At 39.2% G+C, this 72,089-nt stretch overlaps 1 protein-coding gene across 2 annotated transcripts; it reads left to right on the top strand.

Moving 5' to 3' along the window:
• Positions 1–21,429: 21,429 nt before the first annotated feature.
• On the top strand, positions 21,430–71,010 carry EFEMP1 (EGF containing fibulin extracellular matrix protein 1). 2 transcript variants are annotated; one of them, XM_055815929.1, is made up of 11 exons: positions 21,430–21,541; positions 22,029–22,116; positions 25,075–25,123; positions 25,302–25,562; positions 57,957–58,079; positions 61,716–61,835; positions 64,183–64,302; positions 65,741–65,860; positions 67,309–67,432; positions 67,555–67,750; positions 69,743–71,010. In XM_055815929.1, exons 2-11 carry the CDS (start codon positions 22,036–22,038, stop codon positions 69,899–69,901), a joined length of 1,353 nt encoding a protein of 450 aa, XP_055671904.1. In that variant the 5' UTR covers positions 21,430–21,541; positions 22,029–22,035; the 3' UTR covers positions 69,902–71,010. The 2 variants fall into 2 exon arrangements, with proteins under 2 accessions (XP_055671904.1, XP_055671905.1); XM_055815930.1 differs by lacking the exon at positions 21,430–21,541 and adding an exon at positions 21,613–21,939.
• Positions 71,011–72,089: the final 1,079 nt, after the last annotated feature.

Here is a 72,089-nt window from a genome sequence, read left to right as displayed (position 1 = left end):
CAGCACATCACATATGAACGAATGACATAGTTCTACAGGTCAAGCACATACAAATGTGAGGAATAACTGCTTCATAAAGGAGCCAGCAATAAAAGGATGAAAATATTAATAGTAATAATTAATAGGTAGGTATGTATTAAGTCTTTTATATGAGAGAAGAGAAGAGAAGAGAAGAGAAGAGAAGAGAAGAGAAGAGAAGAGAAGAGAAGAGAAGAGAAGAGAAGAGAAGAGAAGAGAAGAGAAAAGAGAATGAGACCAGATGAGACAAAAATAGGTCCCGTTCATAATGCTCATGGATTCCATAAGCTCATACCTGTTCCTGCAAGAGACACGCTAACCTGGGCAGCTGGCAACATGTGGAAAAGAGAGAAGTGATCCTACACCACCCATATATGCAGAATTACATGACAGATACTGGTCTAGGTGCTGTGGTAATTTTAGACAGCTTCTGCCATGTCCATACACCAAAAATCACAGATTTATTTGAAAAGTCAAAAAGAATTGAGCTCTCTACAGTTAGTGCTGCCTGCTGCCACTTGTGCTCTGATCTCCTGGCATGCAGTTACGACCCTCTCTTCCCAAAGCCCAAGACTCTCATTTAGACAGAGGCCATGCCAACCCTAACTGATAACAGTACATCCTTCTCAGAAATTATTACAGCCATAAAGCACACACACAGCTAGTCATCTTAATTCATAGTCATTTAATTTTTACTTTTCTTTGGTCAATCTTTAAAAAAGCTTTTTTGTTGTTTTTAAACAAGTCTTAATCTTAAGTTTTGCTAAATGTGAATGTACTCCATGAATTTAACAACTTTGTGGCCATATAGCCAGCAAGAAGGGAATGAGGGGGAGAGAGAAAGAGAGACTCTTAAAACAAAAGCTGCAAAACTTATTACTTTTTTAGGTTTAATTTTAATTTACTAGACTTCAAGGTGACTATATCCCTTGACAGTAGTTATGAAGTGCTCTGAAACCTAGTGCTTTTTGGCCTGTTAGATATATCTAGGTTATCTGTTCAGGGCAACATGCAGTTACCTATACATTAGGCTTCCCAGTACTGGGGAGTGGGACTGGCAGATCTGGGCCTTTGTTTCAGACCCAGTTAACCACCAAGGAATTAGCATGGTAATATAGGTTATCTTTAGATCCCAATCAGCCTATACAGAAATGCTGTGAGAGAGCAAATGGGTGGGAAGCCTGAAGGGAGCTGATGTCATTGAGCTCACACTGTAATCTAATTCTAGACTGTTTAGGCCTCCCATCTCTCATCCTCTTCTTCTCTTCCTGTTTCTAGGAAAGAAAATAGCCTCCACCCTGCTAATGATCCCTCAGGGGAGGCAGCGTCAAGAGGCAACACTTGCTGCAGCAGAGAAAAGCCACGGCTGCTGCCGTTGCAGCACACAGCATCAGGCTAACAGTATCCACAGCCTACAGATACCGACTCATCTGAGTGGATGAGGAAGGAAGCCTCCCCCCCACGGGAGCTCAGCTGATTCAGGGAGGGAAGGGAACAGTCTTTCTGTGAAAACAAACCACCGAGCTTCTCAGAACCCCAATAATGTCTATGCATTCTCCAGAGAGGATTTGCAGAAAGACAGGAAAAACATACCCAAACAGAAAGATGCATAGTTGGAAACACAATTTGAACATGACGTTTCACAGTGAAAACAGAGGGCTTAAGAAGGTCTCGTTCTGCATCCCCACCAGCAGGCAGCAATGGGTTCCTCTTGCTTTTTTTCCCCATAACTTCTTTGCCTCCCTCCTCCCTGCTGAGTGCTTATGGCCAGCTTCTGAGCTCCCACACTGAAGCCACTAGAAAAAGGTAAGGAGGCAAAAAGGCACCATTACTCTTCCTCAAAAAAACCCAATTTTTTTTCCTCCCCTTTCACACTTTTGTCCCAATTCAGCTACCGTCTAATCAGCCTGCAGTGACAGTCACAAAAAAAATGGCATTAACTGTATTTTTCCTCACTTACCTTTTTCTCACTGCCAAAAAAGTATCCAGTAATTCTTGCCCTGGGAAACCTTTGTCATTTCAGATGGAAAGCTACCTTTCCATTACTTGCTCCCACTCCCTGATTCAGCCTCTGCCAGAGGCCAGCATGCAAATGTGATGCTCCACCAGGTTTGTTAACCACAGAGCACCACATTCATTTATGCCAAGTATGACCTGGGAGAAGAATAAAGAGGGAAGAAGGAGGAAGCATTTGATAAACCAGTAATTAAATACTAACGTGTTGCATCTCCCACTCTGTCCTCACTGCCTTTGAAGGCAATAAAATCCAGACTGGTATTTCCTAGAAATCTCTATACGTACAAAAATTATCTGAGGCAGGTGTTGCCTACAATAAAAAATATCGTAATGGTGCCAGACCAAAGATCCACCTAATTCACCTGGCAGTAATTAAGACAAGATGCAAGAAGAAGGTAAACACAGTGGTACTTTCCCAAACTCTTCCAGGCTCCAACAATTTGTGGCTCATGAACTCCCCAAGACATACATTCCCATGCATTCAGTATCCATAACAAATTTATTTTTCATGAACTTGTCCCGTACCCCCTTGAACCCACGTAAGCTGCAGTATCCATAATACCTGAGGCAAGGAGTTTCACAGTTTAACTACACTAGTAATGAAAAGACCCTTCTTTTTGTACCTCTGCTCAGTAGAGCTTTCCTCAAGCTTCACCTTGTTTGAAAATCTGGCAGCTGAATATGGATATGAAAAACAGTGGTTGTTCTTAAATATTTGTGTAAATTTTACCACACTGTTACACAATTCCTGCTGGAAATGGGAGAAAGAAGAAACAAAAAAACATTGGTGGGGGGAGGGGGGAGCCTAGGCAATGAGGAAAGAAAAGAAGGTGACTATGGTGAAACAGGTCATTGTATCAAACAAGAGAATCTGTAATTCTTACTTTAAGGACACAAATGAGGCTTCCAGAGAAGTTTACACATCTTTTGAATTTCTGCCCAAGTATCTCGGCAAGTAGAAAGCTGTTTTAAATGACAGGGCCCCCTCTCTCCTGACTGCATACTTGGAGATTTTAGATGCTGTATTTATTCTGTTAGGCTCATGAAATCAGTTACACCCAAGAAATGTGCTCCAGTGATGCCATTTCAGACAGTAGGGTATGAGTAACTGCTACGGAGGTCTACAGTCTCCCCACTTTTGGTTAATCCACCTCCCACTTGGACCATACCTCAGCACATACAGGGAAGGCACGCAAAGTCGTCCACCCTTTTGGATGACTCTACAGTCCTGATGGAGCAACAGCTTGGGGCACACACTGCGGTTAGCCACCCACACACGTAGGTTAATGCACTTTTTGATGATTCATAAACCCAGTTCTAACAGCAGAGTAAAGCCTTTTGTTCATTATTTTGGAATGAAACATCAGCTAACATTTTTTACAGATGACTGTCAAGGCAAAATCCTGGACTGAAGAGTCCTGCTTATCTAAAACGATTTTCAGCTACACCCTTTAAGGCAAAGCCGTGTCTATTAAAAGAAATAAAGATAAATCCCAGAATCATAATCCTGGAACATTCAGCTGTGTACTATACTCTGTGCAGTCCATTATGTCTAGATTTTGCAGGGATCCTCTGTACAGCAAATGCTATTACTGTGCTACATAATCCTTACTCACTGTGGACTAGTTAAGGATGGATTTGTATAGCCTTAACTGCAAATTCTTCTGCTTTGGGGTCTTCTTGCTGAGTCTTTAATAACATAGCTTTGAAGTTTAATTACTCTTTTAACAGTTGCCACCATTATACTTGAGATATATACAAGAAGAGTAATAAGCTTGTAAAGTAGAAGTTAACTTTAATCAAAAAGGGAAAACATGAAGTAAGTTTTATTCATCAATAGCTTTGATAAAATTAACTTTAGTGTCATGCACATCAATTTTCAAATCACTGGAGATCTGCCCTCTCGCTCCTTCCAGCAAATTCTATTCAATCAGTAATTATGAAAGAGAGGAGGAGTTGCCAGTCAAGGGAGGGGGGAGGGGCGCAAGAAGATCCACAACTGCCAGTTAACTTTACTACTAATATAATGGAAAAAATATGTGCAGAGCAGCCACCCAGAAGATGACTGCCCACACCATTCTGAAGAGTTACATCAGAAGAGAAGACGGCCACAGAAAATTACACTGGTACACAGCTCAACTAATGGAATGCACAGAGCTACAATGAGAGAGACTACGGACACAGAAAAACTGCTCTGACATAAAGATATATTACCACATTCCCTTTTTTAGAGAAAGGGGAAAGATTAACAACTTATGTGTCAGCTAACAGAGGACAGATCTTTGCAAGGGAAGCATTTCCAGAATATTTTATATGATCGTTTTCTTTGACCTCCCCGCAATACTGCAATACCTTCAGAGCTCTACCGCTCATATATGCAAAAAGAACACAAAGGAAGACACTGGAAATGCAGATCCAGTTAGCAATCTCCTTCTCTATCTTTACTGTTGTTTGCCTGATGACACAGACACAGTTATAGGTAATAATGTACATAGAAAAATGTGTGCATGTGGAAGTACGTAACTCCAACAGCCCCTCTGCACAGTTGGCATACGCTTCATGCAGTCAACAATAACTACAAAACTATACATTTAGATTCCAGTTCTGCAACTGCATATTCTCAGGTACCTACTTATATTCAGAAAGCATCATTTGCACTGTAAGCACGTATCAGCAAACAGGACAACAGGATTTATTTTCTCTACAATATTTAGTAAGATAAATAATTTTTTATAACATAGGACATGATTTTTTCTTGGGTACTGCAGGTGCTGACAGATGGAGAGAGACACACATCACCACATCTTTTTGTTTTAAGTGGCGGGTTCAGGAATGGTATTCCATGTCACAGAAGGGATGGTTACTGGCTCAGAAGCCTTAGCCTTCTGGAAGGTTTTTTTCTGCCAGAAGTAATATCCCATTTTGATCAATTTCTCTTATTCTGTCTATAAACTTTTTTTCTCCTGCCATTTTCTTATCTATTCTGGCAGCCACATATACAACATATTCTACTGGTTCACATCAATTTATGTTATATAAAAACACTTATGTATATAACCACACACATAAAAAACAATGTTGAAAGAATGTTAAGGTTGCAGACTCCAAATGTCATGAAGTGGCAAGATTCAATGTGCATATTTTTACACACTTACAAAAAAAAGATGTTTTTACCTCTTAATGGTATCTACGGAGTAAGAAGGGAAAACAAGCCAAGATTATGTAGGAACCTTTGGTCCAAACAGACATTGTAATACAATGAATGCTGTCCGCAAGGAAAAGTTCGGCATCTTTTGCTAAAGATGCTTCAAATGTCAGATATTACAAGAAAATTGCAGTGTTACTTCTTTCTAAATGCAGTACTACAATAGAAAGGGAACATCTAAATTCTGAGAGACAAAACATTTGGGTAAGACATGTTTTTACCCAATTTACCCTAACTTTATAAAACTAAAAACCCCCTCTCTTTGACATCTAAATACAGCATCTCTATTCTCTCATCAGAGGAAAATTTTCTGACAAAAGCTAGATTTGTCATCTAAATCTTTCCATAGAAAATTCACAGCATTCATATTCTCATTCATTTATAACTAGATTTTTATATTTCCAATCCTCCTTCACATCAAGACACTATAGAGAGGTTTCCAAACTTGCCAGCTGAGAGGCAGAATTTATTATCTCCACGAATCATTCATTTTAGGCTCCAATAAAAGTACAAGGTCATTTAATAATGTGATAGATTATACCCCATCCCTGAAGCTGAGGATCACAAGAGTAACATCTCCTCTGCTAAATCAACAGGAGAGACAGTCTCAAAAACGTTCTGCACAGAGACCACCTGGTCTACAAGCTCTGCTGAGAAACCATCAGCACTGCAAATTCTCTGAGTCCTGCTTATCCGCTGTGCTGGCTGAGACTGTAACCACCAAAGACTCCAGTTGTTTGTGCCAAAGTCCTTTACGTAGATGCACAATTGGAACTTGTAAATTACATGTAAAAACAGCTAAGGCTCACAAAACTCCAAAACATTTCTTGTTTGACCAGTGTGGCCAGCAGGGTTGTAATTTCTGTGAATCCAGTATCTGGGGTTCTTGGAATTTACCAGTCCTGCTGGCAAAGCAGTCACATCTTGTAACTTCCATGCAGGCAGGAATGAGGTTCAAGGAACTTACAAGCTCCCGGGGGCAGCTGAAGGAACTTGCAAATTCAGTTAGACAGATACCTGGTGTTCATGGAAATCTGCCAAGCCTTTTCAGAAAACAAATCACAGCTCATGACGCTTACAGTTTTTTCAGTGTTGGAACTAACAGTGAGGTCCACTGCAGAGGTTATACTCCCCACTGAATGCCTGAACGAGAACGTGTCTTTCCTGGGAATCTGTTATATTCTTGGCTTTGTATCTACAGGACAATATGAACTTCCCTAGAGATTCAACGGCTGCATCTTCTACCATATGCCTGAAGGATACTGTAAATGTTGTTCTCATGCATATTAACCTCCACAGGTAGTCTAGTGAAGATATAATCTGTATCAAGTATCTTACACAAAATAAAACAGGCTCCCAAGAGGCCAGCAACTACTTCATGTTGCAGCCCCAGACCAGTTCCGGAAGGCTTGATGAAAAGTGAAGGCGTTCCTAAGCTCAATGCAGTTGTTTGCTCCTCTGTTGACTGCTTTGTTTTGTTTGAGATATCCCAAACTATCTTCTTTAACTATCATCAATGAGAAGCACTGAACCACAATAACAGAGAGGGAACACTGAACTTTAGGGAGGCAAGTGGGTATGGGAGGTGGGACAGATGTGAAAAGCAAGGAAAATACCTCCCAGTCCTGGGTATGTTGTGCTGTGAGATGGGGAACAAAATATCCCATGTGAACAGACAGATGTAACAAAACATTATCAAATTATTATTTCACTGTTGCTTCAAATGAAGCATACATACTAGCTTCAGCTGTCATGTGCTTGAGCCTAACATTTTAAGCACAGAAGTCTGATAAGTTTTAAAGACTCAGGTTGTTATTATAAGAACATTATATGCACATCAGTGTAGTGCATCTGATTTAACAGATATTCTACTCTCTGACCACTACCACAGAGTCTAATTGGATTTAGTTATCCCTGGAAGTTTCCATCCCATGTCTGCCTCCGAGTGTCCATGAAATCACTAAGCAGTGTCTGTGGAGCACCCACATCTCCCCACATCCAAAATCAGTGTTAGATACTGCAATCAGCCTCTTCATTCAATCAGATTCAGGACAGGCCAAAGAATACTTATCAAAGGAACTGAGTCAAGACGTCCATTCTTACATTAAAAACAAGAGAGTAGCCCTTGGAGGGACACAGTCACAGAGATTAGTCAACATCAGCCCACTGAGGAAAAGACAATTTTGCCTCATTTGCAGTAGTTTAGAGAAGACCAGGATTTTCTGGAGAGAGGTCTCTGACTGTGGCTTCCAGCAGCACTCTCTGACTTCCCAGTCATACAGCCACATTAAACCCATGTTAAAAGGCACTCCTTCCAGCTCCTAATCCCAAACATAACCTGGAGCACCATTATCTTTAGTAATTCCAGTTCACAACATGTGGGATGCGGTGGCCCCATCCCGCTACCTGCTCTGCTTTCTCCAAACCTGCTTTGCGTCGCTTAGCGCAGAGAAGCCTCTACAGAACCCATGGGGACAAATAGAGAAGATGCCACCAGACAGGTCCTTACATAGCTGCACGTGCTCTCTATGTGTGTGTATATGCATGTATGCATGTGCTTTCCAGAATGTGTACATGTGTGTTCATAGGTCTGTCCATACTTCCAGGACTTCTGCACCCACAGAAGTTGATTTTTGCCTTCTAAGAAGCATTGCATTCACCAAGAGGAAAACAAAAGAGGCCATAGGAAACATGAATAGGATGAACATGTACCCGGTAAGCGTGGACAAAGGAAAACCTGATTCATCAACACTCCTTAGACTCTGCTTATTACACTGACTTCCTGGAGCAGAAGCCTCCCCCCTCACTTTAATCTTTTGAAGACTCTGCACAGGCAGTAAACATTGATTAAAATGTTTGCAATCAATATTGTCTTTACTTTTCCTTTTATCCACACTGATATTAATACACACAAAGAAGCTTCTCAACAAAAGCCCTTCATACCCTTCTCCTCTGTCTTACTCTTCTCCTGCACATGTATCCATTGTCTCTCCAAAAATACACTGGAGTAACACAGCCACTCCCAAAGTCCCTTGTGGTGCACTCTTTGTGAATCCGAAAATCTCTTATTCCCCAAACCTGAACCTTCAGACAAATCCTTGCATTTAGGATTCCTAGTCTTGCCAGGCTCAGATTTATTTTTTTTTAATTCAACTTACCCAACTTTCTGGTTAATCAAATTGGAACAGAAACCATATTTTGCACGGAAGATGAAGATACAGCTGCAACTCCAGAAAATACCACACCAGGACAGAAAAGTTTAACCCTCACTAACCAGCCTAGCTCTTCCTAACATCACATGGCAAGACACCTTTGTAGTCCTTACAGAAACTCACAGGCTTTTCCAAATAACTGTAGTATAGAGGGTTACTTAATTGTTTTGACAAGGCAACAAATGAAGCCTCTTAAAGGACATAATGTTTGTATGTAACAGCTTGCTACATCACTTACACAACTTACTCTGATTCTTTTTTCTTTCATGCAATTTTAAAGCAGTAAATTGACTTAAGGGGGGTGGGGGGTAGTTATTACCACAGATTAAAGGAGGAAAATTAGTTTAATTGCATATAGTATGTTAGAATATGCTGGCACCCTCCATAAAGACATTATCTTCCTTTTTAAGGTAAGTCTGTTCTGAGGATTCATAATTTTGGCTCATTTCATCCATGAAGGTTCCTTTGTTCATGAACCAGAGCAGAAGGCTATGCAAACTAGATGTGAAGTGGATTAATGTAGCATTCAGGAAAGAGTTCTTTCATCTAGCAGAGAATAACCTTGGACAAAGCCATCAATTTAAACAGTTCCAGACTAGGGCAAGTTCAGCTATGAAGCTACACCCCAGTTTCACAGATGAACTCTCTTCCCAAAACGATCTGAAGCAAATGTCCAAATTCAAACTTCTTTAATACATTGAGAATTTTTGGAACAAGCTCTGGATATAAAGTCTGTGGAGCTTTTCTGTACATCATATGGCATGAGAATTGTGAAAGCCAGCCTCGCCAGAGGGCACTATGCCTGTGCTCTGTGCCTAATACTCCATCTTCTCCACTGCTGGTCTGACATTTGAACTGTAACTATATAATCCCTTCAAAAATAGTTGCACATTTTTGTTTGCCTTCCAGTAAACATTCCACTTTTGCTCACTCCCTGTGAGCACTGGAGCCAAGCACGCCTCGTGCCGCTGTTTTGCCACTAGAGGGCAGCTCTATATGTCGAGATCTTTCCCATTAGTTCAGAGGAATTAAGTTCAGTGCATTCCTACGCAATGGATCCACAACACACAACTTCGGCTCAAGAACTTTTTCAAAGCCTTCTTTGTTTTAAAGCAAAACACAGTGGTTACCATTTTATTCACTGGTTTATCGTGCATTTACCTTTTTGACGTATGCAGGATCCCCGCATGCAGATTTCAGAGGAACTATGCTGAGTTGACTTTTTAATGGAGAACACCACTGGGAAAACATCTCTTTATTTTGCCAGGGTGCTGTTGGTTTCTATGGTGCATTCCCAATCTCACAGGTTTATGGTATTTTCTGCTGTTTGTAAGTCCATACGCTTTAAACAGCAACAATAGCATTTTATCAAAAAATATATTTTTAAAGGTCAGCATTCTTTTAATGTGTACATTTACTTAAATCCACAAATCCATGTGAAGCAACTTTCACCAGAAAAGAACTGACTGGTTCCAATTTTCTCCTTTCTTTTCCTTTCTTTATTTTTTTTTTCCCCCGCTATCAACTCCCCTATTATCTGGATAAATCTCCACCAATGTCAGAACAAGATTTGCTTGCTTGTGCGCTCTCCCCCTTTAAGGCTCACCCATCAGGCAACAAACAATGGGTGTCAATCAGACCACAGGCGCTCTGCCACATAGGGAGCTCAGTCCCACTTGCCTCATACTCAGCTGCATTTCTTAGACAGCCTTTGGGGGATGGCAGGCTCCACAGTAACTTCACGTGCAGCTTGAAGTGATGCCCGACTTCCACAGGGGTCTAGCCCTAGATCTGCATGCACGTAAACTAAAAGCATCCTTCAAATAAGCCTCACAAAGGTTTTGTCATCTCATCCTCTGCTTTTTAAATTACTAAACAGACAATGCATCCTGTTACTACATCTCTCATTCCCTTTTTAACTGAGAAAGTCCCCTAATTTTGGTCCCTTATTTCTCAGAAATTTGGCTAGGAGCTGCAAGGATTGCTGGGGCTTCAAAGCCAGCTGTTAGCATTGTGCCACCATAATCAAGGGAAGCATGGATTGAATTCCCAGCCTCATTCAGGAGCCTAGTCCTTTTTCTGACCCCATCCACAACACACCTCACACTACCGCATGGCACATGGTGCAAGGGAAAAGGGACATTTTGCTGGGATTACCATATTAAATTACCATGAGAACACCCCCACTAATAATAATAATAATAATATGTTGTACAAGTTCCTTTTCCTATTTGAAGCTCTACAAGTCAAGCCCTACAACTGAATACTTGTACTGGATATCTTCCAACCATGAATGGAAAAACACACTGACATGAAAGTTTATTTTAAAAGACACCAGAGGGGTCACTTCCAGATTAGGCCAGGTTGAATTTTCCTCACATTTTGTGAAACTCTTCAGGAGATTTGCTGTGGCATTCCACAGTTCTCCAGGCAAAAAAAGCAAAACATACTGTATAGAGCTTGCAGATGCAAGTGTTGAACACTTCTTTTTAGAAAATACCAACCTACAATAACAAATCTTTTTGCTATTCACAAGAGAATCATTGAGTATTGCAAAACTTGATAATTACTGATTCATGACAGATTTAGGAAAAACATCAGCTTAAGTAATCAGGTCAGGGCACTGCTGTTGACCACAGTGTTGGCAAAAGAAACAGTTTCTTTCTTCATATCTTTCATCAAAGTTTAACATTTCACAGTATTTAGCTTTTAGCACTTCATTGGTCCAGACCAGTAAACAACTGATAGCCTGAGAACTAGAAGTTAAATGGTGAGCAAACATCTCTAGTATTATCTCTTAATTCTCTCACACCATTCGCATACTTTTAAATTCAAGTTAGTAAAATTACTGAGGATCCATAATAGTTGTAAAATAACTTACGACTGCTGTTAATAAATTCACAAGATGATTAATCCCTTACCCAGGCTGTTGACAAAAGGTATGCTGTGTCACATATTGCCAACTGGGAATAAAGATTTCATTCAGATCTCAAGGTGGACAAAAAACAAACCTACTTTTTTTGTGAAGGAAATGTATGTGATCTTCATTTCCTCTTGGAAAATGAAGGAGGAAAAGTCAAGATCTTTGCTCTAATGAAGATTACTTCGAATAAATCCATGCCACTTTCACCCATGCCACCTTGATATTCTTTGTCTGACACTGGGAAATCATTCCGAAAAGGCAGCACTGCAGTGAAAGAAGGTCTTGTGACTCCAAACGAAGCATTGGAATAGCTCCTATTTACCTTCCTAAAATGCACACTTAAAAAAACCTAACACTCCTAAGACTGAGAAACTGTTAATCCACCCCAAGGAAATATTTGTTCTGCTGTAGAGAAGATACTGTCCTTACCACTTCACCCAACTATGCTAAATGTGACTTACACAACGAAGTGTGTTGTAGCAATTTAAACCCAGCCCACAGGGGCCAACTCTTAAATGTCACAAGTTGCTACACTTAGGCCTACATCACAGCTACATTTCCTGCATTATAAAAGGCTTTTACTAAATAATGATAGCCATGTTGGAGATGAAAACTGAAGTTAACTGGATGAAGTGTGTCAACAATCTAGAGTAATTCCATCCAAAGTAATGCCTTGTGCCACAGCCACAAGCTGTGATTTTCTACATAGAAGTATTTTTTATACATGTGTTCTAAACCAAATGTTACATGACTGTTAGCTCTGAATTACTATTAGCTCTAAAGGAATGTTGTAAAACCACTTGACCCTCTACCTTCAGAGAAACAGAATTATATATCCTCTTATAAAATTTCCTGCTGATTAAGGAAAGGGAAATCTTTGGTAGAAACTAGAGGAAGAATAGCTGGTAAGACTTTTACAGTCTAATCCTTAGAACTGTCATTACAAGGTTTTCACCCATTCACAGGATTATTTTATATTTTTTTTAAGAAAACTTCTCATTTTCATATGGTTCTACTCATAAAATTTAGGTGCTGTCATCGCAAAACCACCATTAAAACAGACAGAATTAAATGTTATCTTTGCAGACTTTCCAAGTGAACAGACTGTATTAAGCACAAAGAGCTCCCTCCTTTATAGTAAGATGTCTCCCTGTAGATGAGATCAGGACACAGTGGCTGAGCAGTCTTGAGTACTTGGACAATAACTGCCAGAGTTCAGAGTGCATTGCCTGTTACTCTGAACCCTCTGCCCCGAGTTTTCGCTGATCTTGTGACATACATGCACGTTAATACACATGTACACTGACACACATCACTTACATTCTGTTTCCACACTGGGTGAGAGAGAGCCAATTCTGAATTAATGCTAAGTTCAGTAATAATTACAGTTTCCTGAAAACAGTCTTAAGCAATGACTCCACTAGATGACATCACGGTTCAGTAATCATTTTTTTTTCTTTTTGGTTTTGGCTAATCTTCTTTTGAATCAGCATAAAGAAGGGGACTGAAGTAAGGAAACGTCCTTTTTAATAACTGCAGTGCCACAGCCTTAAGGCCAAAGTGACCTCCATTGGTTTCTGTGCCCTCCCCTTTAAAGCAGCAAGGAATTTACCACATAACAGCAACTATAAGACCTGTCCCCAAAAGCCATTATGCACAGTTACTCGCAAAAACTTAACAGGTTCCTCAGCCACTGCAGTCAGACCACAAGAGTTTCAATGCATCACCGGTGCAAGCCAGAGAAAGAATGTGACCCCTTAGTTCTAAAGGAACAAGTGCCAGAAAAGCTATTTTACAATCACACAATCTACTCCAACAGGCTTAATTCATTCATCTTCAAGATGGCATGTTTCTTAGTGTGACAGCTTACTTAGAGATACCAGTCAGAAGCTCCAGTAATATTCAGAGATTCATATACTAAATGCCTTCTTGAAGGATTTGTAACTGAGACGGATAATTAATAACTCAGCCACAATTTGCTGACAAATTGTTGAACCAAGAGCTCTCCTCTGATTTGAGAAAAGCACAGGCAAGCTCAATCAATTATGCTTTTCCTGCTCTAGTGTTTTCTTGCAGAGGTTGAATGTATAGGGTAAAAATCTGTTCTCTCTTAAGAAATATACATTTGAAAAATGAACGATGAACATAAGCATAAATGACCAAGGCCTACAATTCTGACACATTCTAATTATTGCTTCTAGAAGTTAAAATTTCTACAACCATAGTTCACTGTTTAAAATCCTGTCAAACAGTGCAGGGAGAATGGCACATTTTTTCCAAGAGTAAGGGAGGCAGAAAGCAAAAACCTTTTCTGCATAAAATGGGATAAAGGTAATAAATGAGGAGTCTAGAAGTAAGTACTAGTAAGGCACTGAGTAGGATCCAGGTAAATACATGCCCCTCCTTTGCACTGATGTAAGTGATTTTTTTTCCACATGCCCCCTTCTCTTTTTCTTACTGTTTTATAAATGCATGGAAAGACATGAGGACAGGCTGGTGCTCCAACTGTAATCTTGTCTGCACAAAGCACCCAGTGCTTTTCTTAAAGCATGTACCTATCCTTTGTCTTATGTACGCTGAATTCACGTTCAGCAAACCACTTTAATCAACTTTCTGCAGGAAATGGAAGCACAGTGCACCAAACATTCCCTGGCTAACACAGGAAATGGCAGAAATGTCATTTCTGAGAAGAACTAAATCCCATGTGGGAACCTCTTTGAGTGTGCTCCGTACAGTCACCTGACAGCCCTGGGAGCTACCAGGCTGCCTTGGAGGCAGGGGGCAATACCTCAGGCGTTGTTCTGCAGCCTCCAAAGACGGACACTTTAATATCTTAATCTCCAGAACTGTATTTACGACCTGCAGCTGTGGTGCCAAAGAGGCCCATGGCCCCTTACACACTGAGACTATTGTTGGCAAAACAGAGCTCTGAGGTTTCTTGAGTGACATAAGCAAGTTAACTGAACTAAACTAGGCTGCTCTGGATGGGGTGGAGAGGGATATTTGTTTTTCTTTGTATCGATCAACTTATTCTGGGCCTTTATCACTTTCGGTGTTAGCAGTCTTCTAAATTTTAATAGCCCTTACAGCATGGTAAGGTGTGAATGAGCAGGAATTAATTTGTCAGGGCTTTGGGTTTCCAGGGAACAAGAACGTGAACTGATTAATAAAAAAAGAATTCCCATGTTACACATAATTTAAAATGAGTACATATTGTAAGTTATGTGTTAGTTTATTACACAGACAAAATGTTTGGTATGGTTCTGCAGCCACTTAAAAGGGATACCTCAATGACTCAGAGCAGTGGTGTTCCCTCTGTCTCACTCCCAAAACTGAGGTTATCCCTGGTGTGGTTAAACTCCGACAGAGCATATTTTGAGAGTGTATAGGGATACAGACTCTTCTGTGCCAGCTTTTAGTCAAATAATCTTCCAGCCTCTTCCAGAATTTTGATGCCTTTCAACCACATGTATCTGCAAAGAGGGGTGACAGGATAACTCCTTTAATCTCACAGAAAAGAAAATCCCCACTGTTGTTTTTCTTCTGCTTTCTGTATGACAGCATACAGACTAGCACTAAGTAAGTTTAATATTCTAGGGAATTAAAATGCTCTGACATATATCCTTTAGTATTAACATCCAGATATTCACCAGAAAAGTTATGTCTCTGGACAATAATTAACAGGTTAACTGAGCAGGTTGTTTGCCAAGTTCACCCACACACAATATAAATAAGAAATGCTGCTGCTTTTCCAGTATTAATAACTTTTTCTCAAAAGGGAAAGAAAAGAAAAGCAAACTCAGAGAGTTCAGAAGATGCTTATGAAACCAAATTATTGTTCAGTGTATCTACTGAACCTGATGTTTATGAATTCTAAAAAGCAGAACAGTCATTACAAGAGCTCTGCCCCACAAATCTCTTCTTCTAAGGTCCTCTTCCACTGCAGCATTTCTGAGATGTCTCATTTTTGTTGTGCTGAAAGATCACAACACTGTCACGCTCCATTCTTGGTCCATGAGGTTCTGCAGAAAGCATTAGGTTAAGGTTTTCAAATACGGATGTCTACCTTGAAGGTCTTCAGTGCTTTCTGAAAATCAAGAATAGTCTGTCCTCTTGACTGAGGACAAAGAAAGTTGAATTATTCAAAATATTTCAAAGAAATCTGGAGCTGAATACCATACTGGAAAACTGCAAAAATTAAAAACAGGGCATATTAGCAGCTTGAATAGCCTGCTGAAGTTGACCTGCCAATCAGAAATCTACACTACTCATATATACGTATTCTATCCCAAGCAGGTCACATTTACCTTTCTCAGAAATGAAAAAAGCTATGGGACTAAAAGAGACATCTACCGCTCAGAGGAAGGGTAAGTGGATTTCCTACAATAGAGTGAAGATAAAAGAAAAGACACAGAGTTTTTACTCATCCACACTCATTTTTCTCCCTGAAATATGAATGTTGCAGTAGATAAAGTTCTGCCTGATTCTACTTTCAGTTGAGGCAATGGCAAGGTGCCCATGGCAAGCCCTGTCACTGCTGCCTGAAGTCAACCTCACAGATAAGCATCCAAATTCCACAGCCTTTGAAAAGGATCTGGGTATCTAAGACAATTAACTGTCTTTGGAAATCCTAGATATCTAAGCAAATGCAATCACCCCACTTTCCTATGCAAGCATCACATATTTTCTTCATTTCACAGACAGCAAGTCTACCAAGAAATAGATTAAATGATTTGCACAAAGCTTCACAAGAAGCCAAAACTAGAGATGAAAACTGTCTCCAACTTATTCTGGGTAATACTGGATCTGAATTCTGGCATTTCTATTTTGCCTCTTAGCCAGAGCAAGGCACTGCACTGAGATAGTCTAATCAGAAGAAATCTATAGATTCCAGCTATTATTTTGAGTGTCAGGAAGGTTGTCTCTTCCTCGGATGGGTCACAGTTCTGTGAAAAGGTTCCAGACTGTTCTCCTTTTAACTAAACTGATTGAAGCCTAGCATAGCATCAGACTTAAACTCCTGTATGCAGCAATGCTAGTTTTCCAGAAAAAGGGAAGAAGGAATGACAACTACAGCGTTACAAATGCCACGTATCTACGCCGATTTATGTTTCTTGGTCTGCTGTTTCTCTTATCTGGCATGAAAAAAAGAGAAGGAAAGATCACTGGTAGAGAGCGCAATGGAAAAGAGCTACTACACAGAATAAAATGATTGAATGGGTTAGAAATACCAATACAAGCAAAAGATAGGAAGACTGTTCAAATTCCAGATGCAATTACTTAGCAAAATAAAATCTTCACAGTAATAGTGATGCAATTAAAGTTAAGGTGGAAACTTGTCATACCCAAAATTCTCACCACATTAAATAGTCTTTACCTGTATGGTTAATCCATAAACACAAACATTCTGGGACTGTGAGTAAACTTTTGGTAAGTTGAGCATCAAAGTTATGCCCTTGAAAACATTGAGAAAGCACCTGTAAACCATATTCTGTCATTTTTCAAAGGGAAGCCTGAAATTAACATCACAGGTAAGCATCAACAGGTGTGGTTTAAAGTCACGAACAATACCAATTACATAAGACAAAAGAGGTCATGAACCACACATGGAAAGTAAAAAATGAACTCGTCCTTCCCCCACACTATCATATCCTCATTTCAGGTGTTGTTTTCAGCTGTATCAGAAAACTTCTTACACTTCTGAAGCCCTTCAACTTCTAATTTATTATGGCTGTGCAACTGCACCAATGAAAAAAACAGACAGCTTCTGGGGAGATGCCTTTCTCATTCACTTGCATTCTCTCACTCACATGTTCGTTCTTTTACTGTCAGAGGACTCAGGTAAGAATACAATTACCATATTCTCTGGGCATTCAAATTTCTGCTGGAGTTTACAGAAACATACATACAAGACACATCCCTATAAATTGCAGAAGAAAAGCAAACTGCATGCTTGATAAATTGCAAACCCTTTGCTGGATCTTTAGTAAAAGTTAAAATAAAAAATGGCAACAACATTATACTTCGATATCCTCAGAATATTATTAGACATTCAGAAATTAAATCACAGGTTAGCCTCAGTTAACCAATGGCCTCAGTACAACAAAACCAATGCAAGACCTGTCATACAGGAGATAATTTTAGCAAAATAATGGCTGGAATTCTAGGGTAGTCGATTTTATAATCCAACTATCATGCTTCAAATTGCAAGAATTATGGGTCGGGAGTTTTCTCTGACTATGTGTCTGTATCATCTGCCACCTATGTACTCTACTGTAACACAAAGCCGCAAACAAGTAATAATGATAGATACATGTTTAGTTTTAATGAGAGACTTAAGATGAAGGAGACAATATGTTCTCTGTCCTTTGCTACTGACATTTCAGTCCTTATTAACTTTTTGTTATTTCAACAGCTATGATCAAAAACTGATATGACACATTTTTACCCCTCACTCTTAGCTCTCTACGAAAAGTGAGAGTAATTTGCTAATGTGGTTCTTCTTGCAAATTAAGTTTACAGTAAAGTAACACCTCACACCACATGCAATATGCTCACAAGACCTCCCTTGTAGATAAATAAACTTGTAAAATTTCACCTCAAATAAAACTCAACATTTGTCATATTTAATCAGCAATAAAGTCAGATATATAATTCTTCACAATTTATCCTTCACCAACACTATGTCATTTCCAAGCTGAAACGTGGAAAAAATTTTGACATTTGCAGGCAGTTGTGGCAGAAAGGCAGCCTGCCATGTTATCAAAATAATTTATGTTCTAAAATTCCTGTGAGTCCAACATGAAAATAACATCTCCCCCATTCCAGCTCTTAGTTTAGACAACTCCAGTGTTACTTGATATGACATGCTCGGGAAAAGAAATCATCTTAAATTGACACTGATAGTCCCCTGAGCTGACAAATACAAGTTGCTTAAATTCGCTGTGTGCTTGATTTTCTGTTCTAGTGAGCTGTGTTTGAAACAGGAAAAGGGGGTCAGATCTGGGAGTAGAAGAGATTAAACTGCAATTTTGTTTTCCTCATTTTCAGGCTAACCTCTAGTATCAGTCTCAGCCTGCTCTAAATTATGTCCAGCTGTCTATTGCCCCTGGGACAATTCTAGCAGCCAGAATTAGTTGGAGTGCAGTGACATTTTAACCACACACAGTCTTCCTTCAGCCTACCTATCCTTGGGTTTTTGAGGACAATGGGGGGTGGCAACAAGCCCTGCCACGAAGAAAAAATGTGAACATTTTAAGTCATAAACACATTTGAGTTAAAGAATGTATGAAAACTGTGGTTTTTAAAGAAAGCAAAAGCTAAGATGCGACAAAGAGTTCACTAAAGCAGTAGGGAATAGAGTGTACCATTTACAGAAGAAGAAAAAAAAACAGATAATGAGGGGCCAGCTTCACAGGGCCCCCTCAGTGGGGAGCACTGTCAGGGACCGTTGTAAAGGATTGACCTCAGAAATGCCATGCTGTATGGTCAGCAAGAAAGAATGGATGGCTTGACCACTTCTTACATGACATCTTCAGACATTTCAAATATGTAAGTTGTTCTACTGCTGGGCAGCTCATTCACAACACCCCACATGCTCCTCAACATTTCCAACGGTCTAAATCCTGTAATCCTACATAAGGCAAAATTCCAGTTGCCTCAGTAAAGAAATATCTGAACAGCAAAATCACGAACTGAGTCTACTACCTCCATTTAAAGGATCAAGAACTATCCTTGGCAGAATACAGTATTTCATCAAATGTATAACATTGTCTGAAACCAAGTATAGGATCTATGCTCATCTGGCTTTGTACATCCTCAAAATTGGTGTTTCTGATGTTCTGTGCTTTGCTGCTTCTAGAGTGAAAACAACCAACTGCAGTTCTGTGATACAGGCAATGTTTCCCTAGGTAGTAGATTAAGACAAAACTTTTTAAAATTTTGACTTAATCCAGAATCCATCAAGTTAAATTCCGTTCTCTTTGCGTGGCAGATATGACAATGTATGCAAAACTCACTAAGTGTTGTTGCTATTTTGCATTCAATTATTAGAAATGTCTGTACTGCTTTCTGTAAGTCTGAAACTGTAACACCGCAAACTATATTAGGGGTCAGGTTACAAATATGAATCCAGGTTATGCTAACAGGAGTCAATAACTTCGAGCCAATCTAACACTTCAGAGCTGTACTTCTAAAAAATGACATATAGGTTTTAAGGAAAACTTTTTTGGACCAGGTAAGTAGGTGTCAAAAGACAGCTTGTTAAACACCAAATGTCCTAAAAATGCAGTCAACCTAAATTTTCTCTGTGGCACTACTTTCTATGGCAACACATTTCTCTATGGCGACTATTGTTGCTTCTGCTCTTTAATTACCAGTTGGGTGTGTGGACTGCAAGTCCTACATTTTTAGGAGTCTACTTACCCCTAAGCATAGAAATTGCAGCGAGAGAGGAAACCCCCTGTCTTCTCTCATAATTACCTAACAAAAAAACAAACAAAAAAAAGAGAGAGGTGCAGCATTGCTACAGCTAAAAGTATTCTGAAACGACCAGCTTGGCCGCTTCTAAAACAGGTAAGAAAAGAACTTACTTGATTCAGAGACAAAACTAATGTGCACTGTATGTAACTGATAAAAAAAGAAGCTAATGTTTTATGTAAGATCAAATATAATTTACTGTTAATAATTTAAGGGATTATATAGGAAAGTTATTCTCTAGGCCAGCAGTGCCAGAGGTCTGCAACCTAGTATGCTGTTTTTTCAGGAGACCTCAAGTTCTCCAGGCCCTTCATGGTCAACATTAAGAAGGTAAAACTTTAAGTTAAAGGCTTCGTGTTCAACTAGTGGGATATAGAGCTGCACTACTACGGCACAGTGCCCCAAGAAGCAAAGTTGGGGCCTTAAATATCCAGCTTATCCCTCCATAGAAAGAATGCCCTGGCATGCTGCTCCTCGTCGTAACTGTGCCACCTACGAGAGCTTCTAAATCCCTGTAACGGCTCCTCACCCTCCCTTCAGTCCAGAAACTTTCCCACTGGTTGGGGAAATAATGGCATTTCATATGCAGAAGCAGCTCTTAGAAGTGACGATTGCTGGAACTTACATGGTGTCTAAAGGAACAGGCATTCCCCTGGGAAGGGCTCCTCACGGTTTTTATTTACTGAATTCAGAACGGGCAGGAAAACACATCAGACTTGCTATTTTGAATTGCAAATAGCTTGCCTAACCCGATCAAAGCCCCATACTATTGCTTGCAAAGTCACAATTCAGCTTAGACTAAAAAAAAATGTGTATTTATATGCAGGCTTTCAAAAAAAGGCACTCCAAGGAGCAAGCTGGGCGTCCAGCAAGAGCCAGCCCACCCAAAGCTGGGGGGAGAAGGTGGTGACGCCCGTCTGTCACGGCGCAGGCCAGCCGCCACCGCAGTGCTCCGAGGGGCACGGCCCTGCCTCAGCACGGCAACCATGCCATACGCTGCCTACACAGTAGGGTTACAACGGGCCTACTACAACCTACTACTGTTACAATGGGCCTACTACAACCTACATAAGGTAAACCAGCAAATGCTGTGCTGTTCCCTCCTTTGCACCTCAGCCTCACGCAGCTCCGTCCTTAGTTGCCAAGACTCGCAGCCCGCTGCGCGGGACCCCCGCGGCCCCCACACGATGGCCGCCCTGTACCTGCACACAGGTCCCCGTGGCGAAGGCGCCCGCCACCCCTGCAGAGCCACCCGGCTGCGGGCGGCAAAGCCGTGCCCGCCGTGAGGCAGCGGCCCCCCGGGGCCGGCAGCCCTCTCCCCTCACTGCTTCCCCGGCAGGCGCCCGCGCCCGCTCCCCGCAAGCCTCCTCCGGGGCGCCCTCACGGCCCCAACATGGCGGCGCGGCCCCGCACCTGCCCCGCCTCGGGGCGCCGCGGCCGGGCGCGGGGAGCGGCGGAGGGCCGTGCCGCGCCCCGCCCCGCCGCAGGGCTCCGGCCGCCGCGGGGCCGGTAGGGGGCGCCCGGGGGCTCCGGTAGGAGCCGGGACCGTTTCTATTTAGCCGAAGGACGGCGGGAGGGGGGGAGAGGAGAGGGAGAGCGAGCGGGCGCCGGCACCGCAGCGGAGCCAGCGGAGGGACGGGGCCGAGCCGCTGCGGGGACGTGCCGCCGGGAGCACCGGCCCCGCCTCAGGTAGGAGCGGGCAGAGCGGGGCGGCAGCGTGCCCCGCCGTCCCCGGGGCGGCTTCGCGGGGCAGGGCCGGGTCCGGCAGGTGCTCGGCGGAGGCTTCTCCCCGCGGGGAGCCGGGTCGCTCCCGGGGCGGCCGGTGAGCCTCTATCGAGCGCTCCCTCTGCCACCCCGGAACGTGCGACAGCGGGGCGGTCGCGCTGCCTGCTCCTTGCCCGGCGCCGCGCCGCAGCGCACCGCTTCGGCTCGGTGTGGCGTTAAGTGCGATGTTATTTTAAACTCCATTTAGTTATTATTATTTCCGGCCCCCCCCTCCCCGCTGGATAAAACACAGCGGAGTGGCGGCGCGGCCGAGCCTCACCCTCCTCTCGCCGGAGCGCGGGGCCGCGTCCCGGCCGCCTCAGGTAGGGCCGGCGGGCGGCAGCGCCCCGGGACCCGCGCCCCGGGCACGGCCGAAGGGACCCCCGCCTCATTTGTTTTTCTCTCTTTCAAGGTTCACGATGTTGACAGCTATGTTCTTGGCTGCTCTCATTCTCATTACAGTACAGTCGCAGGAAACTGAAGAAACCATAACGTACACGGTAAGGTTTCATAGAGTTCGAGATAATTACTGCTTTGCGGGGATTCTTTCCTAAGTGACCCTTGAGAAAAGCCAAATTCCTTGCCATGCGATACAAAGGTCTTTCGAGTTCGAATGTTCACGATAAAATAAGCTCTTCCTGCACTGAAACGGTGCTCGAAAGCTGGAGTTGACAAGACTGAGCAGAATGGGCTGCAACTGCCTGCTCTGAAAACCTCGTCTGTGCACTGAGCTGGATGAACTGAACAAAATTACGAGGTCTTAATATTTTTTTTAATCCATTTTCATAAAGACGGGGTCCCTAGGAGCTTCGTTTGAAATATATGGAATTTGACAGATAATTAGGTCAAACATTCTTCTGTGTTTTCTTTTGGATGTTTCAAGCTGTTACTGACAAAATGTAAGTACTTCGGGACGCGGTGCTCTTAATGAAGCATCTGAGCTCTGGAGCCACCGCCGGGCTGGTCACTTCTGAGCTGCTTTTGAGCAGTGGTTTTGCGTGGCTTGATAAAATTGTACAAGAATACTGGAAATAGGTTCTGCTTGTAATCAAGTGATAAGGTAAGAGATTTAAAGGCCTTTTTCTAAGGGTTTGTTTTGGTTTTTTTTTTTTTAAGTCTGCTTCTGTTCAGTCTTTGGCTTGCATAATGCATGTCACAGAAGGAGTGGCAATTACATCGGCTTGGGCCAGGGAAAAACCCGCATTTTCACATCTGATTACAGTCGTAATCCCTGCAACTTGCTTCATATGGGTGGACCTCTGAATATGTGTACAGACATCAGCGCAATGCCACACAAGCAGAAAATTCTGCACACATGCAAAAAGTTAGAGAACCACAGCCAAAGACCGAGGTTGTGTCTTATACAAGTAATCCCACTGAAGTCAGTGGGATGGCTCAAGCAAGTAAATATTGCAGAGTTGGACCTTGTTGTAGACGACAGAGCTTAAGGAAGCCTCAAGTGAGCATCAGGAAGTCTGTCATAAAATACTTCTAACACGGCTTTAGAAGCAATAGATTATTCTTTCTTTCTGAAGGTTGGAAGCACTTTTATATAGAGGGTCCTGTGATTTTTTTAAGTCCCTATATCTAAGTGGAAAATTAAGATCTAAATACCTTTTGAAAATCCAGACTAACATAGGGACCCCTCCCCCCTTCCTTTCTGCATTTATGTCGTCTTTTCAAAAAATTAAGTAGCATTTTCTGATAAGACTACATAGTTCGGTTTATAGCAATGGAAAATTTCTAGCATGCATATATGACTTGGGTTCCTATATTCCATTTTCAGAGAGGTCTTAGCATGTAGGTGCTTCAGTGATCATTCAACTCCAATCATGTAAAACTACTTAACAAAAAAAAATACTCAGCTTTTGGAAATTTTACTCTTAGGATGCTACTGTTTCTCATGCGTACATTGTATTCATTTAAGGCCAAATCCTTTTCTATTGGAAAAGTCCCTTCAGCTGCAGTAATAGAGGAACTTGGCTCCTTACAGTTAAATAGACAGTACTTCTGTTGTGTATTAACAGGAATTGGGTGATTCAGTAAATGCATGAATTAGCTGTTTTCCTTTGGGTTTGCATTTTCATAGCTAAAGTAACTTTGGTGTTGTCAACTCAGCATTTAGTCATTCCTTCAGAGATTGAAAATTGTAATAAGAGTTTGCTGTCCACTTACCCCTTTGGAAGAAAAAGCCTCCAAAGTTACAACTCGCTGCCAGATTTGGCAGATCACTGGTGTCACCTGCAAATAAAGAAAATATTTTCAGTCCAGTTGCTGAGTCAGTGTCCGTTAGTAACAAGTTCCTCAAAATAACTTGAGGATACTACATGGAACATGTGGATCTAGGTGTCAGAAGGTCAAATTTGTCACTTTTATAGGTCCTCTGCAGCAGAGGAGTTGCAACAAGACTTAGCTTGCTTGACTCTGACTAATTACATTAGCCGACTCTATTCTTTTTTTCTATAGGGCCATTAAAGTAATATCCTAAGCAGCATAGGATGCATATGCACTTACATAGTACACCTCAGTTGATTCATTGATATTTTAAATGTTTGCTGTAGTTGGTAGCATTGTGATACTTTGCTAATCAGGTTTTTTTAACTGTCACTTGTGATTAAAATTACTGCCCTCTAGACCATTTAATGGTTTTGGGCAGAGGAATAATGAAAATGCCTACCTAACTGCAGGGCAGAATATTTAAAATTCTTCCTGAACTCACTAGTCTGCTTTGATATGAATAGTTGCTGAGTATAGTCTTGTTTGAATTTTGAGAAGTTTTATTTATCCAAGTAGTCCCCCTGTTATAAATTCTAACCGTTTATTGTATGTCTCACAATTATAAATTGTTCTTCCTAGACTGCAGTTCCTGGAGTCATGTAATTAAGAAGCATGTGAATGAATTTCCAGCTGTCGTGGGATCCTTCCCCATTGCTAGAGTGCTAATGGGAGAGAGTATAAAGTACAGGGGCATAAAAGCCCATTTAGTCCCTCTGGCAAACTGGCCCCAGGAATGAAAGATGTTCACCTGTTGGAAAGCAGTGAACCAGATCAAAATTCAGAAAACCTTGCTTCTCTTTCCTGAAATTTTCATACTGGTCACCTGGGTCAATCCAAAGGTTCATCTATTCCAGGATTCAGCCAATGACAGATGCTTTAAAACAGTGTATAGGAACAAGGCAAGGAGACAGTGATGCTTTTCTCACTTTGTTCTCCAGCCCCAGTAAAACCTACTGACCCACAACAAACGATATCTTAGGAACCTCCTGAGACAAAGGCTCTCTCTGTAGGTACTTGTTGTTCCTGCACAGCAACGCTGTACCAATAGCCACTTTTCTACCCTACCAAGGTACGCAAACATTGCATTTCCCTTAGCGTCAAACTTTGAGTTCACTGAAATATGATTGATTATTTTTCCAAAATAAAGAATACTGAGTAGCCTAACTTTTTTTTCTCCATAGCAATGCACGGATGGCTATGAATGGGATCCTGTTAGGCAACGGTGCAAAGGTACAGTAAATAATTTTCAAAGACATACTTGCCTTTGGTATTCTCTAAGTATTACCATTACACACCTCTGTTTTGGACAGGGAGGTGTGCTTGCATGTCTCATTGTGTTATTTGTATTACTGACTGTTTCAGAAGGTTCGACTGTTAAAAGCATGACTTGTGTTGTTGCTAACCACAGATATTGATGAGTGTGAAATAGTCCCAGATGCATGTAAAGGTGGGATGAAATGTGTTAACCACTATGGAGGATACCTCTGTCTACCTAGAACAGCACAAATAATTGTAAATGAGCGAGAAGAAGCAGCAGCTGAATCCACTAGTGGTCGAAACAATGTCATTCGACGGACTCCAGCTGATCCTCACCGTGCTCCTCCAAACCCAACTCATCAAATTCAGTGTGCAACTGGGTATGAGCAAAGTGATCACAATGTGTGCCAAGGTAAGCAAGCTGCCATGTGTTTTACTTACAGTATAACTGGAGTGTGTGTGATAACAAATCTAATGCCTGGAAAATGACAGCCTAGAACTCTTGCATTTGCTAGAATATATTGTTGCACTATTAAACTGGACACATACACACTTAAGATATGTAAATAAAACACATGCATGTTCTTACTGTTCAAGGTAACGGAAATTGTGGTTTGTGGCAGCCTGACAGTCTGTTCCATCTATTTCAGACTAATAAGTAAATTAGTTGTCTACAGATCCTCAAAAAAACCCTTAATGCAAGTAAGCAACTTTAGTCAAGTAATTTTGTATTGTATTAAGTATGTCCAGGAGTGGCAGTAAATTCAAAAAAGTGGGCAGCACAGCAACTCATATCATAGACAATTTATAAAGGTTTGCAAAACTGTATTATTCAGTACGTGAATGCTGTATGGAACAAAAAACAACCACCATATGAACTTTTACTTAGACCAGATTGTAATGCAGAAGAATACAGTGTTTTTTACTATGTATGAGGCATATTTCTCAAGTAGTAAGAACCAAACATCTGAACAGCTTGTGCCTTTCTGATCTCTATAGAAGTAGTTCTACGCAGACCCTGCCAGTTTACTTCCAGTCATGGTCTAGCCAGTCTTTGAAACTATGGCAATGAAGAGCATTCATCTGAGTGTACATACACCACACACAGGGCCAAAATTCTCAGGGTATTAGCAATGTTAATTGTGAGTCTGGTTCCTGAATGCATATAAGCACTACTGTAAACTGAGACTGTTTCATTTATTATTTTATATAAATAGTTTACTCTTATACTTGCTGAAGTAACAAATGTTTCATCCACTGTTTTGTTTTCTTTCATAAAAATGCATTCTACTCCTTGTTCGCAAACTTGGTTTTCAAGCACATTAGTGGGATACCCGTGCAAACAGAAGGCAAAACTTGACCCCATGGTTCATGTTTTCCACTTTGTGGCCCATGACAGTATAATCATATAAAACAGTACTTGAGTGACTATAATAAGGGCAAGCTGTAATATACAGTGGTAGTTCCTTTCTCCCTGGTATTCATGTATACAGAACGTTATTTATCACTAGTAAGTAAATTCCCTGTCATTCTGAAGCATAGTAATCATCATGGAGGCTGGATAAGTTATTTTTGTAGGCAAAGCCTCAGTTGCCTTTCTGGATTGTCTGCTAATATTCAACATTTGTCACTCGAATTCAAGAATGTTAAGTAAAGAACCTACTGCAGGAGGTCAGTACCATGATCCCCTTAACACTGAGTGTTCACTGAGGGTTATAAAGGGAAAATCAATGCCAAAGATGGCAAGTGATTTTTTTTTTTTTTTTCCCCCCCCTTAATTTCACTTGGCAAAGTAGCAGCAGAACCAAAACCAGAATACCCAACTCCTGTGTTTGAACCAGCTACTCCCTCCTTCAGGCAATGCTGAGTTACTGTGGCTGGCATTCATCTCCACTGGTGAATTGCAATAAACTGCTTCATCTTCAGCACGTAACAACATTTTTTATTTAAAAATGCTAGAAAACTTCAAAATGTGAGCCTCGCTTCTGCTGCAATGGCTTTAGGTGTAGAAATCGGGGATAGCATAGGGAAGTTTAAGTGTGTAGTACCAATACCTTACATTCCAAATGAAAGTTAAGAGTTAGGGTTAACTTAGGGATTGACAACTGGCTGAGGGTTCTGTCTTGTAGAAGAGAAGATTGGTGGTGATACATTACTATTATTTTACTCCATGCTTTGGCTTCCTGAAACTTGCAACTAAACATTTCTATTCAATTTACAAATCTTTGGTTAATTTATAATAACTAGCTGTTGTTATAGTACCATAACTTTTTTAACTAGCAGACACACAAACTACGATGAAATCTTTTGGGCTTGACTGAATGAGACTTTTTTTGCTACTAATTTCCCTATGCCAAACTTCCAATCTAAATGCAGAAAGCATGGAAATATTAGTTTGTAAAAGCTGAAATGTATTGTACTGAATGAATTCCAGCTGGAGAAAGGGTAGTGGACAGTGTGCTTAAAAGAAAGGATAAAAGACTTCTGGAGCACTTAAAGCATGCATTCAAATTCATGATCTTCATGCTTTTCACTGCTGAAAATATCTTATAAAAGATAATCTTGATCAGCAATGGTCCCACTGTGGATTTATTTAATTATGGTTAAAAGACTTTGCTATGATAACTGCTTGAGGCTCCTAGGGAGTGTAACTTACACATATAGTCACACTTAAGCTTGTTTTATTGTTTAGTAAATGAAATATGAAGTCCAGCTCCTTCTAATTGTTTGCAGATGTATGACATTTTCCTTCCAGTCCAGCAGCACTATTTTATAACCAATATGAAAGTGTGGAGACCTCTGCTTAAAACAACAACATGCTCTAAGGAGCTGTATTACTGACATCATACTAGAGTACGAGGGGCCTTCTGTTTTAATACAAATGTCCACTCGCTTTTTAAACACCGAATAGTGAGGGTATGATAGGCCAAACACACTCCCGTTGGTTTTGGTGCTTGGAATAAACACACATCAATGACACTGGTCCTGTCGGACTTAAGAGGCTTCAGTGATGTGCTGAGCTTCATCGTTGGGTAAAGCATGAAGTGTGGCCAGATCCTGTTTCTGTTCCCAGGAATGAGAAACATTCAGAGGGGTGCATGATTCTCTGCACCTTATCTGCCAAAACATGGCCATGGGCCTGAGTTACAAAAGATACTTAATGCCTTCTTAACTTCTGACCTGAAGAAAACAAGTAACAACTACAGTATTTATCAGTACTGAGAATTTTCTCTCTGTAATGCATACTGTTATCTATTCGAGACCACGTTGTGTATTAGTAACACAGGTGGCAGGTTGATAGCAAAGCACACTGCCTTGCAGAAGATGGCTCCATGGAAATGACAGCAGTTTCCTATGATATACATCATTTTTGTAACTACTAGTGATCTGAAGCATGTTCTTGTATAATTGTGTTGATGTTAGACGTGTGGGTAGCAAAAATCTCCTGCGAAATTATTAAGATACTGAACAGGAGCAGTAAGTACCAGGATCCCCCAAGACTGATGAAAAGATGAGGGTATATTTATTCTGGAGGAAGATCTCCTATGTAGAATATGTACAGAGCACAAGTTTTGTGCTTCAACTTAAAACATTTTCACTGTATCTGAAATTCTGAGTTTATTGACCTCAACTAATCCTTGCTTTTCCCCATCACTATATAGTCAGTTCACATTTCATAGTCACTTCTAAATTTGCCTTTAACAAAGGGCTGCTGAATTGGTCAATAAGGTAGATTATAACACACGGCACCTGCTAGCACTTTCAGGAAGCTGCTCAGATGTTCTGACCTGTCATCGTGTGATTATCACCCAAATTGGGAAAAGCAAAAAACAGAGTAAGAAATATTTTTAAGCAAATTACTGACTTAGCTATTATTCACAGATACTTTTTGCCTGATTAAAAAAAATTAAATAGCTGCACTCTGTTGCCTGCATACAAGACTGAATTGTATTTGTACTGTGACTTGAGTCGGCTCCTATTGAAATCAAAAGAAAATCACTCAATTAATTCAATTTTGTCAAATCTAGTCTGCAAGAAATTACTAGCTTTTCCTAGAATGTTAATGACACTTGAATGAAAAAAGAAAAGACCGAGCAAAGGTACCAAATAAACTTGAGAAAGGGAAAAACACTTCTTTTTTTTCTTGCCTTCATATGATGCTGGTAATAGAAGCAATAAAGTAAGCAAACTTTTTTGCTCTTCAGCTGGATTAGCTTCTTTATTTATTATAGAAATACTAATATTAGTATTTCTCCAGTCTCTATAATCCTTTGTGCTACTGTGACCCAAAAATACAGGTGGGAAGATGGATTGCAATAAAAATTATCTATGCTTTCTTAAAGGGAGGAGTGGGAGAGAGATGCACATTTTTCCAGACAGTGCTGCCTAGACTTGGCGGATGTTGGTTGCTTTTTTGCTTTTCTGTGCAGGAAGGAAAGGAATGAACTTGTTTTCTGTGCTGTGGTTATTTGTCCCCTGCAAAATCATGCTGGGAATCTCTTCATCGGTAGGGGTTGGGGGACAGGGTTTGTTAAGTTTCACAGTACTCTTCAAAGTAACTTACTGTACCAGTCTAGGCTTTTACCTCAAGAAGTTAACATAGTGTAAATAAGTGAAATAAGCCTAACTTTTGCACCTCTAGATTCTTCTTTTTTTTTCTCCCCCCACCCCAAGGACAGAGGGACCAGGGAGAGCAGTTCATGATGCGTTTTTTTCCATACAGAAATCACTTTGTGTATATGTTGGGGATGTGCAACTAGCATATAAAGGATGTAAACACTGGGTAAGTGCAGGTACACTCAGCCTGGCCCTTTGCAGAACTGGTGCAGGCTGGAGAGCCCGGACATGCCTCCAGCAGAGAGCTCTTCACTGACATTTTGGCTAGGGTGCAGACTGCCCTTCTGAAATGCACCTCCTAATGAGTGCCACTTAATGCACTTTGGTTTGCCTCACTGAGCGGTCTTGGAACATACAAACAGATCCCATTCAGATGAAATTAAACCTGAAATGCACTGCAGGAGTGCTGCTAGTACACCGCAACTGCTAACGAGCATTCAAGCTCCGGGACCAGACTGGAGATTGCCCAGAGACCCTCAGAAATGTGTGTACTGGGACACTGGAGCCTCTGCACCAACCTGTGATCTGCTCCTGTAAGTCCACACTATCTGTTAATATAACCTAAAATACACCTGTAACAGTTTCTTAGGCTGGTGCTAGGAATTTTTTTTAATATTTTTGTAAAATACTGCACCATCCCAAGTTTTCTTTTTGTATTTAGCGAGTACTTTAACAAATGCTTTCAGGGATACTTTTAAAAGAGCCTGAGTTGTGACAAGTTAAGTTCCAGAGTTGTTGGAACAAGATCTGTTTAATTTGAGGATAGGATGAGTAGAGAGGCAGTGTTAGGAAAAATAATGATCTAATTATCTGTTTTAGGATGCCATTAGTTTATCACAGTGCTTACTCAGGCACAGTTCATATGTTGTACATATGTTTGCTGCAGTACTTCAGCAAGCAGAGAATACTTGTTGCCAGCAGTAGCCACCCTAAGAACCTGACCTGGTTACACATGCCATTTGAATATTAATTACTTAAAAAAGCAGGAGGAATTCTCCAGGTCTAAGAGAATCCACAGAAGGATACAAGCTGACATTTTCACAGCTCTTTGTGCTGAGTGCTCATAGACAACAATTAATTCCTTGCACATTTGGGTACATCACAGAGATCATCTTTCATCAGCTCATCCTGAACTAATTGTTCAAGCTGTTAATTTATGAAACGGCTGCATTTTGCTGCAAAGAGCCCTTTCTGGAGCATCTCTTTAGTAGCCTTGAGGGACCAGAGGTGAGGCCACAAAAAACATCTTCTTTTGAGGGCCCGAGGGCCTGGCTTTGGGCATTTTGAAAATTTGGCCAGTCTGAATCATCTCCCATCTGTGCTATTTGCACAGCTGTGAGTGTCATGTCAAGACCTTGGAGAGATACTCCCCTTTTCTGTCTGACCATTTTACTATGAACATCCATCACATGCATAAATACTAGCAGACCCTTTACTTCCTTCAGTTACTTACTGCTTTTCCATTATTCTGACCCTGGCAGGAATATGCTCAGTACGTTGTAGCTAAAGATTCTTACCATATGCTAATCACACCAAGTGTCCTAGTTCAGGCAAGCTTCTGAAAGTTGCATTTACCTTAGTTTCCTGAATTGTGATTATGCAGGCAAGCGCTAGACTTCAAGTTTAAGTAAACTCATTAGCAGTTCTCATGGCTTCTTACTCAAGAAAAATGGGATTGTACAGTAGTCACATTGACTGTCATACTTTTGGGTTTGATTTGTTGTTTGTAAAGCCTGTTTGCTTAGTAGTTTTGAGGATGCTAATGTTTTGACAGACAAAACATAGCAAATGTATTCAGAAGGCACATGGCCTGAAAAAGGTCCAAACCTCCAGCCATCTGTCCTCCTTCAGATTTCACTCTCTAAGCTGGAGGTCTCTTTCATAATGCAACCAGGAACACCAGATAGCAAAGGGGAAGAACCTGAGAATGTGCTTATGTCTGATCCTGACTGGGCATCCCAGTATGCTTGGCACCCCATTAAAAGGCACAGAGTATTTATTTCTCTCTTCATGGAAATCCCTGTTTCTGTTGCAAACACTCAGACACAAGCATCCTAAAAGCCAGAAAAACCTACAAGGAATGACAGCTGTTCTCTGTTTGATTCAGTAGCATCAGGGAGCATAAAACATGATTTGTGGGAGCCTGGGCCAGCTTTTGTTCCCTGTTTCAATACCTGCTGTCAATAAATTGCAGTCTACAGCATTGCAGTGATACAGGGTGAGAGCACCCTGGCAGCTATTTCTAGCACCCTTCTTGGATAATTTTACAGTGACGCTGTTGCCACTTTGTGGATAGATTCTTTCTCCCATGATACTGGTATCCCATGATAGATACTTCCATGAAAGAATCTAGCAATGTTCTCAATGTGTTTGCTTTGAGCATGTCTCCAGCTATTTCATCCTGGACTACTACATTGTAGTTCTTTAGCCTGCTGAGAAAGGTGGTGTGTGCCTACTTTCTCCAGGTGTTTGCTCAGGGTAATTTTCTCTCAACTTACACTATTTTATCTGTTTTCAGACCTGATTCCTGCTTCAGATTACTTCGTATGTTATGGAATGATCTGAAGTTTATTTTCATTTTTGAGTTTTGGGTTACCAAATCACCTTTTCTAACCCTAGAACATTTCTGAAGGATCTCAGCATTACAGACAGTTTTTTAAGCGTCCAAGATACTTCTTGAGCATCTCCAATTGTGGGATGCTAATGTAGCAAGCTGGAAAACTAGTTCAAGAGCTGAAGTTCAAAACTGTTATTTTCTTTATTTTGTTCTATTTACAAGTTATTTTCTTCATTTCTTTTTCATGCTGGCAAAGGAAGATGATAACTGGTGTTTCTTTTTGCCTTTCTGTGTGTGCCAAAATAGTCCTATGGGAAAATCAAAGCTTCCTGCAAATACAGAAGTGGTCTATTTGGTTCTTCACTGTACCACTTAGTGATGCCTATGTTCCTTTGCATATCCTTTACTAAGGAAGAGTATCTGCTGCGCTATAGCCAAGCGAACCAGTCTCCACTGTTACTTGAATTGATTATGTTGTTTAGGCTTGCTATTTTGCCATTTTCCTATTGTCAAGGCCAATGAGTCTATAATACAAACAGTGTTATAGAACCCCATACTAATGGGGTATTTTTGGTTTGGTGCAAACCACAATGAGAAAGTAATTTTTGAGTTCACCTTACCAGGTTGCACCGTAAACATTCTGCGTATTCTGTGGTATCATCAACTGTTCTGTTACAGCATTTTGTCATAGCAACCCTTTTGTCCTGTGTATGTGTTAACAGAGTAAGAACTTACTGTTCATGGATTTCTTGGAAGTTGAGATTGGCCGTCTCCTTTCGTTGTACTTAAAGAATAGTTATTCTGTTTTGTCCTCTGTGATGCTTTTTGAGCTATTTTTTCTGGACTGTCATCATTTATGCATGTTCTTTAGTAATTCATACAAAATTTAAACATCCTGTCATCTTATCAAAGGAAAGTTTGCCACATACCTGTCATAAAGTTCAATTGCTTCTATCCCCAAGACAGAAAGATCTGAACTTGTCTAGTAAGACCTCTTCTCTCTGTATGTGACAAGAATATATGAAATATGTAATCAGCCATAGAAAGTTAATGGATAAACACTGTGACATTTCAAAAATACTGTATTTGTTTTCAACTTTAATTTCATAAGTTTTGTTTTCATAGCATCCAGAAAGCAGTAGTTTTCGAGAAAAAGCTATTTGCCATAATTCGATATACAAGAAAACCTCAGATGAAAGAACGTATTAAATGCAGAAGAATCCTGCTTGTACCTTCTTTCATTTCCATTTTAACGTTACTAAAAATACAAGAGGGATTAGCAATTTACAGAGCTATAGTTTAGCATACATGTAGTTATTATAAAATACCTTCTATGCTCATTCACATGTTATTTGTTGATCTGAAATCATGTTAAAAGTAGGTTCTGGTGTAAGTATAGTGGAGAAATGTTTAATCTCTATGTATAATTATACGGTAAAACCTGTAGCTTTGAAGCTGAAAAAAGTTACTAAGAGAACAACATGTGTTACGCACTTTGGTAAGCTACAATGCTAAGAAAAAGTTCTTCACATCCAGAAGTGAATTAGACCTATTAGACCCTTTTTGGCATAATATATCCCAATCTCTTAATTAAGCATTTTTAGAACTAGTTATTCAGTAGGCCCTTATCTGTTGCTGTTACCAAATACCTTAAATAAGTAACTTCCTGTAACTGAAAAATGCCCCATAACTATTTTGCAGTTAGAAGGCGTGGGGTGGTTTGTTGTTTTGTTTTTTGATGGGGGTTGTTTGTTGGGAGTTTTTTTGTTATGAGTTGGTTTGGGGGTTTTTTTTTGTTTGTTTTGGGTTGGTTTGTTGTTTTGCTTTGGTTGTTTTGGGGTTTTTTTATGCAGCTTGCTTATTTTAATTTCTTGCTGTCAAAACACTAGTTTTCAGGTGCTGGGAAAAACAGTACTTGTTTGGTCAGGGATAGTGGTGATGATCCTAGATGGCTAACCACAGAAATAAGTTCTTAAATGTGGTAAAGGATTCAGTGTATGAAGGCTTATCTCCTGGGAAGAGATGTTTACTTTGGGAAGCTGTGAATCTGTCTTTATTAGCTCCTGATTAAAAAAAATCCATGCCTTTCGAGTGGACATATCTAGACATCATTTACATCTATTTAAATCAGTTCTGAAAAGGAGAAGACATGGCTGAGCTTTCTTTTATAAGCTGAATTTAATCTGAAGTAAACTTCTAGTCTAATGCATGACCCGGTATGATAAGATATAAGTAAATCTGACATTGCACTTGAGCGTGCCTAGTCCATGCCTGAGCAAATGTTCTATGTGGTTTCCTGAGTACAAACAGAACTTGTTCAAGGATTTTTATATGCATGTGCCTGCACGGGTAGGATTTCTGTTAACACGTAACTGGTCATAATGTGTGCAATCAAACCTCAATAGATAGTGAAAGCAGCGGAGAGTATGGTCATTTTTACAGTTTCAAGGCTGAATGACTTCAGGAATGTGTTTTGTCCATCAACACCAGTAAAATCTTCAGCCTAAGTTTTCAGAGTAATTGGTCACTGTCTGCTGATGAGTTTTTACTTTCAAAAAGATGGTCTTCGTAAAGGGGAGCTGGCCTTCTGCTGGCCACCAAGGAGATAATAATCTCATCTACTTTGATACTATTGACATCTGAATTTCACTATTAGCTGTAACTTCCATCAGAAGAAAAACTTTGATAAGTCAGATTGCTGTGTGAAACTGGTGTTTATACGAAGGTTTAGGTTTTTCAGTAATTAACATTCACAAGAGTTAAAGAAACCTAGGGGGAGAGGGGAAGTAAGACATTTTATGGGATGAAAAAATACCATGATGCCAGAAAAACAGTAATATGGACAATCAATTACCGCATATCTCTTAGCATTAACAATTTAAAAAGAAATCCTTATCAATACTGTAACAGTTGCATGTTCTAACAGAAGTAATTAGAATTGGAAAATGCAAGGACTTTTGACAGGTAACAATTTTCTGTATGGTTTTAACAAGGTTGCCCATAGGCTAACATTAAATAACAGACTTGCACAGAGGAAAGGAATAAAACATAGCAAAGGGAGCAGAAACTTAAGCATGATTTTAGCTGACTTGACTTAGCTTATAAAACCATCTTGATCAGAAAGATAGAAAAAGCAATCTTTTTCTTGTCGAGACTTTACTCCATGGAGAATTTTGGGTATCTAGGCTGCACTAGAAGAGAGGTGGAATTAAATACGCACTTAGAAGCAACAAATATAGTTTAGTATTTGGAGAAGGTTCATCTAAGTTGATAAAGATAGCATCATTTCAGGAAATAGATATCTTTTTCAAGTGACAAAAAAAATTGCTGAGTTCTACATCGATTTTGAAACCATTTTGTTTTGCACCTGTGTTACTAGGTCTTACCTGTAACTTTTATATCTTGTAGTATTTAAAACACTTTCTTAGTAGATTAATTTGTTCTCAAGGGACTTCTTTCTCAGGAACAAGTTCTCCACATTACTTTTAGATTATAAAAGTGAACCAGATAAAACAATGTATTGCCTGTCACAATTAGGGCTAGTTAAAATCAGTAATACTCCAACAGGCAGTGTTGCAGTTAGTGCATAGTCACATCAGAAATAAGCAATGCTTGGGAGCACCCACTGATCTGCCTTTGTAGGCTGTGGAGGATAGCTTACTTCATTCCTCCCAGAAGTTGTTGGAGACTAAGTCAGGAGAGCGTACAGAATACAAAAGTCATTCCCATTTCCCAGGGGTAAGCAAAAAACACATTCTTATCTGAAGTCATCCTGCTTGCATTTACTCTGCATCTAGGTCTTCCTCAATCTTATCTGGCTTGGATCATGCCAGATATTTTTTTCCAGCTCACTCTTTGTATGTTACTTGAGTAGAAAAGAAGTTTGGAATGGTTGCAAGACCCTAAGATATTGTCAACACTTCTACACCCAGTATTTTTTACCTAGTGCAGAAATCACCGTACCAACAGATAAAAATAGGCACAAGTCAACAACACTGTACTGGTTGAGCACCTCTTGGGCTGCTGGTGTTTGCAGAAGCAGGAGAGCATTACAGCTCAAATGAGCATGAGTTGGAAGAGTTATTACCATCCTCCTGATATGGCTTGTGCACTGCAAAAGTTGGGTGCAGGACAAAGCCATCTGTTTTTTTCCCATTGCAAACATTGTTTGACCATTATTTAAACAATCCAGAAAATATACTCATACATTTTAATCTATCATTGAGCATGTGGAAAATTATGATTTTGGGGAGAGGGCTGGGGTTTCGTTGTTTTTTTGGTTTTTTGTTTTTTTTTTTTTTTTATTCCAAGGTAGAGTATTCCTCTATCAGGAGCTGTGGCTCTGTATGCCTATAAAAGCAAAAATTCCCCATTTCTAGAAAATATTTTTATGAAAAGGTTGCTTCCTTACGTATTTAAATCAAAACGTTCTCTCCATTAAGATTACACTCAAATTTCAGTATTCACCATTAAGAGAGTCTCTCCCTTACTATGTATGCAGATTTATAAGGCTCTAGGCACCTTTGAAATAAATTGAAAGCACAGCCATGTAATAAAGCCAAAACCAGAAACTAGCCAAGGAGATCCACCCAGCAACACCCTCGAACACCCTCAGCCTCTTCCCCTAAGCACAGCTTTAGCGCACTAGTCTTGATCTTGTCTCTGCTTTCTCCACCCTCATGAAAGCTTCCTGGGGGATTCCCCAGCTAGCAGAGAAGCCCGAGCTACGCAAGTGGCTGTTTGTGATGCAGAAACAGTTCACTTGCTTGATTTTCTTACCTATCAAACAGCTCGTAAGAAGTGTGGCTGTTCACAATACTGCTCAGCCCATTTCAGGGGGAATATTGCAAAACAGGAGCAGATCACGGCAGAGGAAAGCAAGTTAGAGGATGAAGAGAGATTTTTAACAGTCAAGAAAAGAGATAAGTGTGGCAAAACTATTAGAAAGAATTAAGGGACTGGAGAAAGCAGATTTGCAATTGCTGTTTCCCACTTTGAAACACAACAATTCAAAACTTAATCTGTGATGCTGAAAGGTAGTATAGTCGGAGGACCCCAGAAAAGGAAATGCTTTCTGAACTCACTGCTATAGCATATGAGCAAGGCTAACAATTTAAGAACTTAATTAAACAAAGGTTTGGATGTTTTATACACTGTGACCAGAAGTTTAAAAAGAACAATTTTTGAAAGAGATAACAAACCTAATGTGTATGTTTAAGGCAGTTGTTAATAATGAAAGAATGTCAGGATGAGGTTGGTTGTTGGAAGGTTGATTGGCAATACCTGTACCCTTCTGAGGTGTCTCATGCTTCCCAGTTTGAGAAAGAACAGCCTGCTAAATTTTCCATCTTTCTCCATCTGGTGACAGCTACCTGTGGATTGAGCATAAAGCCTTTTCCCCAAAGCTTTGATTAATCGGTCTGGTGGACATCAGATGTTCAGTATGGTAATAGAACCATTCCCAGCCCTTCAAGCTGCAGAAGGTTCAGACTGTTTTTAGAGCACGCAAACCCGTACAGTTTTGTTGAAAACCTTTGGGAAATTCAGACAAAGTTTTCTGTAATTAAGAAAAAGTGTTTTATAAATAATCTGATCTGACTGTTAGCTGTCAAATAAAATATTTCTATATCAAAAATAAATCAGGTATTAATACCAGAACATTTTCATCATAGGAATTCACGGTTTGTTATTGTGGGGGAAATCATGCAATGCTGAAATTCAGTGACATCATTTTGTACTGCCACCGCTTTCAGAGGCCTTACTTAGACTCCATTCTTCTGGACATTTGCATGTAGAAGGAAACCTGTCCTGCCTTGAACAAGCTTAGCAGCACATGCATTTGCATACTTTAAGCAGCACTCAACTTTACACAACACTGTTGCTGTGTTTAGTGTTGTACTTGGGACAAAAGCAGCAGCAGCAGCTTGTATCGTTCTTTGCATTTGATTCTTTGTTTTAGTATCAGTCACGTCCAACCTAGCCAAAAACTGGCCTCAGCAAATTCTGGCTCGTAGATGATGTGGGAGCCCCGGGGGCTCCATACACATGCCTCATCTGTGACCAAACAGGGGCTAAGGAGCCATTTCATAGTGCCTTGTCCTCAGGGTGGAGTCACACTCCTACAACAGCTATGATCAGTAGGCTGAAAGCAAAATATTAAAGACACCAAAGGGACCAATTGGGATTTTCACAGGCTGAATGGCCACTCAGGGGGTTCAGCCAGAAAGAACGATCCTAAGTGTCTAAAAATATGAAAAACAGCAAAAAGGCGACACAAAAATGTTTTTTTAATTTGGCTGTAACGTTCCAAGTAGGACAGCCATGGGATCTGCCTGGATCAACTCAAGACCGTCTTCACAGAACACCGCAGAAGCTCACGCAATGCACCAACTAACACGCACTCCAGCTTTATGGCACAGAGTTACAGAACTGTCTCTGTCACACAAATTCAGATTCAAGACAGCATTACTGTCCCGTTGGGATGCAATTGGGATGGGCTGGGTAGACAACAGCCCTTAAAAACTGGAATGATAATATGCAGGTTTTTCCATTCCTATCATTTGTCCTTAATTTGAAAAATTAAACACTTATGTCCCATTGTTAACTATTCTTAGCACTAATTTCACAATTTAGACCAGTGATGACCAAATGGCTTCCTTACAGTTTTGGGTTTTTTTCCCCCTCAGTTCACAGCTGTCCTGAATTTATTTAGTTTGGTGCTTCCGTTGCATTAAAAAAAAACAAAAACAAAACAAAACAAAACAAAAAAAAAACCCAAACAACATTTTGTGACTCGGTCTCCATAAATGTTTTAATCAGAAAACTCACTTGAGTCAACTACTGCCTGAAGATGTCTGTAAATCAGAGGAAAGAAAGGTACAGTTCTCCATTCTGGTTAATAGCTTAGAGTACATTTACAGCATCATAGAATAATTCAAGTGAGAAGGGACCTCAGGAAGTCTCTAGTCCAGCACCCCGCTCAAAGCAGAGTCAGGTCTGAGATTGCATGCTCAGAGCAGGGAGGTTTATCCCATCAGGTCTTGAAAACCATTGTGGATAGGGAGTGCACAATCTTTCCGGGCAACCTGTTCCACTTCTTCCCTGCCCTAGTGGTGAGAAAGGTTTTCCTTAGATCCAGTCAGAATTCCTTCTTTCAATTCACCCCAGATTGATAGAGACAGACAAAAGAGATGTGCTAAAGATGCAGGCTTCTCTTCCCCCCTCCCTTAATTTTTCCATTATACTTCTAGGTGATTTGCATTGGTCCCTCAATTTTACTTATCCAGCTATTTAGAATTATTTATTATTTCTTTTGGCTGTAGCATGGAGCAGGTGCCAGTCACCAATGAAAGTTTCTTTCTGAAACACACCAGAAGCATTGAAAAAGCTCACTTGAGAAAACTTTCCATATTTGTGCTTTTAAACATTTGGCTTGCATTCCTACTTTATTTTCTTCAACAATATTAAAAAATACACTTACTTGGGGTTTACCTCTTACTAAGGCTGCGTCTTACTGTACTTTTCAGAACTGAAATTTTTATAAAATGTGGCAATGACTGGTTTGTTTTCTTACAAAAGGTGAAGGTGAGGAAGTGCTTTCTATAAGGGAAAGTAACACAATTCTGGGGCAGCCCTGGGCTTGAATGAAAACATCTGCATGGGCAGCAGACTAGCTAGTGAGCTGAATGTCATTCCCAACCTCCCATGACCCAACTCTTGCTACAAGTGGATCTCTGCAGGTTTTTCAGTTTATTAAAAAAAAAAAACAACAACCCACACAAAAAACATACCACCAAAACCAAAAAAAAACCCCTATCAATATGTATCCACAAACCAGGAAACAAAATGTAAAGCTTCATTGATCAGTTTCTATGCTTCTAAACATGCAAAGCTCTGAGTAAATGCAAAGATATATTCATAGCTAGTCCCCACGAAACTTTTTCAAGTACTGAAAGTATATCGAGACTGATTTTACTTTGAGGTGTCAATATTAAGACCCATTTAGTTGTGTTCCAGTATTTAAAGCACATCCTTGGATCCCAGCAATTTCATTGACATCTTTGCACATGCCTAAATTTACACAATTACTTAATGCTGTCCTGAATAGGAATGCTGTCCTGAATTAGTCCTTCACCTTGTTGCTAGGATCTTTTATTTTAAAAACCCTCACTAAAAAACTTGCCAGAGCAAGCTTGCAATACCAAGTGCAGACTGATCCCGTTCACGGGTGGGTAGGAAATGCTTGAAAGTATAGGAGGGAGTAGCCTTGATCTGAAGGAACAGTGCTGTTTACTCAGCTTGCAGTTGCATTGCTGGGACATAGTTTTCAGATAATTCTCCGGAGTATCCCAGCTTGTCTCACATCTAGCAGTGCTGTCCCTTTTAGATACTTTTCATGTCATTTTTGTGTTTATTTAATTCTTTATTCTCTCTTCCTCTTTTCTTTACTTAAACTGGCAACAAGTGCCAAAAACTGACTGAAAACAGCAATTCACACTGTGATCCTGGATAATTTACTATACAATTAGCAGCATCGCAACGTGAGTTTCAAAATGTTAATGAAATAAAGCTGCTTCTTTAGGAAACAAGATACTTTACAGTTTATGATTTATGGTGACTAAATGTGATTGTGAACAGCTTACAGTGCCAGATGAAAAAATATTGTCATTTTTACTAACTAGATACTTCATGCCACTTCTGTAGGAAGTGATCCCTGGCTTGACTAAAGTAATCATCTCCTCAGTATCCTCTCTGTAAAATCTTATCCCTTCTAGAAACTGTATTGTAAAATTATTGTGATCTGAAAATCAGACACATTTTCTTCATTGTGAGGAGCATAATGATGCAGCAACATGACTGGTTTGGGACAGAATGACATGTAACTGTATGTTCACAGAGGGTTCTTTCCATGAACTTCTCAGATTCATTTTCTGGCTTGAGAGGCTTTGCTCTCTAGTACCGGACATTTTGGGTGAGCATGCTTACATGTAGTAAGTATGAAGCCTTATGGGGTAAATAAAAATTACTGCACAAATAAAAGTAATAATAAATCAAGCCCAAGAGTTTTAGGTCAATATGCACACTATTTACTGAACATTCTGTAGATAAGACATCATTGTTCTTTGCTTTTAAAAGATTTCTGGTTTTAATATGTATTCAGTCATTACTTATCTATTATGCTTTGCTTCCTTTTTGTTTTCCTTTAATTGAAAATGAGACCTAACTCCTTAAGAATCATTTGGACTTGATCCTGAAACACACTGAACACTTCCCAGTCCTTTTGAAAATAATAGGATACAAGAACTTTCACGACTGACTTTTCATTTTGCTGAGGTGTTTGAAACTTTGAAATCAGTTTAGAAGATCCTGTCTTGTTACTGAGACGTTGTATTTCTTTTCTTTCATATTGATCTTTTTGCCTGTCCATGAAATCTCCAAAGCTTACTGATAAGTCTGTTAGATACTAAATAAGTTTAGATACAGATCTAGCTACAGAGGATGTTCCACCAGCTGCTAGGAATCAATCTTGTCATCAGTCTTCCACCAGTGTTTTGCATACTGAGTGGTAGTATCAGATTAATTAAAACCAGCCTCTAAATCAGTGGAGTTGGTTAGGTGCTATATACGAAATTTTTCAAGCCACTTAAGCCTACATATTTACAGTCTGTTAAAAAACTTCCCCACTACCACCACCCCTTCAGTAGTCCCTCTCTGGAAACCTTGTATTTTACAAAAAACTTCTACAAATTTTTACAGGCCACAAATATCATTACCTATCAGACTGGTTCTTCCTGTTCTTTGAAGTCCTCCATGCTCTCCTCTCTGAGACTGCAGGTTATTTGAAAGTGGTCCAGTCTTTCTATTCAGAGTTTGCATATCAGCAGAACAGTAAATCCTTATCCATGGTGAGGGCTTCTGTAAGCTAACAGCACAGAGAAATAAAAGTACTATGTTAGACCTCTTAAGCTTACACAATGGAGTTGATTTGCCTGGGAGAAGGCTTAATATTGCAAACAATGGTTTAGGTTACTCAAGCTAACAAAAATCATAGTAGCATAAATAGTAATAGGACTCGTAAATTTATCCGAAAACTTACTTTAAAACACTTTAGCTTTAGAACTTTAAGCAGTTCTCCCCCTTATCCTATTGGTAAGGAATTAAGGTGCTTGTAGGTGTTTACTTTTCCTACTACTACTATACTACTACTATAAATCAACCGTGTTACTAATACCTAGGTACCTATCTCCTTGCTTTACCTTTGAATTCTATTCTTTGCTCTTGGCATTAATTACTTTGATGTAATTAGTCTCCTGTAGATTCATCTTTTCATCATTCAGTTCATCTCTTGCTTCAGTAGTTATTGGAAGATAGCTCTTCCATGAAGAGCCACTAGACATATTTTTTTTTGCCATCCAGCAGATGAATGAGCATGGTATGGACTTTCCCCCTGAAGTGCACAGCTGCAAAGCCAAATGGACAATCAATCATACTGGAATTAAATCCATCTGGAAGGCATTTGAGGCAGAAGACTTCTATGAAAACCTTGGTTGTGACTGACAACTTTTTCCAATAGCTTTGATGGAAGTCTAAATTGAGAAATCTCTTCTCCCATCCTGTGAGAATTTATGAGCAAAATTTATTTTGACCAACCAATACTGGCCTGTATTCAACAGCATATGAGGCCCTTATATTCCCCTGTAGGCTTGTGTTCATTATTTAACCTCTGCAATGGTCATGGAAAGGCTAGATTTGATTTTAATCAAGCATTTATGACTGTCTACTTAAAGATAGAGACAATTGGGCAATGAAACGGTTATGCTGAGTAATGTACTGATAATGTTCTGGGCATCCCTCAGAAATGCTGAGATACAGACAGGCTACATATCCTTGGCAATTAGCTCATACACTCAATTTGCAAGAAAAATCAAAATCTGGGACCTCATGCCTTTTAAAGAGGGAATGGAAGAGACTGAAAGCCAAGCAAAATACCTTCTGAAAAAACGACGAAGAGAAGGAAGGGCCTCAATGCTGCCTTTTCAGGAAGGAAGCCTAAAGCTTCCCACTCATCTTTCTTCCTGGGGCCAGGAGCGAGAGAAACACCTCATGCCACAGAGTACTAAAAACTTGTCCAGTGAATCCACCAGGGCCTGTTCCTTCCCTGCAAAGGGGGAAGACTACAGTCAGCTGCGAAGCAGATTTCTAGTTATTCCTGCAGGTCTCTGGAGGCAAAAAGCCTGGTTTGGACGGGCATCTGTATTAGCAGTTGTCCCACAGTAGATCTCCTTCTATACCCATACTAGGCTCCATGCTGCTGGTGCTTTTCAACGCCTGCCAGTGACGCAGCGCCGAAAGACCCTGATGTTGAGCCGTAGCTAATACTAGAGTATGCCTTTGAGGATTGAAATGGTTAACTTCTTTAAGTCCTTGGCTGTACCGCCTGCTTAACATCGACATGTTCTGGGGAGCGCCTCACTTTGTCACAACCACAAATAGTTTCAAAAACAACAATTTTCTTTAATTTGGTCGTAAACTATTCTTTCAGGAATTTCATCAACTTGCACGGAGTAGAAGGGATTGTTGGAGGAGCTTCTTGGCCTTTCATGACCATCTTGTGAAAGCTGATTTTCTCACCAAACTGCGTTTTGACAAAGTGTGTTTCTTTCCCAGTGCTCATTTACCTGTGTTCTGTACATTTTAAGATCATCTTGAGACTTGCACAGGGCTGTATCTATTTTAGATTGTTTTTATTGGCAACTAATGTATACTACCATGTACCCACGTGAACAAAATTACAGAGCCCAGACAACTTTTGTACAGAGTTCCTTTGGCCACAGCTTCTCTGTGGGTTTCATTTGGCAGAAGCGATATCAAGCAGAAGTCTCCCTCATCTTCCGATGTAAACTAAAATACACCTTATAAATAGAAAACACAGGCACCAAAGGAGCAGTGCCTTTGGGCAAACAGCCACCTTTGGGCTATGGGAAAAATTCAGTTAGATATGATTCATAAATATAATTAATAGGGTGCCATAAACTCGCTTTGCTCTTCACAAAGGCACAGTCTCTACCTTGAAAAATCAGAAGGGCACAATCCAGAGGAATAGGGGAAGAAAAACAGGAGGAAAGTAAAAGTGGGAGATTTAAGGGGGAGAAAGAAAAATAGGGGCTTGAGTAGACAGAGTGGAAAGTATAATTTTGAAGACCATTAAACAATGCATGGAGTAAAATGAGGGGCTTTGTTAGGCACTGAATCCCTGTGTGCCTCACTTGTGATGAGCTCCAGCTTTAACTTTGCAAAATTCGAAGCATAATACATTTCAAAAAGAAGTTAGTTTGTTCTTTAAGCTCTAGTTTAGTTGAAGGCTCCTATTGATTACAGCTGGAGCTGGATCAAGCTTGAGCTGACTGTTCTGGCAGACTCTCATTTGTAAATACCTTTCATCTCATCCAGCAGTGATAATGATGTGCTTAGATGATGTGGCAGCAATTTTTTATCTGCTTGTTAGGTTTTCTACTTTATGCTAGCCAAGTACCCTAGAAAAGTTTGCTTACATTTTCATTAAGTCTCATGATTTCTTCCGAAGAAATTTTAACAGCTCTATCATAGTTTAAGTAGTCATTTCTTTCTTCACACTTGCTGACAAATTTGGAAGCAAAGGGCCCTATTCCACCGTGTTTAGCAAGTTTAAACATGTTACAAATAACCTTGTTATCTGATAGCATACCCCAAAGGAAAAGCCCTCAAAACTTCTATTTTTCCCAGGTTTCTGAGCATCTTGTCTACTAACCAAAGATGAAGCAGAAAAAAGGGGGTGGTATAGGCCCTGGATACTCTCGGCATGGATTTACACACTTGCTTAATACATGTAAATACGGGAAAATAAAGCATGGATCTTGTCAAACTTAAGAACTTAGCAAACAAGGAGTATTAGAAACAGCACTAATAGCAAATAGAGCTGAAGTATCTATCGCCAAGTCAGTGAGAGATTCCATGTCCTGCCTGGCAATCAGTCTAAATACATCCTTTCTCCTACTTCATGTGACCTTTTCAGGTCAGCAATGTTGTGTGTTAGGTTAATATTTTAAAACTGGAACTTTACTGGTATTTGGCCTACTTTTTTCTATTTATTTTCTAAACAAATGATAGCCACTCCCTTCTCAAACTAACCTTTTAAGCTTCGCCAGAAGTCTGTGAATATCACAAGGTATAAAAAAATAAAATAAAATCAAGTGCTCAGGCAAACCAAAGCAGGTTGCTGCATTTCACTGGACCAACAGTCCTGCAAAGCAGATTTCAAGAATAGCCTACAAACTCTAGGAAACACTGCCGAAATCTTATTTTCAATAGAAGGTGCCAGGATTATGGTAGCAGAGCATCTATTCTGAGGCAAACCCATGTAACTTCCAAGCCAAAGACCAGATGGGGGGGAAAAAAAAAAAAAAAAAGAAAAAAAAGAGAAAAGCTGTCTCAGTTGCTACTTAGATTGCTTACAGACAGCTGGGAAGTCACATCCTTAGGCTGAGAGCAGAGTCAATCCCAATGTTAAGGCAAAGTAATTTTGGAAGAAAAAACAGCACTCTCTTCCCAAGGAAACTTCTGGGTTTTAAAATGTTAGTTTTTATTTATTGCTGGCTCATTGAAAGAACAAAGTATTGTTTTGGTGTCTTTTTTCTTTTTTGTTCCCAAACACAGAAAAAAAAAAAGTGGCCGAACCCCAGAAAAATCTTAGTTTGGGGCCAAAAATAATAATAATTTTCAGTTTTAAGATTTTTTTTTTGTCAGGTTTTTGAAAGAACAACAAATACTTCCCAAGCACCAATCCAACTTACAAACTTCGGTAGACTGCACACCCTCAACTTCCTTCAGTTACCCTTCTCATCCACTTTCCCCTTGCCCACAGCCCACCATAACCTCCCCTGGGCTCCTGTCTTGCTCTTGCCATGTCCCAGGCGTGTATCAATCACAGCAGGACACATTCTCCTGCGCTTCACAGCGTGCACTGTACCCTCTCAGCACTTGCAGTTTAGGCATTCTTCTAACAGCTCCAACTATACTGTAAATCAGGAAAACAGCAGCAAAATACAGACATTGGCAGGTAGTTGCCAGCTCTCTGATCAAAAAGGGAGCATTGCAAACACCTTGGTGATCTAATCAGATCACACTGCTAGTCTTGAGTGTTTAATAAAGTGTTTAATAAGCACTATAAGTGAAAAGCAGCTACATTAGTACGGCTCTTCTGTATGTGCCTTGGGGTTTTTTTTCCCATTTTTTTCTTTAGAGCCCACTTAGTCACCTCTATCATGATACATCTTTTAACTTTGATGTTCATTTTTTGTCCTTCATAAATATTCATACTGCCTTTTTTTTTTTTCTTTTACCTTAAAAAAATAGAGTATTTTTTTCCCCCCTGGTGCCTCTGCCTCTCTTTTGATCCTGGCTTTGCCTCTTGTATCTATTCTTTTTCAAACAAAGAATTTTTAAAACTTCATTTTAAGCACTCTTCATGTTAGGAATTACATGGAAAATTGGATTTTCCTCTTATGTTCAAACAGAGAGCCAACTAATGTGAATTTATAAGCCCAGACAGACAAATTTACAAGATACTGTTTCTGATAGTTTTGTTAGATCAGTACCATATAACACCGCTTGTTTGTAGCATAGTCAAATTGATATTGCCACAAAAATCTTAACTTTTGCACATCCACTTTGCTTGAACTGTGCAACCTGAACATTGTGTTTTCCTATCCCAGCTCTTTCAATCTCCTCCCATCCCTAGAGTATATTTTGGACGAAATCAACTGATTTTTTTTTTAAGTACTATTTCCATAATTTGCTTTCATTGTTCTATCATTTAAAAGTTGTAGAAGGCATGAAAGTGAATTTGTTTTAACCATTTCAGGTTTTATTTCACAAGAAGCTAAAATACAGACCAGTGCCTGGCAATTATACTTTGAAAGTGAATAAGCTTTAGATATATTCTTCAAAACAAGGCATCTGTGGGTACATACAGGAACATGCTAAAAGTATCACATAACCATGTAGGAAAAATTCATAACTAAATAATGCCTTCAAAGGCATTTCTGAAGTTGGAACGGTATCAGGAATCTGCTTATTTACGTAGGGAGCTGTAGAGATTGCAGCATGTTGGTACTGCCAACAGATAGGATGATTAGTGCTAAAAACAATATCATCATTTAGATAAGCTTTCTCCTTCTGATAGCTGCTATTGAACTTGACTTGAACTTAAGTGTTCTCAGCTTGGGAACCACAGTTATAATTCCTAGAACAGATCGTTTAGCCTGCAAAAGCTGAAGGAGAATAAGATTTTATTGATAAAATTAACCCTTATATCAGATACTTTAAGTCCTTTGCCTTTACATCTTAAGTCCCTCATATCCTAAGGTCCCTTGTTTCTTAAGTTAGCAAATTGTGCACTGATGAACTATGCATTCACTACCAAAAAAAAAAAACCAACGCAAAAAATTGGGCTATTGTATTTCAGGCTAGGGTTGGATATCACATGGGTTATGCTCAATGCATCAGCTTGCTTGCTGTGTTAATTAGATTTTGTTCAGCTGATCACTAGCTGCCTTTACTGGCGGAAGGACATGCAAACCATGGTAGTGCCACACAGACTGATGAGGTTTTCACCTGACTGCATCCCCCACTGCAGAACCTTTGCCAGCAACTCCCACATGGATATGCCTCCCTCACCATGAGGAGACACTGTGGTTCCTCACAAGAGGAATGGTCTGATTAGGACTAAAGCAGTTGAAGATGTGCCAACATAGAAGAAAAGCAAGAGGTTTTTGCTGGAACTGTTTTCTGTGTTGTCTCAGAATAAAAGTTGCTTTTTAAAGCGTGCTCTGAAGCACAGTTTTTTGGGTGGAAGTTTTTGGTTTCCTTTGCAAGGACCCAGCAGCTGCCAGTGTAAGTGCTGTGAAAAGGCTTGCAAGATTTAATGAGCGATTCTTCAACTTCCTAATTAAAAACCACAATGAGCTTTCAGGTCTTTATTTCCCTAATATTACAGGTTGTAGCAGTAATATTTTTGTTCAGTCAAGCCTAGCTAAAGGAAAATACTTATGAGGTTTCCAAGGAGAGAAATAAACAAAATGGAAATGAATAGGGAACTTGGAACTTTTAAGTGTACGTAATTAAGAAAAAAAATACATCCTTCAGATAATTCTGGAAACTATTAGGAGGTATTCATAATTCATAACCCGTTGTTTGGTTTTCTTTCAAGCAAGGGGGCAGCTTTACATCAAACACTGACTAGCTTTTCCATTAACTTAAATAAACAAAACAGTATGCTTCAAGTTAAGTGAACATCTTTTCTTTTTTTTTTTCTTTTTAATAACTGGGTGAATTAGAAATAAGAACAAGACATTTACTTTCAAATAGGAAATTAGTTTGCATGCTATTTCTTCATGTTAAAAATACTTTGGAACACTCACAAAAACAATGTTAAGCTGAATTTATGGAAATGTTCCATATCAGTTTTGAAGATGATATGCCAGATGTCGGGGAGAACTCTTTCATCTGCAATAATGGAATAGTTTAATCCACCCTTGTTGTTTTTGAGTATAGTCCAAGTGTATTGGTCATCATGGGTGGGTGATCCTCACTTAGGCAGGCATGAACCAAAAAGCACAAGTTGTGAGACCTCTAGCATAAAGTCACAAGAAAGCAACAGCAGGAAATACTCCACTGAAAGTAAAAATAAGCTATTGCAATATAAATCAGACAGTTTACCATTGTGACAACTCACATTTTGAAGCACTCTGAGACTTGCAGATACAATCCGATAATCAAGTGTAATGTAACTTGAAAGCAAATATAGCCCTATTTATGATCCCAGCAGAAGTAAAGCCAAAAATACAAATTTTAAATTATTATAAATCCATCAAAAACATGGAATATTTTTCTTTTTATTGAGCAGGAAGGCTAATAGTTAACATTGTGGTCTTCTATTGGGAAAAAGTACTGTTCCATTTGAGACACTTTAAACACAAAGACATATGTTAATTTCTGCATTCTTGTTTTAAGAATACACATTGAAGTAACATTGGATAGAAAGTACTATTGTTAAATGTCTTTTGGGAATAGTTTTTATGGCCTTATATCAGATTAAGATTGTTGTCATATTAGCCATACCACTTCTATTTGTAATAATCTTTTTAATTACTGTATTACTTGAACAGTATTTTATGTGTCACATTCATTTAATCCACTATGGTTGTGATTCTGTAATGAAGTGTATCGTTTTATCAGAATGCATTCCCACAAGCTGTGTTGAACCACAGCTTGTAGTGGTGGGGGCCTGGAAAAGTACAGAGCACAACATAGAAAACGTTGTAATATAGCACTGGGCTTTTCAACTTGCCATGCCACTTCCAGCACGGACAGCTACTGTGCAGAAGGCATAGGAGCAGAACACATTTGGGCACTGATTCAGGTTAAGCACCCTTGCCTTGTCACCACTGAAATGTCCTGAACGTAACCATTATAAGTATGATCTTAAGTTAAGGTACAGAATAGAAAAAGCATGTTCATTTGCACATGGCATCTCCATCTTGAAAGAAAAAAACCAAAAAAAACAACAACAAAAAACCAAAAAAACCCCACCAAACCAACCCTCAGAAGTAAAAGCCATTTACATTTTGTGGTGTAATTTACAGACTGCGTCACATACACCAGAGAAGGAAGGTAGTAGCACCACAGATGGAGGCAAAGTGGAGGAGAAAGGAAGTAATGCATTAATTCAAAGTCATTGATTTTATTATTTTTTTTCCCTTTTCAGCTGCCTGCCACTCCCAAACAAACATGTGGGTGATGTTCTAGCACTGAAAGCTATGGCTCGCTTTATTTAGCTATTCTATCTGATAAGTTAATTCAGTTTGGACATACCAAAGACAATACATAACTGTGACAAAGTACTGCAGTCCAGACTTGATTATTACAGCTTGATCCCTTTTTAACTCTGTTGAGTTAATGGAAGGAAGGTACAGGAAAAGGATCCTATTCATGAAGTCAGCATGGTTGGGTCACTTCTCCAAATTCATGGTACTTGCTAACCCTTTTGCAGTCCAAATACAGAAATCACATGAGTATCTGTAAGTTGCACTGCATTCAAGGGGTTTTTTGGTACATTTTCTATGTTAATGATTTGCGTTAGGTCTATTTTGTTGTGCCATGATGTCCAGGAGTACTAAAAGACAAATCTATAAGGAACTTGCTTTGCTGTACTCTCAAATTTAAGAGGGTAAATGTTTCAGCACACCAAAAGAAGTCATGCTATTTTTCATGAAAACCTCATTTATTTAAACATTCTGCCTCACATATTTGCTTAAATGTAGGCCTTGGCTCTTACATATATTTTTCCTGTGCAAACAAGTATTAGTGCAGGTTACCTTCGCTCAACTGTGAAAACTTGTTACCAGGGCAATCAGTCCAATATACTTAACATGAAAGGGCCAAAGGAAAATTTAAAAGGGAAAGAGAAAAAAAAAACAGCAATAAAGGGGGAGTTTATGGGCTGCTAGAGAGTTATACAGAATTATAGACGCTACCTCATGACACTACTGGATAGTGACTGCACTGTTAGAGTGTGGGTCTCTATATTAACAGGTTTTGCTGCTCCAGAAGTGAGAAATTTCTCCAAATATTTAGTCATTTGGTACCTGCTGACCTGATGTTATGTAACAGATTTTGTGCTGGTATTTACCACCGCAAAGCGCAGCCTCCCAACACCAATGAGTTAAAAGTTGTCTGGGCATCCAGCCCAGATGAATAACATCCCAAATGTTGAAGGAAGTAGCAAGGGAAATAGAAAAGCCTTTGACAGAAATTGTTGATAGCTTGCTAAGGCTGGAGAGGGAACCAGGGAATTTGGAGGTTGCTAATGTTGTTCCTATGTGTAAGAAAGGATCAGGGAGGATCCAGGAAACGACATAGCAGTGAGCTTGGCTTCAGTTGCAAGAACAATATAAGAAACATAAATAAGGGACAGAAAACTTAATTTAGTAAAATAAAGTAAGCCTATATGCATGGAAGAACTATAGCGGTCTAATTTCTTCAAGTATTTTACCTTCAGCTGGTTATTTCCGAAAAATACTAATATAGAATGTCTCACAGACAGAAGGAAAACTAATGAAGTGGACAGAAAGTGAAAGATTTTTACAGAATCTAGAAGTAAATTGTCCATACCACCTGCAGTACTGTGCAGGTCATTGTATGTCCGATATCAGACTCACTGGTGCCATTGCTTATGTAGGAGGCAGCGTTTTCAGTTCAGATGAATCTATTAGAAAAAACAGACCAAGTCATTTTCTGCTCTCACTCATACTGAGAACTCAAAAAATTTAAACAATTAACTTAAATATTTATCATTTACATTCAAAACAAATTGAGAACAGCTTTACTGGAGTCAATGACAAGTGCAACAGTGACATCGGTGGAATCATTCTGGGTTTAGATTTGTATAAGCCATTCAGAAGCTGGTCCATTGGTGTGGGCAGAAATAAGAATTTGAATCCCATAAGATCATTTTAAGAGCCCTCTTTTGTATCTGATGGAATATTCTGCTTACTAAATTTCTACAGACCAGAATAGATTTTGTGACTTGTTTGAACAGATGAATATATACCCAAACAAGGAGAGCATGAAAATTCTGTAGTAAATTGCAATATTTTGAGAGCCAGTGAACAGCAGGAAGCTGAGCACTCCAGTCACAGGAGCAAGACATACTTGAGCGAGTTAAGAATACAGTTCTCCAGCTCTGAGCACAATGTAACAGGTATACGCTAGAGGAGAAGACGTTTAAGTGGGTTAAATAAGATGAAGGGTAGATTTCGATTGCATTTTCTTTTCCTGCAAGAGTTTGAAGCACTAGTGAAATGCATCTTGTGAATTTATGTACTTCTTATAATGATATGAAGAAAATTACAGAGATTAAGCGGTTGCATAAGTGAGTGAGCAGCATGAGTCAGGGGGTTTGGGAAAAATGAGTCACAGCATGAAGGGAATGGAGCCAGGTTTGTAGTTCAGAAAGAGAGACTAGGAAAGAACTTTATGGATGTAGATAAGAGCCTGACAGAATGGACTGCTGTAGAGAAGTGGAAAAACTAACTAGCTCTAAAACAGGGGACGATACACAAGATTTAGAGAAAGCTATAACTAAAAAGCAGGTCAGACAATTTTTTGTACACAACTGGTGGTTGAATACAGAGCAGGCTGCCAACATCAGCAATGGAAGGACATAATTGTGTAAATCACTTCAAGAGGGAGTGCGGGTACATTTTTGGAAAGTGAGGGAATCACTGGGTATAGCTATTAGTGAGGCTTGTGGAATTAGAACTATGAAATGCAAGTCAATTTATATTTTGAAGGAATACAGGAGCAAGCTCTGCTGCCCTCCGTGGTTCTCGCATCATTTCTGTGGCACCCTGCAAACTTCAGACAATAGCTTCTGCAAATCAGAGTATTATCTTAGCCTGCAGATAGTTAGCAATCTGAAAGTCTTCCAAAATGAACTTTCTAGAATAGCCCTGGTTGTATTAGAATGAGTCATTGGGGTCTGATGGCCATATTTACCATAGTAGAGTTGAGCACTTCATAAACCTTTCTGAAAGAGCAGGGGGGCTTACATGTAATTTAATTGAGAGACCAGTGTCCTTAATTCAGTGTTCTTCCCCCCACTTCTCTATTCACTCTGACTCTTTAAATCAAATTTAAGGTTTTTAATAAAACAGTAATCATGACAATTTATAGAGGTCCATACCACCTAACCCATTTTGGGAATGGTAAGCTTTGACTGAGCACAAACCTGTGGAAAAAGACAGACTATGAGATTTACATAATGAAAGACTGCGTGATGATACTTAATGGATCTAAATTCACACTGTTCAGAGAACCTGAATTCTGTGTTTTGCAATTCCTCGAGTACTTGACTTTGAAACTGTCACATTCTTACAGTGTAGTATTCTGGACGTAACACCCATGACATATGGAAATTAAAGAACTCAATCCAAACACATTTGACAAATTTTGTTAAATTTTTATAATTTGAAGTACAAATAAATCCCATAAGAAGTCTGCTTTTGAGTGACTTATGGAAAGACTACATAATTATCCGAGTTCAGTTATTACAGTGATCAAGACACTGAAGGTAAGCCAGCTCCATTTTCAATTAAGATCAATCTGCAGACACCCAGGCTGTTTCAGAGGAAATTTTCCAACTACATAGGCTGTAACTGTCCAGAGAATAACTGTCTGGGAATAAAGATCTGAGCAACATCTTGGATCAGAGATACAACCAGTTAAGAATTAATCAGTATCTCACAGGTTGCATGCATCAATAATCAAATACCAGTCAGGTTGTTTAATGATTTAATACAAACTTACAGCTCTTGTTTATCCGTAGTCAACAGCACAACCTTTTAAAATATTAACCAATATTAGGAAAATATCAGTTAGAAATTATTAGAAAAAAAGGGGAATGTTAAAAAAGATAATTTTCATTACTGGTTACCAAGGTAATTTACATTGCCTACCTAGATGAACAAATGTATGTGTAACACTAGAAATGAAATTTAAACAAAGTTGATGAGGAATAAGTTGAGGGTATTTTCAGGTATAGCTTACAAGATACACGCTTAAGATAGAAGCTTCAGCCTATGGCATCAGTTGCTGAAACACTTACAGAAACAAACTTCATCATGATGACACCAAGTTTGGAAAAGAGGATACAGAGGAAAGATGCTCAAGAATGAGCTTGTAAAAGCCCATTATTTTCTTTCTAGATCTGTTTCTTATACTGCACTCATCACTGTGGTATCTTGAGTGCTTTCCAGTAGTGCATTAAGCAACATGACAAACATCTGTCACATGTTTGTTCTCTCACCCTCTCCCCAGAGACATAAGTGTGTGCAGTGGAGTGTCTTGTTTTAATTTTTTTAATTATTATAAATACACATGCACGTAACACATTATTAAGTATTCATGCTAGAGGGGAAAGGTCAGAAAAATTTATCTTGCTCTTAGGATTAAGGCTGGTGAGCTCTGTGATGTTCTGTCACACCCTTGCCCCAGCTTGCTGGGTCTTCACAGATACCACATCAGTCTGGTCATGGGTGTCTATGATAAGCAGAAACCAAAAGTATGGATCCCAAATACCCTCATTTACTGTTCGCACTTAAATTCAGTGATTTTGTCACAGAAGATCAAATGGAATGAGATGGTAGAATTTAAGGGAAAACGTGCTTTGTGTAACCACTATCTCATCCCCACATTATGGCACTTGATACAGACTTAAAAGCAGGAATTGATGAATCTTCCAGCTCACTGTCACAGAATCAGAGGGCACTGTGCAAGTTGCAATGAACAAGAAAGGAATCTAATGGATTGGAAGAGCCTGATTTAAACTGGAAAAAGCTACTAGAGTAATGGAACAAAGACCTGGGAGTTACCAGCTGCCATACAGAGGGGACATAACTGGAAAAACAATCTGGGAGCTTCTGATCAGCATTCAGTCATCCTAAACAACTGCAGTTAGACAGTCTACCCATTCAAGAACCACGAACACAAGTGGGAATCCCAGATGAATATTGGCACCACCAGTGTAATGCTATTTCATATAGGGAGAGAAGTGTGTGTGTGGGCACACATGTATGATAGATAACTACTGCCACCTCAGGAAAAAAAAAAAAAAAAAATGGAGCTGATTATCCCAAGGAGACCTGCAATGCTGATGTTGCTTACTTCCTATGAATTCCAATTCTTCAGTGCTCCAATAAAGTCTTTCTTTTTAACTGTCCTGAGAGTTCACTAACGGAGGACAATTCAGGTCACAGTGAGTGCCAAGAAGCAGGAGAGTTCTCTTTGGCCCTCACTCAAAGGCATAGATGCAGAGATCTGTGCAGCAACATCATATGGCAAAATCCACCAGTGCTTCTTTCAGTACTCCACAATGGCTGGGCTGCTTCTGGTGTCACACCAATTCAATTCACATTTGGCACTGCTTTCAGCGCTGAAGTCTTCCACTCACTTCCTCACCCTTGCATCAGTCACAACAGTAGGCATATCTAATTATTACAGTACTAGAGATTTCAGAACTGAACATTCCAGCACTGAAACCTTTCTAGCTGCCTGTTGTTCTCCCACGATACTTTCCTTGAAGCGCTTAAACATGATCTTTAGGCCATCAGCCTTCCTCTAACATTACTGATTTCTTTGCACAGATGTGAGCAGAACTGCTCCAAGCATGGCAACCTACTGCCCTTCCCCAGTGAAGGCTAGAGGCTGCTGTCCTGTCCATCACTTCCCCACCTTAGGCAGTTTGGTAAAGTTCACAGGGCCGGGGGGGGGGGGGGGGGGGGGGGGGGGGGCGGGGATGGAAGAGAATTGGAGTTCTCTGAGAGTTCTCAGCAATACTTCATTCCATGTATCTGTTTCCGTAGTTTGCCTAGGGACTCATTTCAACAAAAGCCACCCAAAAGACAATCCAAATAGCAATAAACTACCATGCAAATGCAGAGTTAACACCACTGATAAAACTCTGCTGAAGTCCACTAACAGTATGCCACATAGCTGTATGCCTTTTCATGGCATGCTAAAGAGACAGGACATACAGTCACAGCTAATACTCAACCTAATTCAGGATCTTAACTTGATCAGGAGAGCTCTAAAGGATTCCTTCAAAAAGTCTCAAGAAAAAGTTGTTCTCATTAACACAGATCTTCCTGGCCACAACATCAAATCCTCCAAAGGTTTCCAAACAAGGAGGCAGCTAGCAGTCAAACACTATGTTTGAATAACTGTTTTTCTTTCAAACTGAACTTACCATTGGGAAAAAATCAAAGACCCTGAGCACATAAGTCAATCTAGTTTGGTTCATTTTAGCTGGAGTAGCTTAGCTTAATTTCTATACAATAATAAGTGGAAATCGAGCCATGGATAAACACAAGGACTTAATACATTTTGAGTTACCTTTTAAGATGGCTTAGTTAAGTTTACTCACATATGAAGTTCCTAAAGATCAAGCGTGCTTTGTTCCAGCACACTCTGTGACAAAAAGGATTTGAACTGCATGCGTATTATAGCCATTTTATTTTCAGCTTTTGTAGAAACTAGGAGTACATGCAAAGCCCAGCGAAGTCCCTGCAAAGACTTGCATTGAACTCCACCATGCTTTGGCTTAAACATTTAATGATGTGTCAGGCTGGTATGAGGCAGCCAGCTATAGTCTCTGAAAGTCTTTACACCTGAGAATGTGCTTTTCAGCTGTCAGTACAGAACAATGCAGTCAGCAAGTCCTGCATCAACACAGCAGCTTTAGGACCGATATTACGCAGAAATACAAAGACCAGGCTAACATAAAAGGACTTTATGTCTCCTGTCAGATAAGGAGAAGATATATGTAAAATATTTGGACATTTGTGGAAAGGGCCAATACTGAGAATTCAAACTGTTGATGGCTTTTTTTTTTATTGAATCTTGTGGTCAAAATTGTTTTCATTTGCTATGAGAAAGTATCCATCATTTTTTCCAAAGCACCACCCAGAATCTGCCACTGGTGATGTTCTAACGTCCCCAGTGCCTATACAAATAGAGAGGTCAGCTGAGATTTGTAAACTAGAGATCATAAGTTTTAAGGAATTTGTTTATTCAGCCTAGAGTCTCCAAATTGTGTACAATGCCAAAATTAAAAAGTTCTTTCACTTACTGTGTCAGGTTACAATAAAAAGCTTTCCAGCGTTTTGGATGTTCAGATGAGAAAGCAAACTGTAATTCCATTTTAAGCAACCTGTTTGTCAGCACATGCAGTTTAATTATAATTAAGTACCTCCAGCAGTTATAATGAACAGGCAAAATCAAAATGTTGGGTTTATACTTGTATAAACCTGCATTTAGTGTGAACTAAAAGCTGCCTGAATTACACTGAAAAGTATCAGTCTAGTATTTGCATTTTTAGCTGTACTGTTCAAATATAAACATACATAAACTGTTTCCAAAGACTTTAACAGATTGACTGAATTAGTAGAGTTTTCAGGGGAATGACAAGAGGCAGATATCTTCCTGATGAGAAGGCCACCACATACCAAGTTCCAAGCCCCTGCCCAAAGTATGGAGTACGGGAATCACGCAAAAGAGATCAGAGCCTTTTTAATATCAGCAAAATAACATATTTCTAATTCATCTCATTCTTGAGAAAGGACTGAACTACGCTTGCTGGAATTTTCCAGAGTAATTCAGCATGCAACAGCCAATCAGCATCGGAAATAAAACAAAAAAGTCAAATTATTAAAACATGACAAAGTTGCAAGAAGTTTACAGAAACTTCTGTAGTTAGAAGTAAAAAATAGTAACGGCATTTGACAAATAGAAGTATTTGATAGTTTAAAATAACCATATCTGAAAATATTTACAAATGCAGTGTCAGAATTAAAAGCTATTAGAAATCTGTTAACATTTCATTGCTTGCAAATGGAATAAGCATCAAGATGACAACTTTGGAGTATATTTGAACTTTGCTGCCTTCACTTATAGGTAGCTTGAAGATGCGTAAAAATATTTAGCCTGTTGAAATGCTTAAGTAAACTTTATGACTAATATTTGCTTTTTTCGATAAAGATATAGATGAATGTGCAACTGGAACCCATAATTGTAGAGCTGATCAAGTATGTGTCAATTTAAGAGGGTCCTTCAGCTGCCAGTGTCCTCCAGGCTATCAGAAACGAGGGGACCAATGCATTGGTAAGTGTTGCTCTAGATTAAGTTATTTTCTTTCGTTATCTGTAATCAAAATAAAGTTTGCAACTGTAAAGTGTATAGGTATGTGTACTGTAAAATAGCTATATAACTTTGAAATACAATGGAATAATCACTTTATCACAGTAATTAATCACTAAAACATAGAACTAGAGACTATCTGAAGTATAATCAACACTGAGTTCAACTTCACAAGATTTATTTTCCTAATAGTTACCATTGTGTTTATTGTTTGCATTGGGGTATTGCCTAGTGTCCCAGATATCGTCCTAAGTCTACTGCAGCAGCAAACTAAGGGATGTCTTTGCACTGACCTCAGCGAGACTTGACAGATATGCAGGACAAAGCACCACCTTCACACAGACCTAATCCCTGCTCTGCAAAGTCCCCTTGCACAGTCTGTTTCAGTACTCAGTTTTACAAGTATAAATGAAAGAGATTGAAACTCTGAATGCAGGTATATGATATTTGCAACTTATAAGCCACTACACTTTATTATTTGTGCCAAAATAAACTATTAGCACCCTTGGGACCTATATAAGTATAGCATTAAATTAAATCCAAGTGCAGGGTGAACACTGCATCTTTCCTATTCCATTCTTATTTGTTGATATTATGCAAAGGTGCCATTATTCTGTTCCTTCAGTCCTCCTTCAGCCTCTACTTAACACCTCTTTAATCATTATTTCAATCGACGAATTGCTTTTATAGGCACTTCAGCCTTAAGCTTTAGGTTTGTCAGAGATAATAAAACCAACTATGAAATAAGAGAATCAAATATATACATCATGAAGCAACATTCAAGACTGCCTCTTATAAGACACAAGACTGGTTTTCTGCAGCCTAGAAGAAACACGTTCCAGTTGCTTTGGGTTTTTTCCTGTTCAGCAGAATAGGAACAACAGAACTTCAGGTTTGCCTCTTTTTCTTTGCATTAGAGATCCTGCATTTGCAAGTGTTTAAGAATTTTTAATTTTAAGCTCTTACAAAAAGCCTTGCATAAGCAGTCACTGCCTAACAAGAGCTGCAGGAAGGAAATGGGGGAAGTTTCAGTACACATCTAGACTGACTTACATTTCTGGGCACAGCTCTTTCTTTAGGGTTCTGAGCCAAAGGCCATAGAAATCAACCCAAAAATTCTTATCTCTTTCCTAAAGAGATGTGGATCAGGCCTTGAACTGGCCTGTCAAATCGGTATAAACACAGATAAATCTGATTCCTCTCAGTTCTTTGTGCAAGAATAGAATGAGTAGTTTGGAATGTAAGTAGAGGAATAGTTTTGATAGGTCATTGATTATTTATTTTTTTCCTATTTAAATGTGGGGTTTATCTAGATTTTTCTAATGCTGTGCAATAGCACATTTAATGTCAAGACCCATGGCACTAACTGAAAGTTTTGCAGGACACATTACAGCACTGAAAAGAAAAGCAGCAGAATGATACATCCTTTTATCTACATGTGAATACATTTATGCATCTAAATCTATACATGAAGGTGTCTGGAAAGCGAAATTTCCCTTCTCCTATTTAGGTCAAAACCAAGAATAACACCTGTGTTACATATTACACACTGACCTAAATTATAAGTCCATCCCTACACTTAGTACTGTCAGCATTTCAGAATAAAGCCTGTCTTTGGGGATTTTTTTATAACAACTTTGCCAGAAAATGTTCTTGGGGCCAGATCTTGATAGAGGTTCTCCATATGGGAGGAAATGTTTCTCAAATTTGAAAGAAATTTTTCCAGACTACTTTGGCTTAAAGGTAGAGGGAGAAAAGGATTCATTTCTAACAACTGATTTTATTTTAATGTAAATTCACTAATAATTTCTGTCTTTTTTGAGAGATTTTTATTGTAAAATTTGCTTCTTCACATATTGCAAAATAGTCTTTCCTGAAACATGAGACTGCAGATAGAATGAATTACTTTCCAGCATTACTTCAAACAGAAGATTTAGCTGAATTGATTAGATAATGCTTTGCCTGTAGATGTGCATGGAGCTGATGTGCCTAATCCTGCAAGGAAAACTCCCACTGAATTAAAGTCAGATCCTGGAAGCATTTGTGTGCATAAATGCAGTGCCTAAGCAGCAAAGCATTGCTCATGTGTCTGTATTGTATAATCAGATCTTTAAACAGCAATTTGTAAGAGCTTAGTCCTGTAAAAGTCAAGGATGGACGAGATTTACTGTGCCTCCTAATTTAGTCTATTTCTACTTCCAAATTTTCTCTGCAGCAAGAGAGTTACAGCAACAATTGCTACTGTACAGATAGCCAGGAATTTTCCAGCATAAGCCTTTTCATTCAGAACCATCCAAAACCCTCCACTGCTAAGTTTAGCCCCAAACAGTGACTGAAAATTTGACAAAGAAAGGGTTAACTTCTAAAGATTATTTTTTCACTTGATATTAAAACAAACACTTTCCTCATTATAAAAGAAGTCTTGGCCTCTTTTTAAACACATCTATGGTGGAAACAGCTGGAGGTAGGAAACTCAAGATCTGGCATGGATATGGGAAGTGCCTTTCTTTGTTCCAGTGAAAACTGGCCTTATTTGTCTGAGCATTGAGCCTTTGAAATTCACATTGTGTACATGTACAGAACATGGCACAGATTTCTTCACCAAGCTCAAGCAGGTCACAACCAAAGATGGCTGCTGCACATACATGCACCCTCAGCATTATGGCATAATAAAAAAATAATGAGTTTTTCAGACAAAAACAGAGGCAGTATCTCCTCGAGAATGCAAGTACATGCAGACAGGTACAAGAATGGGCTGTTGCACATGTTGTATGGTTTGCAGGTGAAAACCCAGCTCCAATGCACATTAGGAATGCTGAAACTTGGAAAAGCAGCCTGCTCCACCTCAAAACTAGGGCTAATCTGCAAGGAGAGCCTGTGGACAGTTAATACTGCCTGAGATAGCACCAACTGCAGCCAGTCTGCTCACCTTCCTCGGTCAGTCACAAGGGGCTAGTGCTGCTGTATGGAAAGGTATGCAGGAGAGGCACGGAGGGGCAACAGAGCAACAGCAGCCCCCTGGGGAGGCAAGCCTGTTTCTGGGGAATCCCTGTGGAAGCGTAACCTGTTTCCTTTTCAGGCCCATTAATCTTCTATCCTCGCCATTCCCCTGTACTTGCACAGAAAATGTGGACTCTGCCTAATGGAGCTGAAAAGATTTAGCACATGCTAGGAGTGCTGGATGCAAGGTTTTGGAAAAACGAGACCTACAAGCCACATTCACTGTATTGGTCAGCATTATGTCTGATCATGAGAAATCTTGGTTGAAAAGCAGAACAAAAAGCTCTGGAGTTTTACCTATTTAAAATAAACAAGACTAAGCAGTATTGTGGAGCTGAATATAAAAATAGAGTTAGAATGCAAATTGATCTCAGTGGCTGGAAGACAATCAGCATAAAACTGATATTTACAAAAGCTACTGGAAGAAAAAGTAAAGTACCATTCCTGTTAATATCCATGGAAGCAGTACCTAGCTCACATAAGCTTTTTTCCCATCTTTTCAGGAAGAGCAATAAACTCTACAGTTTCTTCAGATACAAGACATCAACAGTGAACTACCATAACTCCATTTGAATTAATTTCTCTTTTTTGATTACTCAGATATTGACGAATGCACCCTGCCTCCATATTGCCACCATCGATGCGTGAACACTCCTGGTTCCTATTATTGCCAGTGTAATGCTGGTTTCCAGTTAGCATCCAACAACCACACCTGTGTAGGTAAGAACTTCTCTGCATGTACTTACACATGAGTTCACAAATACTGACAGATGACTTGCCACAGTTAAAATTTAAGTATCTTCATCCCTTAAAAAAATACCAAAGAGTAAGACATATCAGTTGCTGTATTGACAGGCACTACTGCAAGTGATCCAAGTAGTACAGAAGGATTAGAAAGAAAATTGGAGCCTTATCGAAAGCCTCTTACTTTGTTTGCATAGCAGGTTTCTGAGGAGCATCTAGTTTGGCAACTGGAACCCTGGAAGTTTATATTAATTATTTAATCTTAGATTTAATTATTCTTTCACTTCTGGATTGCTTTGCATTGTCATTGGCTTTCATGATATTATTGCCAGTTCATCTAACAAAGGGTAGGACTGGAAACCAGGAGAAGCAATACTGTACCTCTGCAGTTAAGTGATTATCCTCAGCACGTGATAAACGTGGTGAGGAAAGCAAGCATGTATGTCACATTAGACTATCTGGAAAATAATGTTAAAAATGAAAACGTGTGTCACTAAGGACAGTGGCCCTTTAGAAGGCAAACACTAAGGGAAGCCTTGCAATAAACTAAGACTTCTGTTAAGATTGAAACTAAGTTCTGTTCTAGAAGAATTAGACTAATAATAAAAAGTAACTGTCTGCTGAAGTACAGAGAGAATGGCCATTAAAAAAAATCAACAGGTTGGTGATGGAGATGGTCAGAATTCCTTTATGGCTATAATTTTTATATATATAAAATCTATACTATATACATATTTTTATATAAAAAACCAGTCTGGGTTTTCCAACTTCTACCATTACTTCCAAGTGTTGCCATGTATTACCAAGTGCCCTGGCACACTGCATAGCACAGAAGCGAGAGGAATTTTGTTTTTCACCAAATGATAGTATAAAAAGAGTTGCACGTGGATACAACGTAATCATGTGACAAGTTGTTACTTATTTGACCCTTTCCATGGCTCAAATGCAAGGTGTATTCTTTCAGTTACACTCACAAATCCATGACAGCTGCACATGTGTTAGGTGCTTCACCAAAACACCCCTTCTCTAACCTGCTGGCCTCCCAGCCTAGTAAAGCATACTCATACAAGGAAAGGTGAAGTAAATCTTAAGAAGAAAATTTGTACATGAATGGTTGCTGCATCAAGACAGACTTTCACATCTGCAACAGTCATCTGGCAGAAGAGGTACTTGACAGCTGCACCAATTGCACTTGTGTTACAGCTTTTGCATATATTGAAAGTGGGTCAATATTTCTTGGAAGAAAAACAAACAGAATTGTGGCTTTGCCTAGCTTTTTTTTTTTCCTTCTGGTAGCATTGTCATGATGTACATTCTTTGCACTCTTGCCAGAAATTAACTAAAGAGAGGAAGAAAAAATAAAACTACGCTGTAATCGGTTTTCCTCTATTACCACTCATTTTCAAGACTAGGAGGTTCATCATATAGAGAATTAATATCCTTCTCATTGGTTTAGTTTTTGTGAATGCCTGATCTTAGTCGTCTTTGTCAGTTTTTAGGTGTATCTATAAATGACTGACTGTTGCTGACATATCAGCATTTGCAAAAGCCATGAACTCTATCTTTTTCCAGACACAGCTCTCTACTAATGGTTATATCTGATAAACACAAATATGAATTAAAATCATGCAGGGAAGTAATACAAGGGAAAATACACTAATATCTGCAGAGAAAATTACAGAGGAGCAGCAGTTAGTCAACAGCCTATGAAAAACAAGTGTTACAGATTCCAGAGATGATTACAGTTATATAAACTTCCTATTAAAAATTGCTTTTCTCATACCATAGTGTTCTCACATATGTTCTTAGGATGGACACATCATGGAAAAAGTCTAGCACAGAAACATACCTTCCCCCAATATGGTCTAGGCCTTACAGCATTGCAAAACTCTACTGGCCTCAAAGGCTTATGTTATAATTGTAATGGAATTTAAAAGAACAAATTTTAGAGTAATAAATAGCTCAAATCTTAACCATGGCATGCTGAGAGGCCTTATCAGTATATGTTCCTTATATCAATTATTTATAGAGACTTGGCATTTCATACCTGAAAAAGAGACACTGGAATGTGGAGTTTAATAGCCACACTAAACATTTTTGGAAGAATTCATCACACATTAGAATAACTCTCATTCCTGGAAAAACACTCTTTTTCTACATGGAATGTAAAGCATAGATCTGACATTGTTCCAGTGACTGCAGATCTGTATTGATACAGTCAACTGAGCTTCTGCTAAGCAATAGACCCAGACTGAGGACTAATCCCTTTAATCAGCCTAATTATCAGCTACACAAGATAAAGATCTGTAATTTTTCCTTTCAGACATAAATGAATGTGATGCCAATAACCCATGTGCACAACAGTGTTACAATATACTGGGTTCTTTCATCTGTCAGTGTAATCCAGGATTTGAGTTAAGCAGTGACAGAATTAACTGTGAAGGTAAGCAATTTTTCTTTTGTCTTGGAAGAGCATTTTATTATTTTTTTTAAATTATTTTCTCAGAAGTCTTTCTTTGAGCTAAGGGATAGAATTCAAGTGGAGCCACCCTGTGGGTGCAGTTTGTAGCCAAAACCCTTAAGAAATTTATTGTTTGATTTTTGCAAATGTGGTTGCTATGCACACCTTAGTGGCTGCATTCAGGTACACTCAGATATGGGCATCTCTAATAGTAAGTGCAAAACAGGACAGACATTACATTTCAGATCACAGCTGGGAAGAATAAGGCTTCTGAATACTTGTTTCACAAACTCACTTGAATTGTGTGTGGTCTAATGCTGATGACCATTAAATGAATCTGAAAGGAATGCAAACCAAAAACAAGTGTAATTTTGTGTGTTGTTAGGTTCCTCTGAAAATAAAACCTCAAATTTTTTATTTTAAGGAAGTGACAATTGTGCTTTTGAGGTGTTTTCAAGCCTGTGTATACAAACAGCGTGTCTCCTGACGATTATACAATCAACACTATTTCCTCTGCCAGAGCCTCCACAGGGGTCCTCTAATCTCCTTTTGGATACATGATGATCTCACCCTTAAAGCCCATATCCTTGCTACCAGTCTTTTCGAGCCAAAGAGGTCGTTTTGGTTTACCACTGCCCTCCTAAACAAGCCAGCAGACCTATTACAGATGCTCCCTTTCCAAGCTTCTTAAGCTATTTCTACTTGCAAGTGAACAGAACAGGGAGCAGCAAGTATGCAGCCTCCAAGGACATCCCTGACATAAAATCAAGAACTGGGCTCAAACCTCAGAGGTAGTAGGAGGGAGTTATGCTTTTTTCCAAACCATTCCCTAGTTTTGATGGGTTTAATTTAATTTCCTGTTAAAGACATATACTGTTAAAATCTGTTTCACCCTACACTTCTCTAGCAAGGGACGGAGGGTTACACAAGGATAAAAAAAGCAAAGGAGAATGGTATACACTGAATATTATTTGAAGATAAGAAAGTGGCCTTCCTCTCTTTCCCAAAGAGCTACTCCATTAGCATAGGGCACAAGTACAAAGGCAATATTGTTGCCTTATGAACTAACCTCACATCTGTGTCTGTTGTGAAAGTACTCACATTTTGGAATACTAGAAGTATAAATTCTTTCAAGAATTATTTTCCCAAATATGTTCTGAAGTCTAGTTTAGCTTCTGCTTCCTCAGTTCCAAGATTCTCATTTGGAAGGTTATCAATAAAACACAGGTAGAACTAGCCCTTCTGTTTGCAACTTTGAGGCATTAAGCGGTATATTTCAGGTTTTTGATAACTTACTCTTTTTAGACAGAATTCATTCTTTTTTTCCTGTTAGAACCAGCATTTAGCTATTATATTTAGTTCTGTAACAAGGTAGATGTTAAAAAAACCCAAGAACTTTAATATCGCTTGCTCTCTGCAGACACTGATGAGTGCAGAACCTCAAGTTATATATGTCAATATCAGTGTGTCAATGAACCAGGAAAATTCTCATGTGTCTGTCCTGAGGGATACCAGGTAGTAGGAGGCAGAACATGTCAAGGTAAGTGTCTCATCTTAGCAGTCTCAATACTGTATTATTAATCACACCATTTCAGGCAAGACTAAGAATGCTTGCTATCTAAATATTTGTCAGGACAGAATTATCATTATGTTAGCAAAAGATAGGTTGATAAAGCATTTGATGATTAATTGTCTATCTTATATTAATTCTTATTTGATTCCTTCAGCTCAAACTCTTAAGTCCTTGAGATTACTAGGAAAATTTCAGTTGTTGAAACCCTTAGATAAAACTTGTCTTGGATGTCTAGGTAGCAAGTCTAAGTTTCAGAGATAAATATCTCGGAAAAAAATCAGGCCTTTTTTGTGGTTTGTTTGTTTGTTTTTTCAGACACTAAACACAGCTTTATATCATGTTTCATTTTTTCCTAAATCCAGCCACAGTAGAAATTAAAGATACAGCTCTTCTGATAACAGGAGAGGGGAAAAAAGCAAGACTTGTGCAGCTTAGATAATTTGTGTTTAGAAAAAGAAATGTTCTGCTCAGGTGCCACTGAATGACAAAATTTTGAAGTTTGTAGGTTTTCCTCACTGGTGTTAAATATCTCTGCATCTTATTAGAGAATATTGCAGAACAACATATTAAGTGCAAGAATTATTGCTTCTGTGATCCAGAACCCAATTTAACAGTCATTATTTTTAGACATAAATAGGTGTGCTAATTATTGACAGAAGGGATGAGGAAATAACTCATTTTTTATTAATAGCTTTTTATAAAAATCCAGAATAATTTCTTTCCCTTCTTAAGAACCACAGTTGATACTTAATATTGTGGACTGGGTAGTTTGACCGTCTAAAAATCTGTTTGTGCCTTCCGAGAGATTACATTTAAGTAAACCCTTTCTATGACACTGTTAATTTCAGGATACCATATATGTAGACACTAGTGGGGTTCTGACACTCAGGATAATAGAGCATTAATGTAGTGCAAGTCTGACAGTCCCCACCTCTATTCAGGGTTATTTTCCCAAGCAAAAGAAGCAGCTCTGCTTTACACAATAATTTAAGTTTTCATTATTCCTTTCAAGGCTATTTTAGTTAAAATGTAGCCATTAACTAAGCACTTTAATTGCTAGTGTTTCATCATCTAACTAAAGATGAGAACCAGCAGAAGGCAGGAAATCACAATTCTTCCTTCAAACCTTTCTCTGTCTACAAGATATCTGCTGCTATAACATCATTGTTTGCCAAAGTATTTCTACAGTTTCATTACATTTGTTTAACGTGCATCTTCAGCCAACTAAAAAATCTTCAGGCTTAATTAACACTCAATAAACATGTCTGCATAGAGAAATCCTTTATAGCCAGGCCCTAGAAAAGCAGGGTAAAGATGACAAGCAGGTACCTTTTGTTGTTATTTTGAAGACATTGTGGGTTTTCAGCAAACCCATTTCCATCTGCTTTGACACAGCCCCTTTTCCTTCCTCCTAGATATAAATGAATGCGAGACTACGAATGAATGCAGAGAGGATGAAATTTGCTGGAATTACCATGGAGGATTTCGTTGTTACCCAAGAAATCCTTGTCAAGAGCCCTACGTCCTTACATCTGAGAAGTAAGAGAAAGATGTCTTTCATTTTTCAGGATCCTCCTCAACAGGCAATATGACCAAATACAACAGAAAGCAAGTACCATTTGTTTGCAGCTATCACAGTTTCATCCTTTTTTGTTTTTCAGCCGCTGTGTCTGCCCTGTATCAAATGCCATTTGCCGAGAGCTGCCTTACTCTGTTGTGTACAAATACATGAGCATCCGTTCTGACAGAACAGTACCCTCCGATATCTTCCAGATTCAGGCAACCACTATTTACCCTAATACTATTAACACATTCCGGATCAAGTCTGGAAACGAAAATGGAGAATTTTACCTGAGAGTAAGTATCAGTGGGAGTTGGACCCTGAGCGGGCTATAAAAACCACCAGTGCTACTAAGTGTTATAGCATCTTGCCATTTTGACGAACCCATCAAACATCCCCTGTAAGATTATCACAGCATCCCAAGGTTTATCAGCTTTTTGATGCTTCCTTATTAAATGTGCTTAGTTTCCTAATATTGAAAAGCCTTTTACTTTTGTACCTGAAACCTCTGAACTGAGAGCCAAATATTTCTTTCAAGTTAACACTAGTAGTGATCACGAACATTTAGCAATCCTGGGACACCCATGTTGGATTCAAATGAGATATCTCTGTGCTTTTCACTCTGTACTAACACACCACATACCTGTATTTAGGGGAGGATTAAAAGAAAGTTTTACAATTACTTTAATCACATTTCTCATTTTTATAAAAAAAGTAAAGAAATCAATAGTAGCTTGAGATGGGGCACTGATTTCTAGAGCGCTAAGTTCAGGCCAACTTACAAAGGTTTTGTGTTGAGACATGCTTAAACCTCTGTTTCCCCATGTTGCTGCAACTAATCCAGAAAACCACAAAAGTTTAAATTACTTACAATAGCAGTATTTCCTGTTGGTATAACGCATTCAAGTAGATACACATGAGTGAAAGTGTCTATAACATCTGCTTTTTAAGATTTTTTTGGAAGAAATCTGATTTTCTTGGACACTTGTAATATTTACAAATTCCTGGGAAATCCTGTTTGCTTCATATGTGGCTTGGCACTCAGTAAAACAATCAGCACAAAAAGCTTCAATCAGAACTACATTAATTGGAAGGGTTTCACTTTTGTTTATTTTTCTTCAAATCTGAACATTCAGAAGTTTTGATAGTACATCCACAAAGTGTACCAAGATACGGCATTGCCTATGTAAATCACATTTCCCCAAGATGGGAACAAGGAACTACTCATCTGTGTATCTCACTTGTTCTGGTATAATTTATAATCCAGTGCTTTTCTCTGGATTTAATACAGATCAAAACCCCATACCTACCCCAAAAATACAAGCAGTTATTTGCTTAAAAAAAAAGATCACTCCAGCTCTAGTTTGGGTTAAACCCCAACCTAGCCTTCCTTCAGACTGACTTTCTTTAGACTAACAATTCCAATCTTCTGTTGCCACCCAACAAGAAATCGCAAGCCTTAAATAAGGAAGCGTGTGTTTATTCCTGCTAAGGGACTGTGGTAAACAAAGGCTTACTTAAAAGTTATTCCCATTGTTTTAGTAAAACTCTGAGCTGAGTTTCAGATACAGCAGATGGATTGGATTCATCTGTATGCCCTTATTTGACATGGTGAGAAAATATTTGTAGTAGGTAAAGGGAGAGATGGAGTTTACCCTTTTATTATCATCAGTATATTACAAAACTGTTTAATGGACTAGCAGCATGCCACAGACAAGGCCTGTCAATGTTCCCCAGCAGCACGATCCCAGACTGAGAAAAGAGCTTCAGAGCAGTACAATATGGGGATGGCAATAGGCACACCAGTTGCAAAAATTCCCAGTGTTTATAAGGGGAGCACGACTTCCTCTGGACTACAAACCATGAGATAGAGTTTCCCTCCACTGAACAAGCTACATCACTGTTAAAGATATTAGATCTCTCTTGTTTTACTTATTCTCCATATATTTTAAAAGCTGATAGATGGGGATAAAAACAAAGACCATCCTGGGGTAGATTACCACTTTTCATGTCCTTTAGAAGAGGCAGCATAACCAGAAACAGATTTTGCCGTGCAGTTTATTCCTCTGAGCCCTAGTCAGGTAAAGTGTTCCCTGCAGCAAAGCCAGGTGTGAGATTAGTCATGGCCATTTAAAAATGTTAAAAGAATACTTGCATTATATATCTCTGTGCTGAGACAGAGCATTTTTACTGTGTAGTAAGACACAGGCACTCTCTTCATGCTAGTAACTAGGAAATCGTTTTAGATTCGACAGAATTAAACTTTTTTTTTTCTGTTGTTCTTCCAGCAAACAAGCGCCGTAAGTGCAATGCTTGTACTGGTGAAATCACTATCAGGACCAAGAGAACACATTGTGGACCTGGAGATGCTAACAGTCAACAGTTTGAATTATCGTACAAGCTCGGTGTTAAGATTAACAATAATAGTGGGACCTTATGCATTTTAGTGGTTTTCAATAACCCTTCACTGGCACTTAAAGCAGCCAAAGAATATTATCTTAAAGAAAGCACTTACTATTTTATTTATAGATTCTGCTCTTTTTTTTTTTTTTTAAGATTTGTTTAGTAAGTTGATATCTTTAATCCACACATTACACCTGTAATTCAAAATTAGTAGATGTGTTCCATAGTATAACATGGGCATTGTCACTTTCTGTATAAAGATTTAAGTCTTTTTTATTACCTTTCTTGGACTAGATACATACTACACTTTTGTGTGAAAACTGTACGTTCATACTATCCTGTAAAACTTCACACATCCTTCCTAGCCAAATAAGGTCATTCAATTATGAGGTGTTCTTTTTATTTCAAATGCTAATGCAGCTACACTGACAATCTCTAAAAGAAAAAAAAAAATGTAGTATGAGCGATACACAAAGTAATGGTTATCTGATAAGCTAAAATATATTTCTTTTTAACTATTTTGTAACAAAAGATAATGGTCAATAAAAATCTATTTCTGTAGACATTTATGTGCTATCACAGTTGGTTTTTGTAATCTGGGTTGGAGGCAAAGTTACATTGTGAGAAACATTTTGCATTGGGTTTTTATATGCAGATTGCGTTAACCATACCACAGAATAACATTCTGCTCTCTCCAAGAAAAATAGACCATAGGAAGAAAATTTCTCCGACAGGGAAAGAAACTCCAAATGGAAAATCAGCACGCAGGGCACATGTGTCCATGTTTTCTCCTGAAAACACTGTTGGTAGTTACTGGTTAGAGGGATACAGCGTTTCCAGACAGAGCACTGTTGGTAGTTACTGGTTAAAGGAATACAGCATTTTCAGACAGAAGTTAACATGCTATTTTTCCAGAAATATTATGTTGTATACTAATAATTGAGTGCATTTGCAATAATAAGTTATATCATTTTCAGGCACTCGGTCCTATTCCTGCTCTTACAACTCAGATTTATCATGTACAGTGTTCATAAAATTTATTTCTAATTCAAGAACTAATAACATCTTTTGTAATATGTAAAATCTTTCTTGATTAAAACATAGTAGTTAATCTTTTGATGTACAAAATTTTTAATAAAGATCACTTACCATATTGTATTTAGTCTTTTTTAAGGTAGTTTATTATTGAGGCCGCATTAGAGGGCTGAATTGTCAGCTACTGTGGGAGTCAGCAAAGCCCCGTCAAGTTCTGCAGTCAGAATGAACCAGATATCTGTCCATATGGTATTAGTTCATGGAAGACTAAAACCACAATTCCTTTGTAGAGGGACAAACATACTACCTACTGAGTTGCAGGTTTACCGTCATTAAAAGAAGAAAAAATACACCAACATACATATAATGCTAGTTAGTTGCTCATTTACAGGAAGGAGCCTCTTTTCTACTTAAAATTCATTTTCTGTAGAAAATATTTGCATATTTGTGAATAGTGCATAGATTATACAAAAAAAACCCCTTGTGATGCAGACCCACTGATTCGTATTTACAGTCACCCTCAGTGATTGCTTTCAGAGGATGTGCCCAGAGAGGCAATAAGCATTGCTGGAGGACTTGGCATCCAGAAGTCCTGCACAGCAAGAAAGCAAAAACTCACTCCAGAATATAAAACTTAGAACAGGCCACAACTGCTCTGGTTTAGGGTGACACATCCCCCACGCTCAGACAAATTGCAGAGCAAGACCCTATTATCCAATGATCATTCCTTCAGGCAGTCATTTGTGGCTTTAAACAAATACTTCATCTGCCAAAAGGGTCAAAGCACATGGTTGTAGCATAGACCAGAAAATAGTGCTGGCGCTGCGTTGCGTTTCTTTGCCTGAGGCCCCAGAGCTGTGGGGTGAGACCCAGGTAGCCTTCATCCCTCTCTGTAGGGAGCAGCTCACCAATACAGCCCCAGCTGCTTCGTAGAGGGATTTAATTGGTGTATTCTATGGTGAAAACTCTTTGTATCAGTTTGGCTTGTAGGAAGCTCCTTCCTCTCCCCAAAGGGATTCCTCCCCATTCATCATTACTACAAATCCACTTGGTTTGAAAGGCAGCTCCTCAGCCCACACATGTACTGAGCAAAACGCCTCTGACCACCTCCCCCTCCTCCTCACAATTCTTGTGGCAAACAGCACATGTTCGTTTCCATACTCAGTTTGTCAACTAACATTTTCTCTCTACATAGTC

Source organism: Falco peregrinus, chromosome 11 (genome assembly GCF_023634155.1).
Source record: "Falco peregrinus isolate bFalPer1 chromosome 11, bFalPer1.pri, whole genome shotgun sequence".
Taxonomy (NCBI): domain Eukaryota; kingdom Metazoa; phylum Chordata; class Aves; order Falconiformes; family Falconidae; genus Falco; species Falco peregrinus.
Note: the sequence above shows the minus strand (reverse complement) of the source record. Positions and strands in the feature narration are given on the sequence as shown.

What these genes read in the sequence shown, in the direction of transcription:
- EFEMP1 (XM_055815929.1), top strand. Translation starts at nt 22,036, where the DNA reads ATGTTGACAGCTATGTTCTTGGCTGCTCTCATTCTCATTACAGTACAG. An exon ending in CAACAACCACACCTGTGTAG is followed by an intron (nt 61,836 to 64,182) that starts GTAAGAACTTCT and finishes TTTTCCTTTCAG; the next exon opens with ACATAAATGAATGTGATGCC. An exon ending in TACGTCCTTACATCTGAGAA is followed by an intron (nt 67,433 to 67,554) that starts GTAAGAGAAAGA and finishes TTTGTTTTTCAG; the next exon opens with CCGCTGTGTCTGCCCTGTAT.